At 36.9% G+C, this 62,769-nt stretch overlaps 4 protein-coding genes across 6 annotated transcripts in view; 2 read left to right on the top strand and 2 right to left on the bottom strand.

Moving 5' to 3' along the window:
- The first annotated feature begins 3,247 nt into the window (after positions 1-3,247).
- LOC108993112 (U-box domain-containing protein 21-like) lies at positions 3,248-4,642 on the top strand. Its single transcript, XM_018967880.2, has one exon. The coding sequence runs from the start codon at positions 3,313-3,315 to the stop codon at positions 4,639-4,641; it is 1,329 nt and encodes a 442-aa protein (XP_018823425.1). The 5' UTR covers positions 3,248-3,312; the 3' UTR covers position 4,642.
- Positions 4,643-9,592: 4,950 nt separating this feature from the next.
- On the bottom strand, positions 9,593-12,891 carry LOC108993249. The gene is made up of 4 exons (XM_018968100.2): positions 12,548-12,891; positions 12,153-12,235; positions 10,096-10,151; positions 9,593-9,991 (listed from the first exon to the last, which is right to left on the bottom strand). Exons 1-4 carry the CDS (start codon positions 12,717-12,719, stop codon positions 9,913-9,915), a joined length of 390 nt encoding a protein of 129 aa, XP_018823645.1. The 5' UTR covers positions 12,720-12,891; the 3' UTR covers positions 9,593-9,912.
- Positions 12,892-15,122: 2,231 nt separating this feature from the next.
- On the bottom strand, positions 15,123-40,562 carry LOC108993203 (potassium channel SKOR-like). Of its 3 annotated transcripts, none has more exons than XM_018968030.2 (13): positions 40,020-40,559; positions 38,170-38,394; positions 37,996-38,059; positions 29,857-30,196; positions 29,181-29,476; positions 25,628-25,708; positions 22,922-23,020; positions 20,192-20,416; positions 19,774-19,962; positions 19,217-19,292; positions 18,057-18,351; positions 16,469-16,590; positions 15,123-15,719 (listed from the first exon to the last, which is right to left on the bottom strand). In XM_018968030.2, the coding sequence occupies exons 1-13, from the start codon at positions 40,280-40,282 to the stop codon at positions 15,472-15,474; spliced, it is 2,523 nt and encodes an 840-aa protein (XP_018823575.1). In that variant the 5' UTR covers positions 40,283-40,559; the 3' UTR covers positions 15,123-15,471. The 3 variants fall into 3 exon arrangements, with proteins under 3 accessions (XP_018823575.1, XP_018823574.1, XP_035541765.1); XM_018968029.2 differs by having other exon boundaries at positions 15,125-15,725; positions 40,020-40,557; XM_035685872.1 differs by lacking the exon at positions 15,123-15,719 and having other exon boundaries at positions 16,483-16,590; positions 19,236-19,292; positions 40,020-40,562.
- A 21,546-nt stretch (positions 40,563-62,108) lies between these two features.
- The window catches only part of LOC108993253 (mitogen-activated protein kinase kinase 9-like), a 1,332-nt gene continuing 671 nt past the window's right edge, over positions 62,109-62,769 (top strand). Inside the window, exon 1 of the mRNA XM_018968108.2 lies at positions 62,109-62,769. This exon is cut by the window's right edge and continues 671 nt beyond it. Coding sequence (XP_018823653.1) covers positions 62,282-62,769 — 488 coding nt within the window. The 5' untranslated portion in view covers positions 62,109-62,281.

The raw sequence follows: 62,769 nt of genomic DNA, 5'->3' as shown, positions 1-62,769 counted from the left end.
ATAATATAGTACGTCAATTTGTCTCCTTTTTTTTTGTTTTTTTGTTTTTAATTTTTCCAGCTTGGCTCATCAAAGTTATTTGAACAATCATCATTAAAAGGTACATGTGTTTCTACTCGTCAATATATATCACTTATGAATAGATTAAATGGGTGCGTGCATGCGTGCGTGCATGGATGTTAAAATTGGAGATTGAGAGCATACATGCATGCAGCATGCATGTCGTAGTACCTCTGCATAGCATATAACTAATAATACTCGATCGATCAATTATCTAAAAAAAATTTTATGTACAGTTATTTTTATGTATTTCTTGTACATTCTACTAATATGATTAACTGCATTACTAATATAAAATAACTGTTTTGACCAATCATATCAATAAAATATACAAAACGCACGTAAAAATGATTGTATGTAACATAACTCTTTCTTGCTCTTGTAGACTACCTGATCATCTCCTCCTCCATGGCCTTGGTGTTCGCTACAAAACTAATCAATATCCCTCCCATGCATGCATGCAACCCTTTTTGAATTTGTCGTCCGTGCACGGCCAGTACTGTAGTACTACTGCATGGTGCCAACGCTGACAATCACGATCGATCACGGCCGGCCATGCATCATCACCATGTCCCATCTGATCTCCTATTTGGTTCAATATTGTAGGCTCTAATAGTGTACGTAAAAATCATTTTATTGGCCTGATCAGGTATCGTGTGAATGAATTTACTAATAAATGAACTATTTGAAGACTTCCAATTTTTCGTAATTAATGAACAATTAATTAAAGATGATTGATTACTTGAAACTTTAATCATTTGAACCTTTCAATTCCCAGATGTGGATTTTGGACCTATGATCAATAACTCATAAAAGAAAAAGATCAAAACGTGAGTTAAATGGTAAAATCAACAAATTAAAAGGGAAAGATAAGACAGAAAGTTTGACAAAAAGCTAGGAAAAAAAAAAAAGTTAGACAAATTAATATCTACTTTTCTTGATAACATCATGATCAGACCAATATTTAATTAATTAAATATTGATTGATACTATCTCATGACCTAAAATTTCTTAAGAATTTCATGAAAGCTAGCTGAGTCTTTTGCTCAAAAATAAAATTTCTTTAATTTGTTCCTGTTGGATGATTTGATCATTTGTGACAATTGGCCGCTGGCCGATGACTTCATGTTATGTTTGGTGCCGGGCCCTATGCCTCATGATCGAGGACTGATGAATATCCCTACCACGAGGTAGCTTTGTTTTTTGTTCAAACATGAGAAAATTTCGTCACTAGACTTTTCTAAATGTGAAAAGAAAAATAGTACTGAAGAAGGTAAAAACATAGAAAAAGGTAAAATTTCACACGCATTTTCAAACCCTAGCTAGCTATTCTCATGAGTTAAACATGATCATGATGATCATCTTGGTAGGTGAAATAATGAATATATACATGCACTTACACATACATGCATGGCAATAGGCCTAGATGCCTAAATCTCACATGCATGCATTTTTGTTACTACTAAACCTCTTGTTAGGATGTCAGTCACATGTGTTACATTAATTTCAACTAGTGAAGGTGTTGAAGGTCAAGACGTTTTTAGTCTGCAAGCAGCTTGCAATTGGCATACAATGGCTTTGATCATAAAATCTGGATGCATGGCTGTATCTGACCACACATATATGCATTTCAGTGACTTTAAATGGCATGTCAAGGAAATTTCTTTTGAGTATTGCTATTGGGTCATTTGAAACTTACCACTCATCAGTATGAGCCTTTGGATGTGGCATGATCACCAAGTATTATCACGTGGTTTATTAAAAAAAAAAAAACTCAAACCAAAAGAGCATCCGAAAATACAAAAGAAGGCCGCTACAAGAAAAATAAATATTTATGAAAAGTTATTTATAATGAAAATGACCATTTATGACGAGAATAGACTCATTTTAATAGAAAATAATCATTTACGTAGAAAATAACTAGCAACAAATAAACAGTTTTCTTATAGCATCTTTTTTTTTGTAAGTTGAAATTCTATAACTGACAAGATCATTTGAATAGTAAGTTTCAGATGACCAAGTAGCATTAATATTCATTTTTTTAATTTCTAGTACTGTTGAACAATGTTCCTTCTTATGGTGTTGATTTTATTGAGGTCCTTATCAAGGACCTAGTCATGTATCGGTGCCAAAATGTATGAGAAAGTCAATCTAGATCAGTTAGAAAAAATCAAAAAGCAAAAAACTATATCTTCCTAGCACATGCATGGTCTGTTTTTGGTATACCTATATATCAGAAATCATCATGAGATTTATCTTTCATCAATATTGCAAGCTAGGGACCTATATACTTTATATACAACTCATTCAATATAACAACAACGTAGACCTCAAAAGCTATGCACAGTACTTGTCTTGTCTTGATCATTCTCTCTTGTTCCCTTCTCCGAAATTAAAAGAAAATTACCACATAAATTTATAGGCCCCCCTAGCTGTTCTCTTTAAGATGGCTGGCTATATATGACTTTGACTGCAGAAATCTTGAAGCTGGCCGGCCGGTCTGCCCCAATTTCTATTGCATTACAAACCTTTTTCAGTAGAAAATTACCACAAAAGGTTATAGTACTGTGCATGCCCCTCGTCATAGCTTTAAGATGCATGGCTTTGATTTGATTGCAGAAATCAGCCTTTGAAGCAGGGCTAGCTAGCTAGCTGCCTCAATTTCTGTTGCATTACAAACTTTTTCAGAAGAAAATCACCACAAAACATTGTAGGGCCCCTCTTTAAGATGGCTATATATGACTTTGATTACAGAAAGGGTGCATGGAAGCTAGCTGGGCTGCATATTTGAGTTAGAAAATAGTCTTCGTCCGCTGGTCAAAACTCTCAAACAGCAGCTGATCATGTGTATAGAAACCGCAGACTATTAAATTTGGTTTCTTTTACCCTTTCCTCTCCTTTGACGGTTGGATCTGTATTTTCAAACCTTTCAGCGGTCAATGTTCAAACTCTCCCTACTACTTAGCAAACTCTCTCTCTCTCTCTCTCTCTCTACATATATCTATCTATATATAGTTTTGAACTTTTCTCCTGAGATATTGTCTATCTTAATTAATTCAGAGGTTTGAACATTGAACTTGGAACAGTACCGTCTGTGAAACCCTCAAAGCTATATATATATATATATATTTGTATGTAAAGCTCTCATAAAGCAGCTTACAGGTTCCATATAGTTTCATTGCCAAAAAGGAAAAGAACAAGTACATATCTCTTCTCCTTTATTCTTGTTGGTGTTTTAGAAGTTTTGTACAAATGCCTTTAGGTTGGAGGAGGAGAAGTAAAGCCAGCCATGACGGCAAAAAGCATCCGGGAAATTCGGACATGGAGCTCGTGATCCCGAATCATTTCCAATGCCCGATATCCCTTGACTTGATGAAAGATCCCGTCACGTTGTCTTCTGGGATTACATATGATCGCGAAAGCATCGAAACCTGGCTTGAAGCGGGGAACTTTACGTGCCCGGTCACGAAGCAGATGCTGAAGAGTTTTGATCGGATTCCTAACCATGCGCTTACGAAAATGATCCAAGATTGGTGCGTGGAGAAGGAAAAATATGGAGTTCAACGCATCCCTACACCGAGAATTCCAGTAGCGCCGGTTGAGGTCTCGGAGATTCTTTTCGGAGTTACAGAGTCAGCACGACGGTTGGATCAATACAGGTGCTTAGAATTGGTGCAGAAAATTCAGAAATGGGGTGCAGAGAGTGAACGTAACAGGCGATGCATCGTTGCAAATGGAGCGGCTGCTGTACTGGCTGCTGCATTTGATACATTTGCAAATGAATCCATTGAGAGAAATGCAACGGTTTTGGAAGACATATTGTCTGCACTGAATTGGATGTTTCCAGTTGATACGGAAGCCCAGAAATCCTTGGGATCTCGAGCTTCTTTAGGTTGCATGGTCTGGTTTTTGAGCTGCAGAGATCTTTCGCCAAAGGAAAACTCCCTATCAGTATTGAAAGAGCTTCTTGCTTGTGATCAACAGCTTGTGGAAAAGGTATCAAGCATTGAGGGAGTGAATGAAATACTAATTGAACTCGTTAGGAAGCAAATCTGTCCAACCATTACAAAAGCTTCAATCATGGTAATTTTCTATTTGGTTTCTTCTTCTTTCTCTTCCAGTGAGAAGATCAAGTTAACATTTGTTAAGATGGGTCTGGTTTCTTTAATGCTGGAGATTCTTGTCGATTCGGAGAAAAGCATAGGCGAAAGGGCTTTGGGTGTTTTTGACGGACTTTGTTGCTGCAAAGAAGGGAGAGAAGAGGCTCAAAGTAATGCCTTGACAATACCAGTCTTGGTGAAGAAAATCTTGAGGTTATCAGATTTGGCCACTGAGTATTCCATTTCTGCTATTTTGAAGCTCTGCAAATATGGAAGCAGGCATGAAGCTGAAAGAGTACTTTTGGTGGAGGCTCTTCAAGTTGGTGCCTTTCAGAAGCTTTTGTTAGTGATTCAGGTTGGTTGTGGTGATGAGACAAAGGAGAAAGCAACTGAGCTTATGAAACTGTTGAATCCTTACAGGGTTGCTGGGTTTGAATGCATTGAGACTACGGATTTCAAAAATCTCAAAAGGTCATTTTGAGATTGTGAAGATATATAAACTAATTCTTTGTTAACTTTTCATATTTTCTGATGAATATATATCCAGTTTACTATTCGACTCTGTGTAATTAGTAATTTTTCTTTTCTTTTTGTGGATCGATCCACGATCATGTAACCAAAGTGCAAACATGCCATGCAGAAGCAGCGCATGCATGCAGTAGATAGGGTTTAATTTAATCTGATTTCACAGAAAGCATAACTTGATCTGATGCTGTTAGTTTTTTCCTCTTATATTAGATGCCAACATTGGAAATTAGTGACAGATATTGCATATACAGCCACGGTACAGTTTCTTATCCATTCTCTAAGTAGATCGAAGATAAGAAGTCGTTAAAATGCATGCTTCCCGGCCTGCATAATAGATCTATCAGCTGCAAACTAAAAACCCAAGAAAATAGTAAGAAACTTAAAATTTATGACAGGGCATCTTTTTTGGGGGCTGGAATCAAAGTTAATTGAAAAATGAATGTGGGTTAGACTTTTGGAAAATGAAAGAACAGGTAACAATATTGCAGAAAACTCTTTGGTTGATCACAGATGTTTATATATTTCCTCCATTGCATCCACCATGTACACCAGTACACGATGATGATATGGACATGGATATTATTATCATGAAAGTGATACGAAACTGATTGATGGGAGTTAAAGTGATAAAGCAGTACTGATTGATTGGAGTTGCTAACATATGTATTAAGGGGGAGGCCTTATGAGACATGCATTGAATTTGAGCCCTCTGGGAAAGACAACATGAACACAGAACACCCACTTGATTTGAACTCAATCATAAGCCGATCGAAACTGCTGATCATGAATATTTTTTAGGTGTGTGTTTATTTGTGCAGTTTGATTGGAAGCTCAGACATTAATTATTTGAGTTCCAAACTCCTTGTAATGTGTGTCTGTCATGGTATGGTGTGATGGATCTTTCCTATCTCCATCCATCAATCATCACACGCCATATTTCACATCAAAGGTTAAAGGGCAATGAAGGGTTACCAAGATTTGTGGATGATAATTAAGCATATATCCATTAGAATTCTGCTCTGATCGTTATTTACAAAATGTACAATTAGAGATCATGTTCTTTTCGATGCAAAAGATGGCTGAATCTTCAAGAAAACAAGCATTAATATTCTCTTTTTCCCCTTTTGTTAGGAATAGAAAACAAGCGTGATGAAGGCTATATTGGTGTTGGCTCTCAACCATCAATATATTATAAAAATATTGGTCACTATTTACTATCCTACACTCTACATTCTATAAAAAATACTCCTACGCTATATGAAAAATATCCACACGTCCTATAAAAAAAAACTATAGATATAGAGTATAAGAGTAAATAGTGACCTATACATAGCATTCCTCGTTTAAGAAATATCTCATAATTTTTTAAGTCCTCAAATTTCAAAAGATATTTACGTTATTTTCATCACAAGGTCGACGTACAACGGCTTGACATATTATATAAGTAGTAGCGGCGTACGTATTTGGCTTTAGAGACACGAAAATTAAGCTGTATTTTATCAGAGGATAAAAGAAGCAAATGTCTAGCAAAGTACATAATTTAATTAAAAAAATACGCAAAATTTACATATCTAAAATTCTATCTAATATTAATATTTTTTTTTTACCAAACCAAGAAGGACGCAATTTTTTATGCAATCCAACTGAGGGAAAGTTCATGTATTGTGGCTTAAAGTTCAACGGGAAACGATGTCCTAAAATTCACTGTTTTCAAGTATCACACTCGAAAAAATGAGTGAAAAAAAAAAAAAACAGAAGGCAAATTATAAGCATATGCTGAGGCCGACAGAAAAGGAAGGAGGAGGAAGAAGAAGAGATCATATATCAGAGGGATCAGAAGCCTCTTTTGGGGGGGATTTCTCATGATGGGATTGTTGTTTGGGGGGAGAGAAAAAGGGTGAAGGAGACGCGCGCATTTGCATGTTGCGACTGTCACATGAGCTTGTTGGATCCCCCATCGATTTCAATCTATAAATCAGCATGATTTCAAGTGGAAATTAAGAAGCTGGCATACTTTCTTCTGGTAAGAGAAAAAGGTTACATACCCAGAAAAAGGAGAGAAAAGATCAAATGGATGTTAATTATAATTTGGTGGTTAGAACTTAATTATCGAAGAAAAAAAAACACTGATGATTTTGTTCTCAAACCCATATATATATCTTCAGTAGTACTGTCATTGTTTGTAGAACTATACAGGGCACCTTTTTCAAAAGCAGTTCCAAAAGATACTGTGATTTTGTTGGCTAGTTGTCACCATAATCCTACCCTTATTACTTGATTGTTATTCGCCCACGTTTCTAAGCTGATTGCCTTTCAGATTCAAGTACATGTTCATCTGAAATTATATGAGAGCTGCTGCTGCTCGATCATTTCCTATTTCCTGGATGGTTTGTCTTTTTATTTATTATTTGCTTTGCATTTGTGTGATACTCCATATGATATATGATATATGATATGATATGGGTCACATTGTTTAGAAATGAGAAGTTTTTACTCTTTATAAGGTTCTAATGGAGCTCCAATTATATCATTGACTAGTCCTTTTGGAGTATAGGTCATGTGGTTTGGGCCTTTCATTGGGTCGTTACAAATGGTATCAAAGCCTATCCCAACCAGAAATGAGGGACTTGAGCCGTGCCACCTACAATAGACAGACCCGACAAGAAAGTCGGAAATTTAGGGGGGTAGATTGTGATACCCCATATGATATATGATATGGATAAGGGTAAGCGGTGTATGAGATCCCACATTGCTTGGGAATGATAAGTTTTTACTCTTTATAAAGTTCTAATGGGCTCCAATTGTATCATTGACTAATCCTTTTGGAGTATAGGCCATGTGGTTTGGGTCTTTCGTTGGGGCGTTACAATTTGTTTTATTAAAATGTTTATTGAGATTCTTCTTGCATGCCCACCATTTTACTTAAGAATATCTTAAAACTATTTTATAAAGCAGTCAATTAATATGATCATAGGAATAAGATTTCATCAGATATTATACAATATTTTCTTCATTTGAGTTCCAAATTTTACAAACCATCATCTTTTTCCCCTTGAGTAATGATAGGAATAAGATGTTTATTGTCTATCATTTTTCAGCTTGTACTTATTATTTATTTTAGAGAAAATCTTCAGACCGGTGACTCCTATAATGATAGAATATCGAAGACTAATAGGAAAACGACACGTAGCAAGCGCACATCTACTCCCCCTCCCCCTCTCTCTTTGCTCTCTCATTAATCCGACTCGTTTCTCTCATGACCTCCCCCTCTCTGCCCTCGATCTCTCTATCTCTCTTTGCCCTCTCTGGATCCAGAGAAAACTTTGGATGAACTTTGAGCATTCAAATGCACACCGCACGCCGGTGGAGGAGCAACCTTTTCGGCGCAACCCAAACCATCGCACCATACCCTGCAAGTTCTGCAAATCACATGGAACAAAAATACAACTCTTTTGTAGGCAATTATACAAGTTATCTTTTGTAGGCGATTACTCCAATCTGATCTGTCCAAAGAGGAACTGATCTTGCATCTGTCTTGTGCTGGGTCCAAATACAAATTTTTGTTTTCGTGTATCTGTCATGTCCTCGCAAATCCATAAAGAAGTTGTCCAATGAATAAATTTGAGATGAGTTTTTGAAGCTGGGTCCAAATACAAATTTTTGTTTTCTCTTTTATAAGCAAGAAGATGAGGGAAAATGACCCCCAGATCAAGCAAAGGCAAGGTAAACAACCCATCTTTCTTCTATAGGTGATTACTCTAATCTGACCAACCCATCTTTCTTCTACCATTTATTTCAATCTGACCAAAACTGAACATGGTCCAGCACAGATGCTGGCATCTTTTAAATGCTCAAAGTCAAAATAAAACCAGAAATCTTTGTCTTCATCATCTTGATTCGATGAACTGTAAATTGAAGGGAAGGGAGAGTCGAGAGAGAGAGAGGCATTTCTGAAATCGTAGAGAGAGAGAGAGAGTCGAAGTAGAGAGAGAGAACTCAAGTTTCTGAAATAAAATCGTAGAGAGAGAGACAGTCGAAGTAGAGAGAGAGAGAGAGAGATGCCTTTCTGAATTTTGAGAGAAATCAGGAACGAAGGAGAGAGAGAAGCTTACCCGTATGCGTCCCGACATTAACATGCCATGGAAGGCTTACATGTCACAACATAATTGGTCTCCGATAAACTCAAGTTATAGGTGACTCCTGTCTGAAACGTTCCTCTTTATTTTAATATATCACTTTTTCTTTTTTGTCATCAACTATTTACTTTTGTGGTTTTTTTTTTTTCTTTTGCTTGAATCTTGTGCCCAACCCAAAGGGAAATGCTTGATCACACCAAGAATTAAAAAAAAATTAAAAACTGATGTAACTTAATATGATATAATAATCATAATAAATTATTAAACATATTTTTTTTTATAAAATAGATATGACTTATCACATTAAGTCAAATGAGAAAGGATGTGTATAAGCCTCAAATAGATAAGTTACACACAAGCCTTCGTAAAAAGTAAACCCCACCTTAAAAAAATGTAAAAAACAAAAAAAATATTTTTTATTAATGGAACCCAAGTTTTTACAAAAAGACTTGTATAAAACTTATCTATTTGAAGTTTGTACCTAGCATTATTCAAATCAAATTACTTTCTAAACTTTCTATTATAAAATCTCTTTTCAAACCAAACACTAGTCAATTTGCAAATAGCAGCAGAGTCAAGTAGCTTCTGAACCAGTCTAGTACACTTGGATATGGGGCCGCTATATCCAATGCTATTTCAATTTTCAATTCCTTTACCCGCTCAAAAGCCTATCTTTTTCTTGAGGGAGAGGATTAAAGGTTTCAATGCACAATGCATCTTCTCGACACCATTGTTTAACAAAACTTGATAGGGCATCAACCACACAAAGGCCTCAAACTTGATCTGAAATTAGAAAACTTGTGGTATAACTAAGTTCCCAAAAGCTCAAGTGGGTGGACAATTGGTTTTCGATGCAAAGAAACAAAACCAAAACAATTTCATGTCTTCGTATGGAAAAACAAAAAACGAGCAGCAGCTTCGAGTCACATAAAGAGCATGCCACAAGCACAGATGGCTGCAATTGGACGTGCATGAAGTTCATGGCACGACAGCAAAGATTAGAAGCAATGTCGGTTGTTCAAACAGTGTTGAGTAAAATAAACAGTGTCGACTCCCACTAATTGGATACAAGGGCATGGATAAGAAAGCTACTGTTCCTTGTATCTCTTCTCCACTTCCTCCAAGCTCTGGATCTCCTTGTGATACTTGCAAATGCGGTACATAGACCTGCACACCCATTCAAAAGACATTTAAAACTATTGAAAACAACTAAGCGTAGACTCCTAAATAAAGCATCCAAATAACAAGGATAATGGATTACTGGAAATTACCAATAGAGAAGTATTGATGCAGCACACAGAACGCCATTCCTTTGAGCTTTGTAGATCTGCACAACATAGGTCCAAGGTAAGCATATGAAAGGCTGCAGAAGTACAAATTATCCGTACTTGAGCTAGTTTATGCCATGGGAAACCTGGGAATGGAGATGGCCTGCGCATCGGTTATGCAATCACATTAGAGCTAACTGTAGTCTATTTACTAATGCTTATTCAATCACACATTTTGAACCCTTGTCAATCATTGTGTGGATCCTATGAAAAGAATTAATTTCCATTTGGTTCTGTTTGGTTCAGTTTTTGCATGGGAATCAATAGTAAGATCTTAATTTTGCCAGGCACAAGACTCAGGTGATTGTTTCTTAAAAATATCCAGTCTTGAATGCATCTAAAATGTATTTTTCTATTTAAGGCAATTAAGCGAAACAACAAGTACAGTATGCAACAAAGGAATTAAAGTTCGGAAATAACTTTGTTGAAAAGAATCCGTCCAAATCCCCTACCACTGCATCTTGTCTTTTTCTCCCCTCTTAATCCCACCATGCTCCCTCACTCCCTCTATCAAAAATAGAGTGGTAGTATATTCTCAAATTGGAGAATACCTTTCTCATCCCATTATTCCAATACCAGGCCCTTCGCCATCCCCAAAAATACACAGCATGTAAAAAAGACAGAGAAGGCATAAAACCTTTCGAATTGATACTGCAGGTTTACAGACACCCCCATTTTCTTTTATAGGTAATAGAACTTATTTATCTACACTGGGAGGTTTGGATTGTAAGTTCAGTTGAGATAAGAGTTGAAAGTTGAATAAAATATTATTAGAATATAATTTTTTAATATAATTTTTGTTTTGGGATTTGAAAAAGTTGAATTGTTTATTATATTTTGTTTGAAAGTTTGGGAAAGTTGTAATGATTAGATGAGACAAGTTGAGATGTTTTTTTAATCCAAACAAGATGAGATGAGTTAAGATGGTTTTTGAATCCAAACAAGGCTAAAGAATGAGTTAAAGGTGCATCCAAACCCTGAATTAATATTAGAGAATTAAAAAACGCCAACGATCTTATAGCATAAAGAATGAACCACACTCAGCAGAACAGATAATAATCAGAACTTGATGGCTAAATTTGTAACACCCCAGAGTCCCACATTGAGAATATGAATATAAGGGTAGTCATGGGTACTGAATCCACACTAGCTTAGGTGAAACTGGATCTTAGAAGTGATCCCAGAGAAGCTTCAAATTGGCTAGTGCTTTCCCCTAGACAAAGAGCCTTCAATCAGGCATCACTTTTCAGTGAAATGGATAAACATCCTTCATTAAGTACAGAAAGATGTAGCTGTAAAAAATCAATTCAGGCTCTTCAGGTCGTAAACGTTTAAAAAAAATCATAATAATATGCATTTCGGTTTCTGTCAGCCCATACAAAAGAGTAGCTTTAATACCATTGTATAATTAGATTCACAAGGCAACAGGGCATCTGCTTCAACTAGCTTCTCCAAAACTAGAGCATCTTTCAGTGTGTGCTTTGACTATCAATTCTTTTACCAAGACATCGATCATCCCAGTTATAAAAAATGGAATTTTGGGGCTGTCATAAATATTAGGGTTCCAGGGAAATTTTAAACCAAAGACAACCTTCGATGAAATCTAAATAAATCCACAAACAAGATAGCAGTGCCAATTTGGAATTGCTAAAGCAACTTCCAATACATTCCACAGAGAATCCCACATCAGAAGAACTAGCCTCCTCTTTTGTGCGTGTGCCTGTGTTGGGTTTTGTTAAAATATCTAGTAATACATCTCTAATCACAATTAGAGTCATATAAATAACAAGTGTCTCGTCCAAATTCCAAAGTCTTAGATGCTTATAAAATTAAAATAATTAGCTCAAGGAAAAAAAAGGTACAAGAACACGAAATGTCGAAAGCAAACGAATTATCTATTTTTCCAAAATATAGAAACACAGAATTTAATAAATAAACGATATAATCAACTTTGAAAATAAACGGAAAATAAAAGCAGAAAAAGGGAAAGAAAATCTTACAGATTTCTCATAGCGATCTCTCTCAGCAGCAGTGCAGATCTCAGACGTGCACATCAAGCGATGTTCGTTCTTCCAATAAATATCTGCAAATAATCAAGAAACGCTAAACTCCAGATCTTCAGAAAATATTTCGAAATCCATTTTCCTAATCACCCATTTGTTCACCGAGAAAGTACCAAAACAGAAAAAAACAAAGTCAATTCTCCAATTGTCTCGTCAGCAAACCAGAGAAAACCCTCTTATTAGCTTCTGAATGGCCACAAAAGGCGCAAACCCGTTATAAGACCCGAGATTCTCATTCATTTGACCCTTGTTTTCTTAGCAAAGGATTAAAAACAAACCCGAGATTAAAGAAAAAACAAAGCAAGAAGGGGAGAGAGAGAAGGGAAACATACCCAACAGCTGGAATCCTGCGAAGGGGACGATGAAGAGGGCAGGTTGCAGAATAAGAGAAATCAAAGAGACCAGACGATTCTTGACGACCTTGGGTGAAGGCAAGGTCAATAAAACGGCTATGGCGGCCTCTGCTGCCACAATGTACGTCAATATCATCCACTGCAACGCCATTTTCCCCTCTGCTCTTCTTCTTCTCTCTTCTTCTTCGGTATTGGATCAATGGATTGCAGATGCTACTTGCGAGGCTTAATGACCAAGGTAAAACGACCGGAAAGTGCTTCTATGGGTTTCCAAGGTGATGTTAGTTTGGCGAGTGTGGCTTTCTTAACCGTTAGATTTTAGAAAACTGAAATGATTTGTACGGGCCCTATTGGGTATAAACTCTTCACTTTTATTTTATTGAAAAAATCTTCTTTACAACTTAGCTTGTTTGGATTCGCAAGTCATCTCAGTTCATCTCAACTCATCTCAACTCATCTCACTATTATTCATTACTATTCAGTAACTTTAATTCATAAATCTCACTATTATTCACAACTCATCTCATTACTATTCACAATCCATCTCAACTCATCTCAAATCATCTCAAGTCATCTTCGAATCCAAACATCTCCAGAAGTCTCAGCACACTCAACGTGGGTTAAAAAAAAAAAATTATGTGAAGTGTGTGGAGAGTGCAATGTACAGTGAGTAGCATTTCTCTATTTTATTTTATTTTTTGGAATTATTCAACCTCGAAATCGGATAGTTTGGACATGATATATTATAATTTTAAATTAGTTAAATAAAATATTATTAGAATATTATTTTTAATATTTTTATTATTTTAAAATTTAAAAAAATTAAATTATTTATTATATTTTGTATAAAAATTAAAAAAATTTATAATAATAAGATGAGATGAGATTAATTAAAAATATTTCTGTATCCAAATAGAAATTGTTAAGAAAATTTGAATATTAATTTTTAGAGGAATCATATCATCACTTGAGTTTTGATTTAACTCCTAAGGTTGATAAACTCTTTCATTTATTTTCTTCACTTGTTTTCCCATTTAAAGTTTAATATAACTTAAATAAAATTAATTGCAAAAAATTAAGTCTCGTTTTCTCAACTCTTCTCATCTTATCTCATCTAATCATTACAAATTTTTTAAAATTTCATACAAAATAAAATAAACAATTCAACTTTTTCAATTTCAAAACAATAATAATATTAAAAAAATATTTTAACAATATTTTATTCAATTTTTATCTCAACTCATCTCGTCTTATATACGAAAACAAACTAGGAGTGAAGAGAATTTAATTACTTGACCACCTTCAAAAGGGAATTGAGTTATAATTAAAATAGGCAGATAAGAATTTTCAACAATTTATTTTCCTAATCAGTTTATTAAGTTGTTTTAAGCGCATAAAATATTGTTTCGGAGGAACTTTCTCCGATCCAAATCGTAGGAGATCCTTATTTTCAATTGAAGAGGAGAATAAATACATGTATTAAATCTATATAATCGTTTAAAAATTCGTCCAACACTCATCTATCTGATGTGATTCCTAGCATGTTTGAATGGCTTGGCACACTATTATTCACCAAAGTCACACACTTCAATTTTAAACGCATCAAATGTGCATTTGTTTGATAGTAATTTGTCACTCAATCTCTCAGTTGCATGCTAGGAAGACAAATTAAAGGGATATATCTAAGCAGTAAGGTCGATTCAATTAAATTAAATTTAATTGAGTCGAGATTCTCTCTAATTATTTGATGAAATTAGATGATTCAATTTTAAAAAGAGAAAGACATATCATGTAGACTTTACAATATGTGTGTGTGTGTATGTACCCTTATATACGCCAGTATCTTTGGTAGTGTAATAAACGGAAGTAACCTAAGAGGCGATAGAGACGTCTTTCAATTTTAAATCAGGTTTAACAATTTTTATTGAATCTTCTAGAAATTTTATGAGATTTTGATCTTTTCTTTCTGCATTATCAACAATAGATCCGACAAAAGAACTTCTGGTTCCAACAAAAGAATTTCTCCTTCCACAGCATGTTTGAAGTGTGTTTATCTTTTTCCATTAGTCTATCCAATTCGGTCAAGCAATTGGAAAGGATCTCCATCGAATTCAAGTCCAACAAATTCAATTAGAACTCTATTATTACAATGCATCCTCTTTTTACATATCTGTCTGTTTCTTTTGGATTTCACCTTAAATTCCGAGTTCACATCTGCAAATTAACATGACAGGATTGTGGTGTTAACATGCACAAGCTCATGATGATCCAAAACCATAGACAAATCAGAAAACCCTAGTCATAACCCATATTGGTCAAATCATTTTTAGTTATTTGCACTGACAGATCCACTCGATTTCATTTTTGCACATGATGTAAACTCCATGACATGTTTGGAAATATATCATACCATTCAAATAATTTCGTTTTCTTTTTTTTCCCTACCAAAATATCACGTACTTTGCCTATCAGTTCAACTAGCCAGGATTCATATATGCTCCAAGAAATTTCTCTCTGAAGGTAAATGGAAATGAGTAGGATATTTCAATCCAGAACTGGTAAAATATTAAAGTATAATCGAGGAGCACCAATAAACAATGAAAATGAGTCCAATATTGAGGCTATCTGTTGTTTCCTGGTTTCAACTTGGACTTATCTAAGTGTCAAGTGCTACTTGGTCCCTTATTTTCTATAAATTTCCCGGGTAGAATCATTTGTGAACCTAAAGAAAGTATAGCAATCTCTATGGTGTTGTTCTGATAATTATGTTCTTACATGAACGTGTCTGGATATATTCTAGACATGTCAAGCAGCCAAGCATTTAGCAGATGACTAACTTGCAAGATGAATGTTTCCCAGTTTTGCAGAATCTTAAATCACTCTAGTTAGTACAGTTACCCTAATTACCCATTTTGTGCTTCACCAACCAAATATAGCTTCTGATCGTCAGTAACCATGCTTATGTCCAGAATTTTGCCACCATTTTCTGACAAAATACAAGAGCCACTTGAACATTTCAACAGCTCCCTTGCTGCTTTGATGAGATCATGAATGCTTTGTGGAACCCACAACACAACTCCCTCTCTTCTCTCCTCTTTGGGATCCCATGGGTGAAAGGGAAACACTGTGCATTTCTTCTGTCGTAGTTCATCTGTTACTGTCAATAGAAATATCGTCATCTCACTGAAAGTAGGAGGGTATTAGTTGGTAGGGTAAAATATTATATGCACAAGTATAGTGATGATATTGCAGAACATTAGCAGTTTCATTGTGTAACGGAAGCAAATTGTGGTGATTTGTTGTCAGTCTTTGGAGTTCAATGGATAATGACCTAAGAAGGTCATTGATGTGCTAGTTGGATGGAAAAAGTGGATTAAAAATCACAGGGGCTTCGCTAAATTGTCCCCATCCAACTGCCCCAGGTTAATGTGGGAAATCACTGTTTATTGTTGATTTGAAATAGCTGTTTTTGAGATTGTTGTGAGTGATTTCTCATGTGCTTGGCACCACTTTGATGACATTATATAATGCATCTAGCGCATTTCCTGGTAAGATGTGGGGCACTGTGCCTTAGGCTCTTCGATATTATAGATTCTCTCTTTTTTATCATAATGCTCCAAGATAGCTTTCTGTACACTTGATTGTATGAGGTTTCCTCTTTACTTCAGTAAAATTTTTATTTTAATAAAAAAAAATCCAGTAAAGCAAACCACTCTTTTTTCTTCCTTTTTTGGAAGATTATTGCTCTTCATTTCTTTGTTAGAGCATCTTTTGGTAAGTGATTTTTTCAGCAACAATTTTTTTGCGCAGTAAAATTCCTTCCAGAAATTACTAGTTTATTGCAAATCAGACAATTGAGGATGTAAATGCTATATGCATGAAGTAAAATTTTAGTATTACCTCGACTTGCTTGGGCACCATCAGATAACTCAGACAACTGAAAAGTTCTTGCAGCTTCAAGCAGCTTGATCAAATTCTTATCTCCATTTATGCAGGCATCATCAAATGGGGTACTACCCCATCTGCAAGCAGAATATGGCTAACAAAGGTTACTCCAGGTGGCAAAATTCTGTAGTAAAAGAGATACTAAGCTATGAATTGCTAATTGTGCGTAAATGGTTTCCTTTCTTTCTTTCTTTCATCTTAAAGTCAGTGCAGACTAGAAGAGTGTCCCCTTCTGTACTTTTCACTTCTTCTAACAACAATTGAAGTTTGATGACTGAGAAATTGAAATTTATTTCGAAGTAATTTTTAAAAGTTTCATGACATAAGAAGCAGAATAATTTTATCACATAGATGAGCTTCAGTTAAGCTAGCAGCTGGACTCCTGGGATAGATGATATTTGAAATTCAATTCTAGAACCATGCTCTGGCCAAGTAGTATGCAGCCACTGTAGATATCTAAAGAAAAATTCATTTTGCCCTCATAAACAGTACTTCTGATTTTGTCACACAGAAAACTCCTAAAAATGAGAACAATGAATCCTTAAATATCAATGAGATTGGAGGATGCTAAGATTGTGGTATTCTCTATCCTGAAGTTTCCCAGAAAAGAAAAAAAAAAAAAAAAAGAAAGAACAAGAAACTTGATGAAACTTAAGATTTTAGGGACGAAAAAATATGCTTAGTCGGGAGAGAGTAATCAAGCTTAACTTCAAACATGATCAAAAGCATATTACTTCAGATATTTGAACTTATTTCAAAGACATCAACAGTTCTTGTTTTCATCAGAAAATTCAATGGTTTTTCCAAGCTAAATATGCATTGTGGTCATAAAGTCATTAGAATGAAATATGAAAATAAAGCAAGGCTGGCAGAAAGAAGAAAAACCGCTAGTTGAGCGAGCTTATTAGTATGTTATGTAGTACAACACATGTTATGCAGAGGCAGAGGCAGTGTAGGTGGTGTTCCAGTAACTCAATACTAAATATTTACAACAGTATACGACAATTTGCTTAGTGTAAAGAAGCAAGGTATCATCTCTAAAACACAGACAATTCTCATACGAAATCTCAAAGTTGTCCAGATAAAACTGAAAAGATCCAAGATAGACGTTGAGACTAAGAATGGAAGAAAAGGACTCCAGTTTTGCTAAGGCATAAAAAAACTTCATAATTCTTTTGAACCATGCTAGCTTTTTTCCAAAACTATCTAGACCATTAAGATCAAACTAGCATGCCTCATGTAATATTAAATGACAAAGATTGATCATTTGATATGAACCTGGTGCCCATCATCATTTAATTACCCATCCAAAGACTGGTAGTGGAAACAATCATCAAAGCCATACCTTGTTGATCGCAAAATACGGGTGGAAATAATATAAAACTATATTTAATCCATAAACATATTCAACCCATACATCAACTAGATCATACCAACTTCCTCATTATACAATCTCATATTTTGCACTTCTTAACTGGTAGAGGCTTAAAAAGAATAATACTTCACTCTTGTCTTCAAAACCAGATCAGAATTCAGATCATACCTGTCCTTTGATAAAACACTTGCTCCTGCTTCTATAAGTAACTCTGCCACTGAATGTAACCCTTCTGAGGCAGCCATGTGAAGTGGTGTTCGGCGATCATAGTTTTTGGAATTTGGATTAATGCCATTGGCCAAAACCCTTTTAAGAAGGTCAAAATCCCTCCTTGCGATGGTCGTACAGAGAAAACCACCGGCATCATCAATGGTAAGTTCTGCCCCTGCCTTAACAAGTAAAGAAGCCACTTGATCTTGCCCGTTCTTGATGGCTTCAAGCAAGGGAGAGTTCCCAAACTTATCTAATACACATGACTAATTAACATTAATTACTAGATTTATTGATAATCCAGTTACATATACCAACTAAGAAATAGAAGCGAAATCTAAGACATCATCTCATGAAAATAATGATGAGTGTAAAAATGAAGAAATTAGGAGTCTAATGCGGAAGCTTACCCCCCCCAAAAATAAAAAAAAAACTCTTATGAAGAAGCTCATACCACTAAATGATGGATCAAGGAAAATGATTCTGACATCAAATTTCTTAATCTTGAATAATTTTTAGCATCATTAACTGGTTGACAAAGATAGGAAGAGAACATTTTATTGAAAAAGTGATCTTGCAAAGCTTTTAGACATTTAATGGTGAGTAGGTTTTTTACTAGACAATGTTCATTATATACAATCCTACGTATTTTTTATACCACATCAACATTATATCTGATGTTTTTTCATGATACACATCTTAAATGTATGCTCTAATTTGTGGCCTTTGTTTTTACATGCAATGTTTTTTGTTTTTTTTTTTCTTGGGTTTGTGGACTTTGTTTTTTAATACTTTTATATCATCAAATTACGGATTAGATAAGGGTAAGATTTAAGAGTTTTTGCAGTGTTGGACTTTGAATGAGAGATAAATCATAAAGCTGATACTTTTGAAAAGAAAAATAATTAATTTAACACATAGTCCTAAAGACTTTGACCTGACGTGCCCTCTAAATTATGTTTAGCCTTATCTTAAGAGGGCCAATATGCCATGGAGCACACTAAACCATTGGCAGAATGACAAACTGCAGAAGGTCATAGTGGCATTTAACCCCCATCGCTCCCTGCCCCAGGGGCCACCCAATCCCTTGATGGCAACCAACCAGTTAAAAAGCCCACCTAAAATGTTGATGAGCACCTTTTGTTCGATAAGGAAACGAGCAATATCTTCATATCCTTTGGATGCGGCAATATGCTGTAACAAACAAAATATACAAGTTTATATTAGTACAAACCATACAATAAATCATTACAATCCCAGTAAAGTGAAAATACACCATAATTAAGATGGTCAGGCATAAGTTGGATAATCTAATGACAAATACATAAAAGACCATCAGCATGAAATTGAGCTTTGTTGCCATATGTGATGGTATATTAAGTACAAAACCATCATATTGAGCCATAGCACCATAGATAAAGGACCTCATGATACTTTTCCTTTATGTCCCTTAAAATTAGATAAATTGTATCATACACTAACCTCTCCACCTCTCCACCTCTCCCTTAATTAAAACTTTTTGAAGAACAACCAAGCTGCCAGTTTACTTATGCCATTGAGATAAAACAGGGACGAAAGATTATGAAGTATTTAAAATTTTTAAAAGGTACGGGCACTCCATTGCTTTATTGTCAAAGAAAAATTAAAATGCAACTTCGCCTTCTAAAATCAATACCAAAGGTGATCTTCCATCATAATCTGTCTTATTGGGATCTGCTCCTGCACTGATCAAACGTTTTAGTCGATAAGAATCTCCATCATAGGCAGCACAATTAACCCTCATAGCCAGCTCTGATTCACGCTGTTCAATATACAGAGTCACATCCGAGTCCAAAATCTTTCTCTGAAGATTGGAGTCCTTTCCCTGTCATTACTAAAGTGTTAGAATGTTATTTACTGACTCATTGATTCAAATTTCTAGCCACATTAAATTCTAGAATCTTTCCGGTGAATATAGAGAAATTTTGCCAGCAAGTGGACCCAATTGATTTTTTATTGTAGAAAGCAGCAAAGGCATTAACAATTATTTCTCAAGGACCATATTTTAAGGGTAAAGATATTAGATTGAAGCAGAATAAGGAAGATCAATTTACCTCAAGGAGATTGCTCAAGATAATCCGTCCATCAGGAAAACCTATCTCCAAGATCTCTATAAAAGATTGTTTATCAAGTCGCAAGACCTTACATAGTTCACGAGCTCGAACTGTACAGGGCTGACGATTGTTACAAAGAAAAGAAACCTCTCCAACTGAGCTGTAGGCTTGCAAACGCTTATGAGATTCTTCTGTTTCATCATCTTCCACTTTTCCCGCCTCCTCCTGTAGAAAATATGATATGCATCAAGCCTACAATTCAAGTCTACATAGATACAAATTACAAAAAAAAAAGAGGTATGAGTTATGCTACATCTAACTTTAAAAGCAAGCAAATTAGAAGAAATATTTCCAAGAAAGAAGCTATATTGATCCTCGAGATAAGGAAAAATATAAGCTACACACCTTGTGGTTAGGGTCATTTCTAATCACATCCTTACAATTCTAAGTTTTTTCAATTGCGCCCTCTATAGCACTCAACAGTTTTAATTAAACTTCTCTCTTCTTCCATCAGTTTTACCCAAAGCCATTTCACTCCCGCCAAAGACTTACATTGAACCCAACACCAGATCGATCACTCTACCTACACACCAAACAGCTCAAAGTCTCACTGCCCAGAGAAACCCAATGCCCTTCTTACTCTTTCAAACAAAAACAACCTCACACCACTAACAAAGCAAACCACAAGGGCTAAGGTCAGCATTAGGGTGAGATTTTCATTGACTTCATTTCCTATTGGTCAAATTGCTTGTGTTTTCCAACTATTTGGTCGAGAATGAGTTTGATGGGTGGAGGTACTGATGGGGGCAGGAGGGGCAAGCCGAAGGTGTCAAGGTTGCAGAGGCAGCACTTGAGTGAGTGCCTGGTGGGGAGGAGGCAGGGTCTCTCTAGGCTAGGAAGTGTGCCAAGTGTTTAGCTGCCAAAGCTCCCATCTACTTCTCCACTGTGTTCAAGAACCTTGCCATTCAGACCGGTTTCTTTTTTCTTTCTATTCAGATATGAGTTGGTTTTGATGGACCAGAATTAACTTTGTGGTTGTTTTGAAAGACAGGTTTAGTTTGGTAATGGTGTTTGGGTTTTGAATTTATTATTTTTGTGGTCGAACATTTTTTATTTTAAATGGGGATTTTGTTAGGGTCAATTGGCTTTGATTTCAGATATTTTGTTGGTGTGATTGTTAACTCATGGTTTTTGGTGTGTATGGAGCAATTTTGTGTCTGAACGTGTGCAATTGGAAAATTTGCCAATGGTGCTGGCCATCAACAATGGGTTTTGCTGGCTTGTGGACTGAGCCGCAATTGTGCTAATTTTGGACGCTGTTTTGATGACAGAGAACGCTTGTTGGGAGAACTTAAGAGAGTTTTTCTTTCAAACTCTGTCTTTGGGCAAAAGTTCTGGTATTGAATGGGGATAATTTAAATGTTTTTCTTTCAGACTTTACTAGTTACTAGTTCATAGCTTGTATTTAGGTGTTTCCGCATGTATACTTCCTGTGTACTTGGGCTATGCCTATTTACTTGCATAATAAAATCTCTTATTATTACTTATCAGAAAAAATAAAATCTCTTATTACTTGTAAAAAAAAATGATCCAACTGTGAGGGAGTCACAGATCTCCTCCATGGATGCACCCTATGAGGGGGTGGATTGTGGAGGAGCCTTCCTGCAGGGGCGGAGGGGGAGGCGTCCAACCCTCTTTTTGTTTTTTCTTTTTCCCCCAAGTTTTTCTTTAACGTTTTTAGGGTTAACTCTTTTTTGTTTGTATTTTTCGGTAATTTTTTATTTTTATAGATATGATACACATTTTACAAGAGCTCCATAAAAAATAGATGAATTTGTACAGGCATGGATAGAAAGATCCATTTGATAGCGGGGAAGAGCACAAGGATTATTGGAATAAAATTCAGAGTTAGAGATTGATTTGAAAGTTTCCAAAACCACAAAGACTATTGGAGTAATTTTCCCTTATGAATATTCAAGTCAAACAATACCTTCACCAATAATATAGGCCAGCCACTTAGGCCCCGTTTGGAACTTGGACTGAATTGAGATCAGTCTAATTTTAAGCTGACTCTAACATCTAAACACCCAACTCTCAAATCACTAAACTCATCTCAACTCAAAACTCTTTACACATGGGACCCATAACCTTTTTCAACTCAACACCTTTTTACATGTGGGACCCACAACCTTCTTCAACTTCCCATAAATACATCTAAACTCATCTTAGATGGGCTCCACAAAACTCACTCCACCATCTCAACTCACTACTATTCATAAAGAATTCAACTCATCTCAACTTAGCTCAACATCCAAACGGGGCCTTAATGCTAAATTTCCCTCTCACCTTTGCAAGTGCATCTATTATGACCATTAGCTTGGTGAAAACTAACTTGGATTTCCAAGGAGAAAGAAGGCAGAAGTTCTAACTAGAGAGACAGATAGAGGTGTAAAGGTTATCAGAAACTAGTATTAAGCGCTAGTATTGGTATTAAAGTCAACATCATAACTTGGCAAAATCTTGTTACTCTCTTTATAGGCTTCACCCAATTTACGAACTGTTTATTTCTAAAACTTTGTACTTTCTCATAGAATAAAAACTGTTAAACTATTTTCACGTGGCCATATTATCTTATACCCTATAAAATACTATATGGATGCTGCATTGCAAGTACACAAAATAAATCCAAAGAAAACATATTGAAAATGAAAGCACTAAAAGAAATCATACCACTTCACCATAACATATGACATAAAGTTGATCCATTACGTTTCCCTGTTCTACAATCACTTCTCCAGGCAGGAAAAACTCCTCATGGACTCTGCTTGCCTGATAAACCGTGAAAGAATGAGAGCAATTTACACTAAAACAATCTAAGCTCTTAATGTCACGTTGGTATAAAACTGTAAATCTAAACAATGATGCTCATGCACTGTAGACATGAAACTTTGAACTGTAAACTTGAAAATAATTCTGAATCAATTTGTTGTGACTTAAAGAACACACTGGTAATTAATAGTTTCACTCACGATGTGGTCACCAAATTTCCACCTTGTCACAAAGCACCATTAAACTTCCATTCCATGTCAAAACGGACGGAAATGTCATTTTTCCGAAATTAAATTATGAGAGTACCCCCAGTTGAAATTATTGTATTTACCCCCAATCCACTTCTTATTGCCCAATTTAAATGTAACGACGTGCTCATTACTTCACATTCTGGAAACAAAACAGCCAACAACCGATAGAGGGTACAATTGAAACAAAATGGAAGCTTAATGGTACTATGTGGCAAAGGTGGCAATTTAGTGACCACATTACCGAATGGGCGTTAGTTCAAAGTGAAAAGTGTAGTTTCCCGTTTCTGTTTTTGCAAGTAAACTCAACTGACCATTAGATTCAAACTCTCTTAGGCCTTATTCTTTTTATTAAATAATTTATCAATACAATATACTGAGCATGGGGGGAACTCTGAATCACAGTAAGATTACAAGAGAAGCCCCAAAAAATGAATAAAAATATACGAGGAAATGTGAAAATAAACTAAACAGATCAAGGTCTACAACATAAAAGAGAAGGATCCCAAGTCTCCCCATCCCTTTCACACAAATATACCACCAAATAATAGCAAAGTATTTTATTTTCACAAAATTCTGTGCCCAAAACAATGCAACTTAAGGTAGTCATCCAAGTCAAAAATTACTTCCATAGGGGTGCAAGCTCACCACATTTCCCTGAGAATTTTGTCCTTCTAATGCCCTGTATTTTGCGTCAAACTTTAAATTCCTAATTTAATTGCCAGCTGTAGCATTCTGAACATTAGCAAAGCCATGCAGATATGTAACAGTTGAAACAACATCCATCAACTCCACTTCCATGTCTTCACTGGTAAAGTTGACCCTGTTGGCTGGTCACCAACTCCTCAACAAAGATATCTGATTTTTTTGGTAGATTATGAGTTGAAGATTGTTCAAGGAAGGGAGGATAGTTTGCTGTGGATTCATGAAGGAAATTTCAGATTTTCAGTTCGTTCCTATTACAAGGTGTTAACCTACCAAGGTGTTTGTGACTACCCTTGGAAAAGCATTTGGAAAGTTAAGGTGCCTAGTAAGGTGGCTTTCTTCTGTTGGCTGGTGTCTCTTGATAAAATTCTGGCCACAGAAAATTTACGTAAGCATGAACTTCACGTTGTAGATTGGTGTTCCATGTGCAAGAGAGATGGTGAATCAGTAAACCACATGTTTCTACATTGAGAGGTGGCTAAGAGTTTTGTAGAACGAGATTTTTGGTAGGATGGGTATAACTTGGGTGATGCCTAAGCAGGTGGTGGATCTACTTGCTTGTTGGAGAGGTGTAGAGGGGAGACAATGTATTGCTGCCATTTGGAAAATGCTTCCTTTGTGTTTGATGTGGTGTTTATGGCTGGAGAGGAATGGGAAGTGTTTTGAAGATAGAGAACAGTCGATGGGAGAAATTAGGGAATTTTTCTTTAATACTTTATGTTTGTGGGCTAAGGCTATTGTAATGAATGGTGAAGAATTTCTGAATTTACTTTAGTCTTTTCTGTCTTTTTTAGTTAGTGTATGTAGGTATTTCTTCTTGTACTTGGGCTAGCCTATTCTTGGTAATAAAGGTATTTCTTCTTGTATACCTCCTATGTACTTGGGCTAGCCTATTCTTGGTAATAAATGTCTTACTAATTATAAAAAAAAAAAGGACCCATCCTTCCCCAGTTCAACCCCACCGCTCCTTCAAAACCTAGCAATCTCAATCCCCTGAAAATTTCATTTTAAGATCCTCAGCTTCACTCCAAACTGCCAACATGTATAGGGGAAGAAAAGCCTAACCCCAATCAACCAAATGATACTTCAATTCATCATGTTTCATGCTACAAATAGAAAATAGGCCTAAAATTAGGTCAGGAAACTCAAAAAGGTACACTATTGACTGTAGTTTTCTCCCTGATTTTGTCAAGTACTGTCACTTAAATCCAGCAAACCTCTTCTCTAATTTCAATAACAGAATCAGGTACTGAAATAGCCTTTAAAGAACCCAGTGGGAACCCTGGGTAAGAGGTAGAATGGAATTGACATTTGTAAATGGATTATTTACATGTTACAACCATACTGGATGTGCCTTTCTACACTAACAATTGTTAAAACCAACTAGGGATTTATAATGGACAATGATCCTCCAATATAAATTCTACAACAAATAAAACCCAATAAACAACACATTCAAAGAATTTCTCAATACTTATAAAGCTTTTCTCTAAAATTGTGAAACCAAACATGCCCTAAGATTTCCAGAGTCAATGGATGTGATTCCATTCATAGAAATCATGTGTCATTCAACTTTTAAAAATAAAAATAAAATTGTTATTGCTCAGTCTTTCTAATTCACATTTTACTTTATATGAAAAGCATGATGTCTTACAATCTGCTTTATGAATCCCGAAGAGCACCCCTTGAAAAGAGAAGCTTCTTTAACATACGGCTCATATAAGTTCTGTGAAATCTGCACCGATGGGGAAAAAAACTGTAATATACAGATATAAATTGAGCACCACCTCTAATTCATTAAAAAAAAAACAGGTACATGCAATAAAAGAACATCAAGTCAACAATTAAAAGGTTGCAGCATGAATTCTTCCGCAAGGAGATTCCAGCAAGTGCACTTCGGGTAATTCAAGGGGAAGTTCCCCCAGTCCAATGGCCTGTAGAAATTATTTGCACCAAAGAGTATTTGAACCTTAGACCTAGAGGGAACACACCACCAAGACCAAGGCCTTTACCGCTTGAGCCAACCCCTAGGGATTTATTTCTACATATTACAAAAGAGTACTGCTACATCTACAAAGAAATTACAGAACAAAATCTCACAAACTGACGTAACTTCATCTGATATGTTAAATCTACTTTATAATAAAAGTAATTTTATAATCTGATGAACCACATCAAGTCACATTAGTTTGTGGGATTGCTTTTGTGTAATCTCTTTGTGACTAGAGTATTTTCCATTACAAAATTCCACATTTCTCACCGATTGTTTGGACAGAAAAACAGAATATTTACTGGCATAAATGTGGCTGCTTTTACAAAATATGGTAGTAAATTTATAATTATGGGACATTTTACAAAATATGTTAGTAAATTTATAATTATGGGACAAACACATTTGCCCCTAATTTTTTATTGTAAATTTTAAATACAATTGGTCTCAAACCTGTGAGCCACCTTCGTCCTATTAGTACAAAGCAAGGAAATCCAACTTAGCTAGAACTCAAGGACACTTACCAATTTCTTTTATAAGAAATAGTCAGCTAAAACTTTATAAAATGGAAAAAAAAAAAAATTGCTTTTCAACCAAAAGCCACTAGTATTCTAACTGTCAGTGGGATATGTGCTGGACTGATAGCATACGACTTCCCTTTCTTGTACTTAGTCATATATGGCATGTATCTATAGCTGTACATATCTTGTAATTAGTCATAGCTTCCTTATTTAGACAGATTCTATTGCTGTAAATGGCTTGATTCTAGCCTTGTAATGTGCACGGCAGTGCCTTTCTAATGAAAAGAAATCCTCACAATGAGGTATTCAATCCAGTTAACACTAACAACTTCCACCAAAGTTAAAATTGTTCAATGTATCAATAGCTTTTGACAGTCCATATATTTGTAAGTACAATGACCAATTCAACTGATTATGGGTCTGTTCTAGGGAGCCTTCCAGCATGTGAGAAATGAAAGTTTTCCAAAGAAATTATTTGTATTCTACCATTTTCTTTCACATGCAAGATTTTTATTTAATGTGATGATATGGAATGGACAAAATTGCGTCTGATGCACCAGCATATGCCTAAATGGTTGGTGAAACCGAAACTGAAGTGAGAAATAAACCCTATTGGAACTATAGCATTCTCAGATACCTTTTATTTATCTGTCAAGTGCGATAATAATGTCTAAAATCACCGGGGCATACTACAAAAGTATATATGCACTTCATTTCAATTAAGTCGCATAACAAGAAAAATGAGATATTTTGATAATCCATTCACACCTAGGGCTGTAAATGAACTAGTCTATTCGATAGCCTGCTCGATACTCGCCCGGTTAAACTCGAATCGAACTCGATTCGTAAAAAAGAAAAAAAAAATTCGCTCATGAAAGCAAATACCCACTCAATTAGTAAATGACACATACTCGAAAAAACTTGACTCAACTTGGCTAAGGCTCGTTAAGGTCCGCCCGTTTATGCCTGAGTCGACTCGTTAGCTCAACTCGATTAAAGCTCATTCATATATTGATAAATATATACATACACCTGTGTGTGTGTATATATATATGTATTAGCTAATAATATAAGCATAACACTTTTATAATTAAATATATAATATGTAACCTAATTACTTATGCCTATATATTGAATATACTTCATAGCTATATTTTATAATTTGTACAATCATTTTTTTTTATAAGTAAAAATATTATATATATATATATATATCAATAGGAGTAGCCAAGTATACTGGATGTACACAAGAAAACACCTAGCCCATACTAGAGAGCTCCTAATGACCCAAAAAGTCTGTGAAAAATTACCCAAAATACATCAAGCCCGAATTGGAATAAAACACATCTCCCCAATAATTTGTACAATAATTAGTCAATAAGATTTAATAATTTTATATACCAGTATGTGGGAACCATATATGAAATAGAGATATGTTACAATATTATGTGTATGTATTAACAATTTATGTAGGCATATAATATACTGTTATTATGGATAAATATCAACTACTTAGATATTAATTATTTATAAATTTTTATAATCTTATAATTCAACCCCAAAGGGTTGGTCCAAGTGGTGAAAGCCTTGGTCTTGGGATATCGCTCCCTTCAAGATCCAAGGTTCAACACATCATAGGTGTAAACAATCCTTTAGGGTCACACTCCCTGGTGAAAAGCAAGTGACTTACCCAGTTCCGTGTATGGGAAACTTCCAAAGGTGCAATACACAGGACTGAGGTTTACTTTATAGGGGTGAGTTCGAAAAGCCCTGCCTTGGAGAGGTTCCCCGTAAAAATAAAAAATAAAAATCTTATAATTCAATAGAAGTTCTACTTGTTAGTTGTACAAATTCAATATTAGATTTTTTATTTTTTATTTATCTAATCTATTAATTATTATATATTATTTAAAAAAAAAAAAACAACTCAAGCGGAGCTCGAGCTCGAGTTTGGAGTTTAGCTTACCAAGAATAAAAATCTTCGAGCACGAGTTTTTTTAGGCGAGCCAAACTCGGCAAGCCGAAGATTGGCTCAGCTTGGCTCAATTACAGCCCTATTCACACCCTCACATCATAGACTCAAATACTAGACAAACATGTCCAGCTCAAGTAGCCAGACCTTTCTGCATGATGTCCCCCACAAACTCTACCATCCATTCCATTGAAATTACATAGTGAACAGACCGTCATGTGTCCTAAGAAATTTGTAGTCCATATTTCACAATTGGAAATATTGAATCCCTGTCCCCTCGCCAACCTCTGTCCAAGAAATTGTAACTTAAAGTATGGGTGAAAGAGAATTTCATTCAAGATATGTCAGAAGCACTGATGTTTGTATTTGTCTATGACCACATGAGGAAAAGCATCCAATATTACTTTTCTCAAAGAGGAATTGCACAGATTCACATTCTCAAAATGCCTCCAACCATTGTTGAGTAATGTTTTGGAGAATCATTTGTCATGAGAGCTTGGTATATCAAGCATGGAATTCTATAACAGAAGAAATACTAGAGTGTTACCAAGACTTGAGCCAAACCTCATAAACAATAACCAGCTTTTTATATCATGTTGGAGAAGAATCTATCCCAAAAGCTTAGGCTATTAGGAATGGAGCGACAATTTATATCAATCATACCACATACTAGTAAAACTGAGCCAAACCAACGGTGCACAGGAACCTGAAAAGTTATCAATACCTTAGTCCGGATAGAGGATGGAACATCCTGAAGTAAACCAACTTCTGTGATGCTGCGGTCATATTGTAATCGCAGATGACCTTTGATCTCCTTGCTTATGTTCCTATCAAGATTGTTCTTATTCATATATTTGATAAGGTCTGCCATTTTATCCCTGAACTTTTCTGTCTTTGATCCTTTTACTATCAGTGCTGCCATGTTACCAAGCAGATAAGCACCAAGAATCATGTCAAACGATACATAAAACATAATGAATATCATTTCTCTGACATTGACCGCATGTATCTCTCCATAACCTGCAAAATAAAGCATAGAATAGAACATACAGTGAAGCATCCTAAATATGATATGAGAAACTCAAATTGAAAATAGCATTAATTCATTTGGAGATGAGAACAGTTATCAGCATTTAACAAATAATGTACTGTGCGATATCTGATCCAAGAAAATAGTTATGCCATAGCACTGCTTCATATCAAAATCAGAAGATATCATTGTACTGTTTTAGATGTTCATGAGAAAAACACTATGACAAACCTGAGAAAAAAAGAAGATAAATTCATAAAATAGAGTATAAGCTCACACATACACAAGTGCAGTAACCTTTGAGTGTGGCTCATACAGATACACAGTAACTTTTTTTTTTACTTCAAGAGAGAGATATGGACAGGCTTACCAACAGTAGCCATGGTAACAATAGCGAAATAAAGAGATGTCACATATCGCTTCCAAAGATCAATTTCTCTGAAGTGTGAATAGCTGTAGTCACCCAATTTCAAACTTCCAATCCACGTGTAACCTTCCTCCGCGGGAGGAACAGTGGTAGCAAGATAGTAAAAGATGCAGGCAGCTGTATGAGTGCAATAGAGTTCAACAACAAAAAGTTTCACAATTCTTGTACCGAGGTAATTTATCCTGATATTTTTCTCCAACTTCTCAAAAAACTCTGTCACTCTGAGTGCTCGACTGAGCCTAATCCACAAGAGGTACCTGACTACCTCTTTCCTACCAGAAGCCTGTTTAGAGCAGTTGTGTTCAGATCATCAAATAAGAACTACTGAGTTAAGTTGTCCATGTCAAACTCAATGGAGTGCAATCAAATGTGAAGTAAAGATGTCACAAGAATAACTACTCTCTTTTCTTTTTCTTTTTTTTGATAAGTAAGAAAGACAGAACAACTACTTTCTTTAGTAGAAAAGAGATTCCTCATAAGCATTTATTAGGCTCACTCAAAAATAAAACAAATTGTGACATGGTAATCAACCAGAAACCATATGGAACAATATAATGCCATAACAAAAGAACTAAATGTTATAAATTGCCCATTCTTTTTTCTTTTATTGTTAAGTATTTATAGAAAACTACTAATAATAATGTGTACCTTAATTGTAGCATATCACCCAAATGTACCTTCTTCACTTTTCCTTTTTTCCCTTCTCTTTTTCTGGGGTTTGGGGAGGGGGATTCAATATTGTAAAAAGTAAAAACCAAAGAAAAGCAAATGCCTTCCTTTATGATAATGCATGCTCAAACTTTTTTTTATTTTATAAGTAAACAATATCATTAATAAGGATAGGCAATGCCCAAGTACACAAGATGATATACAAGAGATAAGACCTATCTAAGTCGAAGTAGAGGAAACAAGAAAATCATGAAAATTCAGGCCATTAAATCTAAAGCTATGGCCCATAGAAATAAAGTACGGAAAAATAACGCTCAAAGTTCCTCGGGAGACCACTCCTTGTTTTCGAAAGTCCGGTCATTACGTACTTGCCAAATGCACCACATGTTACAGCTCGGGACATTACAAACGATAACTCCACCCAACTAAACACTTCAGTCCACAACACTCTAGCTGTCTCATAATGTAACAAGAGATGTTCTACTGTCTCGCCAGAATGCTTACACATACAACACCAGTCTAGGATGACGACCTTGCGCTTCCTCAAGTTATTAGTAGTCAAAATCTTCCTCAGGGCTATTGTCCAAGTAAAGAAGGTCGCTTTAGGAGGCGTCTTATTCCTCCAAATTCGCCACCATGGAAACTGGATGTTTGGTGAAATAGCAAGGGACTTGTAGAAAGAGCAAACCGAGAAAGCACCCTTACCCACCGGTGTCCACCATAGCCTATCTGCTTCTTGTCCATTCAGCACGACAGAACATAATAGGCTGAAGAAAGCCTCAAAACTGTCCACTTCTCAATCTTGCGCCGCTCTACTAAATGTGACATTCCACTAGACTTGGTCCCCTGATCGACGAATGAGGTCCGCTACTAAGGCTTCTTGATCACGTGCCACTCGGAATATAGCGGAAAATGAGTCCTTTAGGGCCTCGTCCCCACACCATTTATCCCTCCAAAACTTCATCTAGGAACCCTCGCCCAATATTAATTTGGAGTGGCGGTTAAACACCCCCCCACCCACTCCTAATGTGCTTCCAAACCCCCACTCCATTTGCCCCACTTACCTCACCGGTACACCAACCACCCCACAAGCTTCCATATTTGCAATCAACTACCAATTTCCATAAGGCTTCTAGTTCCATAATATACCACCATAACCACTTCCCTAGTATGGCCCGATTGAATGTTCTCAAATTTTTTATACCCAACCCACCTAACAAGAGCGGCCTGCACACCTTATCCCAACTGACTAGGTGGTATTTGAATTCGTCCCCCAACCCACTCCACAAAAAGTCACGGTATAGTTTTTCAATCCAAGCCACCACACTAGCTGGGATAGGGAACAAAGACAAAAAATATGTAGGTAAGTTAGAAAGGATACTCTTAATAAGAGTTAACCGACCACCCTTTGACAAGTACAATCTCTTCCACCCTGCTAGTTTCCTTCCTATATTCTCAATGACTGTATTCCAAATGGATGAAGCCCGTGAAGCAGCTCCCAAAGGTAATCCCAAATAAGTCATGGGAAGAGACGCTACCTTACACCCAAGTATGCTAGCTAGCTACCGAGTATTGCTAACGTTCCCCACTGGCACTAACTCTGACTTATCGAAGTTCACTTTCAAGCCTGACGCTGCTTCGAAGCATAGTAAAAGTGTCTTTACTGCCTTCAACTAAATTTGATCTACCTCACAGAATAATAATATATCATCTGCAAAAAGTAAATGAGACAAAGAAATAATGTCATGATTGGGTTCACCAACCGAAAAACTAGACACAAACCCATTTGTAACCATCATCGAAATCATCCTGCTAAGGGCCTCCATGATAATCACAAATAAGAGTGGGGAGAATGGGTCACCTTGCTTTAAGCCACGAGAACTATTGAAAAAACCATTGGGGTTGCCATTAATCAAGATTGAGAACTTTGCCATTACGATGCACCAGTTTATCCACTTTCTCCATGTCTCCCCAAAGCCACATCTCTCCAACAAATAAAGAAGGAAATCCCAGTTTACATGGTCATATGCCTTTTCCATGTCTTGCAAATAATCCCCGGGGATTATGATTTTAATCTACTATCCAGGCCTTCATTTGCTATAAGGATTAAATCAAGAATTTGTCAACCCCGAACAAACGCATTTTGCGGCTTCATTATTATCTTCCCCAACGTGTCCCCTAATCTGTTCGCGAGCACCTTAGAAATAATTTTGTATACCCATTGACGAGGCTAATGGGCCTAAAATCCTTTACCTCCGATGCTCCAATCTTCTTCAGGATCAGCGCCATAAAAGTAGCATTTAAGCTTTTCTCAAGCTTCCCAGCCAAGAATAATTCCTGAAACACATTCATGATGTCTACTTTTACTATATTCCAGCATGTCTGGAAAAAGCCCAAGGAGAAGCCATCTGGCCCTAGTGGTGCTTTGTCTTTAGCCATGTGTCTTAATACATCATATACCTCCACTTCCTCAAACGGACGCTCCAACCATGATGCAGTATGTGGCTCAATGGAATCAAAACCAAGATCATCAAGCTTTGGCCTCCATCCCTCTCTTTCTGTGAGCAGTTGTTCAAAAAAATCCACCACATGGTCCCGGATCACTAGAGCCTCCCTGCATTTAATACCATTGATATTTAGCATTTCAATGGTATTATTTCTTTTATGAGAGTTAGTCACTCTATGAAAAAACTTTGTGTTTCGATCCCCTTCTTTCAACCACAAAGCTCGTGACTTCAGGCGCCATGAAATCTCCTCAAGAGATAATACTCACTCCAGCTCAGAGGCCAACTCTGTCTTCCGCTCTACTTCTTCAGGAGAGAGGGCTCTATCATCAAGTACTCTCTCAAATTGTTGGAGCTCTTCCACCAAGGTTTTCTTTTGCTTCCCTATGTCTCCAAAAGAAAGAGAATTCCAAAGCTTAAGGTCATGCTTCAAAGCTTTCAATTAGCCAACTAGAATGTAGGAGGGATTACCTTCAAATTGATACGACGACCACCATTACCTAACCCTTTCCACAAAACCTTCACTTTTAAGCCACATATTCTCAAACTTAAAATAGCGACGACCACCTTGGATTCCACCACAATCCAGCAAGATGGAAAAATGATCTGAGCATAGGCAAGGCAACCTCTTTTGGCACACCTCTGGAAAGTACTCTTCCCACTCAGGGGAAATTAAAAATCTATCCAACCGGGACTATATCTGATTATTAGACCAAGTAAAAGAACCTCCCATGAGAGGGATATCCAACAAATTTAAGTCAAAAATACAATCTGAAAAATCTGTCATTGTTGGGCGCATCCTGCTATCTCCAGCTCTTTCACTAGGGAATCTAATAATGTTAAAGTCCCCACCTATGCACCAAGGGAGATTCCACCAGTTGTGTAACCCGGCAAGTTCCTCCCATAAAAGTCTTCGATCATTGTCTATGTTCGGCCCATATAAACCTACAAACGCACACAAAAAGTTATCTTCCACACTCTTAAAAAAGCAAGCCACTAAATAGTCCCCCACAAAATCCTTCATTTTCTCCACAATTCGTTTATCCCACATCACTAAAATACCACCCGAAACCCCATTTGATGCAAGGTAGACCCAATCTGTGTAAATGCAACTCCAAACACTTCGCACTATTCTCCTAGAAACCATTTTCAGCTTGGTTTCTTGTAGACATACTATGTCCGCTCTCCATTCTCGAAGCAAATTTTTTATACAAAGACTCTTATTTGCCTCGTTCAACCCTCAGACATTCCAAGACACAATTTTCGACTTCGTAAAAGAGAGACCAGCCCCTTCCCTTTGGATCTAACCCGGCTAGAGCTGCCCTCATAATTCAGCGACCAATTGAGACACTTAAGCTCCCGCTGTTTCTTAGTTCCGGATTTCTTGGATTGAGTGAGCCACTTCAATAGCAGTAAGAAGGGCCATAAACTATTCCTCAAAACCCACACACTCCATACCCACATAAAATTAAAGGTCCTTTACCTTGCGTAGGACCCAATCTGACCCACTGAATTCATCCGGTAACATACGACTCAGTGGAGTGGGCTCCCCATCACCAAGAACCCACTGCAGGGAAGTTGACATCCCCATCTCCTCCTCCCCCAATAGGTTTCCACTCTCCCCAACCAACCTCCCTTCTTCGATAGGTATGAACTTCTGGGCTAGCCCATCAACCACAAACCCATCACTGCCAAAGAGGGAGAGAGCATCGGAATACACACAAAATTCCCCTTCCTCCCATGGCTCAACATAATGATCCAACTGCAACAAAGCCTCCATTAGAGATAGAGCAACCATCGGCGACTGTGGAACACACGTTGGAGGAGAAAATACCTCATAGATGTTCATCGGCATGTCTGGCCGGGAACCTCCACTGATGCTCCACGTTGTGGTGGTGAACAGGTCAAGGACCTATTTGTCGCCATTGCAGGTATACCCACCAGTGGGGATGCCTCGGGTAGCGTCACCCCTCCTTCAACAGAACCTCTCGTCGGTCCTATCTGTGAACACCCAGCCTGGAAATTGACTGTCGGCGGCGAGGAGTGTTGAGAAACCACTTTCAGTGTCGGGAATCTCCTCTCTGTGGACTCCTCCGCCATCGGATCCACCCATTCCTCCACCACCGGTGGTATCGCAATCGATGGCAAGAACACCCCAGTCAAGGCTGACGACTATGGCTGGAGCCCACTTGACGATGGGCGCGAAGGGCCTACAAAACAAGGATCCCGTTTATGCCAAAAAGGGCCTTGGATGGTCCTAACTTGTTTGGCCCACTTGGGCCTGAGCCTAAGTTTGCCTTCGGTTTGAGCCCACTCATAACAGCCTTCCCACTTAAACCGCCCAATGAATGGGTTTTCTTTGCACATACTGCCCAAGCCCAGGCCCATATCCTCCCCTATACTTTCCTCAACGCACCGTATAAGCAAATCCAATTTCATTTGCATTGCACCCATCTATTTCCTCATGTCAGTCAGAGCACGAAGCACTCCATCCTCTTACAAACCGACAGCGTGCCTGCACTACCATCAGAACTCTGGGCACTTATTGAACCGACGGCACTTCCTACTCTATTTGTGCCTACACCTCCTCTCAAGTTGTCCGATGTGTCAGCCCTTGCACCCATCCTACCATGTTCACGGGTCTGCACCGAGAGCCGCGGTTGTTGGAGGACTTCCTTGTACGAAAGAGAAAGAGGTTGGTTCCAAACCACCGTTGTCACTGGTGGAGGCAGACGTGGTGGTCCTCCTTCTCTCACAGCCTCCCACAAAACATCCACCAACTTCCTCCACCCCATGCCATCACTATCCTCTAGTATGAAAATAAAGTTTCGTCTACCACCACCCTCATACTCCACCAATGCCAAGTAATAGCCCCAGGAATTAGAACACCTCTGTACAATAAAACTCATATCTCCTTCCTGATGTACAGTATAGAAATCCTTTCTCCCACCTTCAGACAGTCCTCTAAAGCCTTGGTGAACCATGTTGTCATGGCTTTCCCCAAGCTCATGGCTTTCAAAACTCTCCAACTCTTCTCGATGAGATGCACATATTTACCATCTCTTTTCACCTCAAATGCCTTAGATTCTATAACAAACAGTTTCGAAGGCCTCATCTTCCTTCCTATTCAAGCAAAACTCACCGCCATGAATCTTCATAGGCCAAACTCACGAAAAAACAAAAGGTGTACGGAGAGAGAAAAAAAATTTCGTATTGCACAAAAGCAAACATTGTAATCTAATTTGGATAGTATGGTATTGACAATCTCAATAAGTGTTTCTCCTTTTTGGGGCTCATAGTAATTGCAGTTAAAGCTTGCAAGGTGGCATAAGACATTCCTGCTCTGAGTCACTGTGGTGGAGACATTGCTTACTTAAGAGCTTGGATATTGCAGAATAAATAATTGCTACTGCTGTGAGATAAATTATGCCAGACTGGTAAAATACTTTTAACTGTGTTACAACACATACACAAGTACATGGTATTATGTCACCTTGTGCATATTGCAAAGAACTCGAAAGAACAAAGGCATAGAAAGTGGAAAAAAAAAAACAAATAAAGTCCAGAAAAGGAACTAGATGGAGGTTTACAAAAATATAAGATGATACATTCTAGAATATTATAAGATACCAGGATCGCTTGCATTGTACGTTTACAAACTACCCTAGTTATCATTTTTGTATGAATTCACGGACTACAGTAGTTTATAAAGTCAACATATTTATTTTATCATATTTCTTATATAAGTTTTTCTATATGATCCTTTTCTAAAACAGATACACTGCTTTGAAAAACCCTGCCTCTCCCAACCCTATCCCCCCAAAGTTCAAAACCCTAGCAACCCCCACCCCAAAACTCAGCCTGGCTTCTCCCTTCCTCCACCCTTCCTCTTCCTCTAAAAGTGTCTTCCTTCCCTCCATCTCCAATTTTCTTTCCTTTTTCTTCTCCCTTTTTCCTTAGTTTTTTTATTCTTTTCTTCAAGCCATTAAATGTTAGATCAAAACTTTTTGGTCCACCAACTCACCAAGCTATCCCTACCTTCGGAAGCACTGCCCATTTCCCTCCACTCGTGACCACCCTCAGCTCCCACTGCCCAGCACGTGACCGCCACGCATCGTCAAACCAACTCGGATCTCAGCCTATTTTTAATGCCAACCATTTCTAGCTGGCCAACTGTTGGCCAACCACTGCCTACTACCGACCTCAAATCTGTGCTCAACCGCTGGCCACTACCATACGCCCAACCGGAAGTGTCCTAGTGTCTCGCTCCACCTCCCCACAGAGCACCTCCGCATTTTGAACAGTACATGGGCCCCATGCACTGCCATCAAATCTGTCATCCCTTTTTGCCAAGAGCTGCATGCTTCTGTTTCTGAGAGTTACCTTTATATGCTCCATAATCCAAGAATGCAAGAAAGGAGATCGTCCACGACTACCCCAAATACAAACAACTGCAGTGCACCTCCTCGTGCTAATGGATTCTCCTTCAACTATTGCCTTCATGATGGTCTTTTCTCAACCATGAACCAGAAATTTTGGGACCGGTATAGTTAGATTCTGTTTCATGATATTTTGATTTTAAATTAGAAATTTTATTAATCTAATTTGGCCAAAAGCATTATGACGTATATCAGAATAAAGATGAACTCATAAAAAACAGACTGGTATTTCCATTTCTCTTATGTTCTCTATCTTTTACCATCTTAACTTTTCTTTTTCTTTTTTGATAAGTACCATCTTAACTTTTCTACCAACAGAAAATTAAAACGCAATCCAAATTTATTGCATAAGAAAACTTGACAAATTAAAAGATCCACATGCTGCATGTTATTTAAAAAAAAAACAGCCCACATTTTTTATTACAAAATAAAACCAATGTAAAAAAATACATTAAAAATCAAGGCAGTACCTTGAAGATAGCATCCCAAGGAAAACAACCCAGTAAATCAACCAAGAACCGAGACTTCAAGTAGCTACAATTATGCAAATAAGAAAAACCGGTTACATTCTTGCATGATTAAATAGGTTAAAAAGTAAGAGAAGGAAAAAAAGAAGAAGAAGAAGTAAAGAACCGAACAGTTACCGAAGCGCGATGAGATTGCGGTCGTAGATCATGCAGTATGAGTGGGTGTCGCGATAGGCGACGAAGAAGCGGACGACAATGTCGATAAGGAAGGCGAACTGGCCGGCGATATCGAGGAGGAAGAGGTCTTCGGGGAGTCCTCTGAAGAAACCGAACTCCAGGGGCGTGAAGAACGACGAGTACACCGCCCATAGCAGGATGAAATACGTCCACAACACATACCACCTGCGTTTCCCGCACCCATTATTTCAAATTCTCAGATTTTGTCTTTATCTCTTCAAAGTTCCCCCTTTTTCATCAGATTGATTGAGACGGCAGATTTGGGTGCTAAGCTAGTAACAGTCATCACATCCCACGTATCTCTATTTAATGTGGGTTGGGATCATAAGAAAGCAGCTGAAGGTAGAAGAAGAGAAACAAGGTAGAGATTAACGAGAAACGACTAGAGGAGGAGGAGAAACGGTCGTGGTGGTGGTGGTGGAGGTAAGCATCCGAAGCTGGTGGGGAAGAATGGTATAGTGCATGTTTGAACTCTGGAAACTCGTAATTTCTTATTTTTAATATTAATATCTTTGAAACTATAAAAGAATTTCTATTTTCTCAAAACATTCTTTTAATCATTTATCAGGCTTTATTTTTAGAAAATATCTCATCTTATCTTACTTTATTATTATAATTTTTTTAAATTTTCATATAAAATAAAATAAATAATTTAATTTTTCAAATCTTAAAATAAAAATAATATTAAAAAATATATTCTAACAATATTTTATTTAATTTTTTAACTTTAATCTCAACTCATTTCATCTCTAAAAACAAACTAACTCTAAATTTTAGCGCGGAATCAAATATCCTAAACCCCAACTTCAATAAATTCTTGAATTTATTATTTAAATAATTTTAAAATTTATCTTTTAAATCAAATTATTAAACAAAAACATTTAACCCAAAAACTTAAAAATAAAAATTCTCCTTTACATGTTAGTATGTCAATACATCATCTATCGAGTAAGCCATTATAATTATAAAAAATAAAAAAAACACAAATAATTTTTTTATCCTAACAGACATGAAAGCTGCAAAAAAAATCTTATAATATATTATTTTATTCTTTTAGATGGATTTGATGCGTTTAATATTTTAATTATTTGGTCCAAGAGACTTTTGTTTTTAGGAAAAAAACAAATTTTATCTGAAATGTCAAAAATGTTTTTTGGACAGAACTTCTGCCGGCCAAAAACAAACTGTAATCGACCTTCATGTGAGGATAATAAAAGTATGGCCCCATAAGCCTCTAAGAGCTAATTTGGATCTAGAGAATATTTTATTTTATATTATTTTATTATTATAATTTTATTAAATTTTTATATAAAATATAATAAAGAATTTAATGTTTTTAAATTTCAATTTAAATTGAGTTTAGATAAACAGTTCAAATAAGATGAAATTAGATCTTTTAAATAGTAGTTGAATAGAATATTATTATATATAATTTTTTAATATTATTTTTATTTTAACATTTGAAAAAATTAAATTATTTATTATATTTTTATATAAAAATTTAAAAAAATTATAATAATAGAATAATATGAAAATATTTGTATATCCAAATCTAACTAATTTTTTTAAAATTTAAAATAATAATAATATTAAAAAATAATATTTATTTTTAACTAAAATATCTCTATCTCCTCTTCAAACCGACGCTAACAGCCACAAGATCAGGCCCCAAGGAAAACAGGCTCAACTACGCAGATTAGGAAGACACGCAGAAAGAAATGCATTCTGCATACACATTACACAGTGAAGTGAAGTGAAGTGAAGTGAAATACGTACGTACGTATACGTACCAGTTATCGGGACGAATGACAAACCGATCCCATCTGCTGCCGTTTGTACTCCGTTGATCTCTTCCAAGCGGCCCACTGAAAGCTGTACTGAGGCTCAGCTCTCTTTTCAAAGACGCCAAGTTCCCCTTCCAAGAGTACCTCTTGCTCGAGTCTCTCAGGCGCTTCTGATCAATCTCATATCCTTCGTCTTCAGACTGATCATTAATATCACCTCCTCCTCCACCTGATCCTCTTCCTGTTATTCCTCCGGTACTACTACTCATCTTCCAAACTCAATCTGCTGCTTGTTTTCTTGACAGAGCTAGAAATGTATTCTGGGTCTGTGATTAAGATAGCATATATGTATTAATGGGAAGGAGAGAAGGACGGCAGTGGAGATCAGGGTATCTTTTTTATCACTCCGCTAACTTTGTTGGCCACATGATCATATCGGAATTTACAAACAGTGAGGCGACAGACAGAATAAGCGGACCTTAATGTCTGATCTCAGCTTTTAAGAGGAGGGGAGTCCCGAGTGTAGTTTTACCGCGTGGTACTACTACGTGTGCAGTTCATATTTTTTATTAAAAAAAAAGGTGAGATTTATTATTGTATTTTTTTTTTTAATATGAATCTCAGATTTTTTTATTTTTTTTTAAATAGAATGCGTGAAACTTACGCACTCTAAGACTGTAAATATATTTTCTTATTAACTGACTAACAAATGTCAAGAGTTTGTCCTTAACTTATATAAAATAGTTCTTTCCTACCTTTCTCCATCGAATACTTAAAAGAAATAATATTAGCATTAGCTCTTGTTTGAGATTATCCAAAACACACCATAGTAAAATGACAAAAATACTCTCACAACAAAACTCACTTTCCTCTCATTTCAAACATTTCATTTTTGAAATTTCTCTCTTCTCCCCCGTCGCCCGTCCTCCCCCCACCCCATTGCCCAAAATCAGAGCTGATGAATGAGTGAAAGAGTTGATGAGAGAGAGAGAGCTGAAGGATGAGTGAGAGCTGATGAGAGAGAGAGCTGATGGATGAGAGGAGGAGAGCAGGAGAAAGTTGGAGGGCAAGACAGAGAGAGGGAGAGAGAATTTGGCTGGCTCGGAGGAGCTCGAGGAGGAGTCACGGTGGTCAGGGGGTGCTCAGTGGGGCTAGAATCGACACACGGCCGCGATAGGGCCATCGTGACCCCGAGCTTGTGTGAAGGTTGTGTGTGGGTAGCTTGCGTGCTTGCGACGGAGAGGGAGATTGAGGTTCGTGTGGCTGGGTCTGCGAGAGGTGGTCGCCAGTGTGAGGTGGTGGACGTGCGGTGGTCTGGGTGGCAGCGTACGGTGGCACAACAGGAGAGATTTCACCCATTTCAGTTGGGTTACCGTAGGGGAGATAAAGGGTTGCGCGTGGGGGGGATCGGTGGCAACTGGCTTGGTCGCCGGCGTGAGGGGAAGTTGTGTTAAAATCCCTAGGAAAGTGGCCTCGGGACAAGCCTCGACACGGCCCTTGGAAGGCAAGGACAGCACCACGGCTAGCCTACACGCATGCCTTGGCCCGCGCGTTGACACGCATGGGATGCCTAGCATGCAGGCCAGCGAGATTAGTGACAGTGAGCGCACGCCAGCGCATGCCTCTGCGCACGCCCCTGCCCTTGCGCGCGCCCCTGCATGCGCCCTTGCGCATGACCCCACACACGCCCAAGCCCGTGCACGCGCACGCACACGCGCACGCGCACGCGCACGCGCATGCGGGCAGCACTGCACAGCCCCATGCGCATGAGCCTGCGCGCACCACTGCATACGCCCTGCGCGTGTGCCCTCCTGCGCACGCCCCAACATGCCCCCCACGCCGCACACCAGCGAGGCTAGTGGCATGCCTCACGGCAAGCCATCCAGCGCACAGCTCCAGCCTGTGCCTTGCGGAGCAGGCCAGTGGCATGCCCACCAGGCATGCCATTCAGCGCATGGCTCCAGCCCATGCCTTGCAGTCCAGCGCCCAGGCCACCAGCCTGGGCCATGCAGCACGCACGCACGCATGGCTCATCATCATCAGGCCTTGCATGGCACCAGGCCATGCCCATCAGCAAGTCATGCATGGCATTATGTCATGACCATCAACAGGCCATGTTGTGCCACCTAGCCATGGTCCAACCCGAAGACAACCATGCACCATTCTAGCCCACCATGGGCCATGCATGTCACAGCCAAGATAGGTCCATGGCCTTATCTTATTTTATTTCTTTTTATTTTATTTAATTATTATTTGTAAGGGACCTAATGGGAGTTTCCAAGTTATAACTCTTATAAATATGACCCTTAGTCTTTTCTTTTACATCTTTTGAAAAATTCCTTTTGGAACAACTTTGTTCTTGAGATCAACTTTTTCAGTGCTTAGCACTGGGGCTCTTTGAGGTGCAATTAGTGAATCCTTAAGGAGAGAATCACATTTTACAATTCGTGAATAAGTGTGATTCGGTTTATCAATCTTATAAGTATTATTTATTCATCCTCTTGTTCTCTATTTTCTCTTCATTAATCTTATTATTTACATGCAATGATCTTGAATTATTATTGAGTTGTTCTTGAGCATACATTGTGTTCATCCATTGTTCATTGTCAAAACCATTTCATTGCCTCATTTGATCCATCCAAACACCTAGTGTCGCCCACTATAGTGTTTGCCCTAATCCAACTTCCATAAATAGATTTGCCGCCACTCTCATCAAACCCTAGCCAATTTCTCATGTTCGGCCAACACTTACCTTAATTGGTTTAGCTCTAGCCGCCCACCTTCCATTCCATAATGAGATTCCTACAAGTTAGGAACCCTAGTTGACCAAATTTTCACCCATAACCGGCCATCTCTTTCCTTATTGGGGTTCCAAGATTTTAGGAGTCCTTCATAAAATACTCAACCAATCAATCAATCAAGTACTCATTGTTGCCGTCCACCTTAGCCACCCAACATTTTGCCCTAATCCCATCTCACACGCCAAACCAAGCCCAAACACCTAACCTCACCCTATCAAAATTGTCACTTTGGCAACCTTTGTTCTTGAACCAAGCAAGAGAGGAACGGGCTCTCGGTCATCACAAGGAAATCCTAGGCAAGGAGGTCATAATGTTTAGGGACTTGACCGGGGTCCCTAACAAGTTGCCGGTGGTGGCGGTGAGGCTGGGCGGCGCACGACGACGCTGAGCTAAGCTGAAGGAGAATCGGTTGGAGGTGAGTCGGGCTAAGAGAGCCGATGAGAGAGAGAGAGGTAGATGAATTGAGTGATGCGTTTTGCATTTAAAAAAAAAAAAGACACATCACATGTGCTACGGATCAACCGTGAACAGGGGTTGATCCGTAACATTACTCTACTTAAAAATCCCCTTATCTCTGTCATAGGGAGGCTCCTCCCTCCCTCATTGTTTCCAAACACTTACAAATATCCACATTTATGTCCAACAATTTTTTTTATTACTATTATTTTTTTTTTTTTTTTACTATGGCACAGAGATGCGATGATTTATTGCTTTCCGGCCACTTACGACCATGACGCGCCACACCACAAGACTCCTTAGTTGTCGATCCTTTAGTCGATAGAAGAAGATCTTTAAAAAGAATGGCGTGTGTGTCTCACATGCAGCCTAAACCAAGTGTGAGATCCACATGCCACTACACCATAATGAGTTTTATGCTGCCATGTGCGACATTAGTGAGATCAGTGGCCTCAAATCTTTCAAATCAAACCAACCTCTTCTCTCCAACATGGCACGTACCCCCATGCATGTACACACAGCCAAAGACTGTCGTCTACTGGCAATTCAAACCATATGTCACTTGTTATTTTCTTATATTCATGCTTCTTCTAACTAAAAATAATGAGAAAGAGGTAATGAAAGTCTCTTTCAACCAATACAAACCAACAAAATGTAGCGAAAAAAAATCTATTGTGACTTCTGATCATAGTATTGCAGTCCTTATTTCAGACTATATCAAAACCGTTTTAGGTGGCTCCCCTTTGGGGGAATGGGTATGGGCCAAGTTATTGGCTCCATATCTTTCTTTTTTTTCTTGTATTGTATTAGTTGGATTGGGATGATTGTTAGGACCTCCCACCTTTTGACTCTTATATCTTTTAATTATTATATATATACATATATATATATATAATATGTTTGCTTAGAAAAAGAATCTAACAAATGCTACAACTAATTAATTAACTAAGTTACACTTTAAGAGACAATAAGAATGCTCACCATATTATCAAGTTCATATTCATGTCACATAATCACATTGTGATCGCTTATAAATCTTTATATATGTAAATCTAGAAAGATATACTTATTGAACTTGATATATGGCATATTCAAGCTATTAAAAAGATAAAATATACCCCCTCTATTAAGATCTTACCATCTATTTTCCATACATTTTAACTGTCAAGCTCATAAGTTGTAGAATTAACAAACTTTTTAATGCTAACTTAGCATTTGGAATGAGAAAAAAAGACATTGATGAGTACAAATACAAAAAGTATGAAGATTATAAAAACGCAAGTAGAAATTCAAAGGATCATTAAAGTCCAAAAAAAAATAGAAAATGAATATTTTCTACTGTTTCAAATGCATTGATATTAGTCTTTTTCCATTTTTTTGGAAGCAACCATTTCATTACATTAAAAGGAGCAAGACACATATAAGAGGGATAGTGTTTCCCAACCAACACCCCATTACAAGTTACAACTATTATAGTGCATAAAAAGAAATAAAAGGGTTATGAGACCAATAAGTTAATCTCCACTAATTTCCCACGAAGGAGGTGTCGTCTTAAATGACAATTTGAAACAATCCACTGAACGAACTGTGGAGCCGATGAGGGAATTCGTGGTTAGTTGTTTTTTGCTGCAATTCATTGCTCTAAACTATTTGGTGAAGAGATATGCTTCCTCGTCCTGATCAAGATTCAAGGTTAGTGAATGCAATAGCATAGTTGAATAGGAAGCATTGGACAACCCGAGTCTCTAATGGCTGAAAAACTACATATGAGACTATAGCAATAAGTGGGAGCCACATGCATAGGGATTAAGGTAGGATGGGTCAAATTTGAAAGGTATGAGATGCTGGTTCCATGACACCTTAAAGCCTCCAACGGCTATACGCGCCAGTCATGTGGCTCATAGTACACACGCCCATCGTTTTGCCCTATACTGGTAGATCAACGGTTGGGGAACGTCACGATGGGATGCATACAATTTCTTGGTCACTTGAAGGCACTAGATCGAAGCTTGGTCGAGCTTGAGGATGGGAAAAATAAAAAAGCAAACCAGAAACGCCTATATACAAGGTGGGGGGACCAAAGGAAAACGAAGATAAAGAGTGGTTCCAGCAAAAAGAACGAAAGAGGACTGAGTTTTATTGGTTTTAGCTTGAGAGAGGACGAGAATTTCCCTCTCTAGAGAGAAGAACGGTAGTTCCAAAGTCCAAACATATATGGACTTACTCTACAAAAACATTAATATCTATTAGCCTTTTCGATCCAAGCCATGAGTATATTGATATTAGTTTTAGCAATATACATATCTTATATTCGATGTTAAAAGTTTCATAAATTCAAATAGCTAGCCCTGGAAGACAACAACATCTATGACCTTGGATGGAGGATGGATACTTCACGTAAGGTAATAAGCATGCAAGTGAGACTTTTATTAATAATAAAAATAAAAATAAAAAACTTGACAGGCTTGTTTCAAACCCACTGTGGTCAGAAATGTATAAAGAAGCTTGGGTTGAAAGGTTGACTGCAAGAAGTTCAGATCATAAGCCCGTTATGTTAACTATGAATGTGAATTACCAAAGATCTAGACAAAGGAAAAAGTTATCCAGATTTGAAGCAAGCTGGGCTACAGATGAAGCGTGTGAGAGAGTGGTAGATTCAAAGTGATTGACTAGTGTAGTGACTCTAAATTCTTTGTTGAGAGTGCAAGATCTTCTAAACTCATGTAGTGGTGCTTTAACTAGATGGAGTATATAGAAATTTAGGGACAGTGAAAAGGAGATTGGGATCAAACTTGATAGACTTAGAGCATTGCAAGATGAAGAAAGTCCCCACAATGCAGACGATATTAAGAGATTACGACTATAAAATAGAGACAAAGGGCAAAGAGGAATTGGTATCAACTCGGAGATACGACTATAAGATTTTTCCATACTTGTGCAAATCAAAGAAGAAGAAAGAATTTTGATCAAGCAAATTACGGATTCTCAAGCCAGAATTCTAAAGGAGCCAGCTGATATTAAAGGGTATTCAAGAAGTATTTTGAATATTTATTTAGATATTCAAAACCATCAAAAGAAGAGATAGAAGCATGTTTGTAATTAGTGGAGGCTCAGGTGACTGGGGATATGAATGCTAATCTCTAAAAGGAATTCACAAGAACTGAAGTAGAAGAAGCACTTCATCTTATGGCTCCTCTAAAATCACCTAGTCCAGATGGATTTGGAGCTTGCTTTTTCCAGACATATTGGCATATAGTAGAAGAGGAGGTATTTAATGCTACTCTAAATTTTTTTTAAAGGAGAGGGTATGGACCATTCTCTTAATTTTACTTACATTACCTAATTCCTAAAGTAAGGAATACTGTGTTTGTAAGTGAGTTTAGACCTATTAATATATGTAATATATTATATAAGATTCTATCAAAAGTTCTAGCAAACAGGTTAAAGAAAGTACTCCTAGCTATTATTTCAAGAAACCAGAGTGCATTCATTCATGTGAGGCTTATTTCAAACAATGTCATGGTGGCATATGAAGTTTTACACTCGATGAATACCAGATAGAGGAAGATTAGGAAGTATTTCTCTAAACATGTCTAAACCTTGTGACAGGGTGGAGTGGTCTTACCTAGAAGCAATAATGAAGAAATTAGGTTCTAGCGACAAGTGGATTGCATTGATTATGGACTGTGTGATTTTAGTTTCTTACTCAGTGCTTGTAAATGGACAACCTGGTGAAAAAATTGTACCATCCAGAGGTATAGAGGTATAAGACAAGAAGATCATGTATCGCTCTATCTCTTCATTTTGTGTGCTAAAGATTTGAGCTCTTTGATAAATCTATCTAAAACAAAAGGTGAAACAAAAGGAGTGACTGTGGCAAGGGGTGGCACAAGGATTAACCACATTCTATTTGCAGATAACTGTGTATTGTTTTACAAGACCAGATTGACAAAGTGGATGAAAATCGAACATATTTTTGACAAGTATGAAAAAGCCTCTGGCCAATGTCTAGATAAGCAAAAAAATCTATCTTTTTTTGGTACTAATACTGGCTCATCATGCAAGTATTAGATTTTACAAGTAGCGGGAGCTATGGCCAATGGAAGCTATGAAAAGTATTTGAGTCTGCCAGCTATGATAGGGAAATCAAAATACAACACTTTTAGGTGTATTAAGGATAGAGTATGGCAAAAGATCAATAACTAGAGGAACAACTTTCTTTTCCAAGTAAGGAGATTCTTATTAAGGCTGTAATATAAGTTATTCCAACATTTTCTATGAGTGACTTTAAACTGCCAAGAAATTTGTGTAAGAAAATCTCTACTATGATGATTAGATTTTGGTGGGGTCATAAACATAATGATAAGAGAATTCAGTTGAAGAGTTGGTGTAAGATGGAGGAATCAAAAGCTAAGGGAGGGTTGGGTTTCAAAGACATTGAGAGTTTTAATAAGGCCACGCTGGCAAAACAATGTTGGAGGATATTGACTAATCCACTCTCGATGGCTGCAAATATCATGAAAGAAAAGTACTTCAAATATAAAAATTTTATGGAGGCTAAATTAGGATATGATCCTTCAATTATACGAAGGATTTTATGGTTTTCCATGGATCTGCTTAAAGAGGGGTTAATATGGAGGGTTGAAAATGGACATAATATCAAAATATAGGGTGATATCAAAATATGGGTTCCAACACCACCATCTTATTGCATTCAATCTCCAATAAAGATTCTATAAAGAGATTCAAAAGTCAAAGAACTTATTGATGTAGAGAATGGAAGGTGGAAAGAAGGTGTCATAAAAGAGATATATAAGAGTGACGAGGCTGACATGGTTTATAGTATACTGATTATTGGAGTGGGAGTAGAAGACAAATTGATATGGGGCCACACTAAATTTGGGATTTTCTCTGTTAGAAGTGCATACTATGTGAAACACAACAGAAGAAGATAGATGAAGGGAGAATCATCAATGCAAAATTATGCAACTGCTGGCTGGAAAGAAATATGGAAAATGAATGTGCTAGGGGTGGTAAAAAAATTTCAGATGGAAAGCAAGCAATGATATCCTTTCAACAAGGAAAATCATGTTCCATAGGAAAGTTACTGATAATCAATCCCCTATGCCCTATATGTGAAAGAGAGGAGGAGACAGTGGGCCAATCTTTATGGAGTTGTGCAGCAACAAATAATGTGCGGACAAAATCTTCTGGTCCTATATAGAAGTGATCAAATTGGGAGGAAGACTTGTCAAAGTTATGGGACAAAATGATAAAGAAGCTACATCAGAAGAAGCTAGAATTGGTGACAGCCATTATGAGAAGAATATGGCTTGGAAGGAATGCACTAATATTCTAAACAATTCTTCTATATACAACCGCCAGTGCGGAACCGGATGACGTGGCACTGCCACATCAGTTGATATTTTAAGAGAGAGAGAGAGAGAGAGAGAGAGAGAGAGAGAGAGAGACTCTCACTCTTTGAACTAAGAACCGTCTGAGAGGGCCACTACTCACAGCGAAAAGAGGGAAAAAAATGGTATAGCTCTGCTTTCGTAATTTCTCGAAAAATATCCCTTTTCTTAAACTTCGTCTTCGTTTCATGTTGCAGTTGTTTGCCATTTTGATTCTGCGTTTTTTGGGGGTATTTGATCTTTTGCTTTTGCGTTTCAAGCTTTGCCAAACCAGCAAACTGTCAATTATCCGAGCTTCAAGCTTGTAATTGTTGGTGATGGTGGAACCAGTAAATTTCTATTAATGTATTCTTTCCTTCAAGATCTGACTGGTTGCAAGGGAAATTTAGGACTGTGAGATAGAAAAACAATATTTTCTTTGACTAAGCTGTGTATGTTTTGCTAATATAGTCTCTTTTATCTAGGGTTTTATTCCCTTTCTTTACCATTTTCATTATATAATTCTCAATTGAAAACACTCCAAAGAACGGATCTTTATGGTAGAACAAAAATTAAAAGCAACCTTGCTGATTTTTTATCGTATATAATAACTCAAAGTTCTTTAGGTTTAAATTTTATTCTTTGTCATTTCCATCTTGTGCAATTGAGTTTGTATGTGATAAATCAGTTACCTTTGATTTCATTGTTGTTTTGGAACTCATATTGGATTGTTGACAATTTTGCTTATTTAATTTCGAGTGTTTGAACAATGCAGGAAAAAAAAAACGTTTGTGAAAATACAACTTACTGGGGAGTTTGAGAAGAAATACGAACGTAAGTCTGATTTCATCTTTCGGGCTCTTTCCTTGGTGGTAAGGAAGGATTAAAACGTTGTTCGGTAATGTGGTACGAGCTTAAGATAGCAGGGTTTGTGGGTTTTGGGTTCGAGGAGAAGAGGAGTAGAATCGTGTCCTACAGAGACTACTCTGAAGCCGCTTCATGGCTCTGGTGGAGAAGACCAAATGGGTTCGTGGCTCTGGTGGACTTCCTAGGGAAGACGATGGGAATGGGGAGAAGAGGGCAGGGGATCGAGCAAGAGAAAGTGAAGGTGAAATGTGAAAGTGAAATATGCATGGTATGGGCTCGGGACTTGATTTCAGGCTTGGGACTTGATTTCAAATTTCAAACGACGCCGTTTCCAAACATGCCACATAGGACACGGTTCCGCTCTTATTCCCCAAACAGGTTGTAAGTAGATTTTTTGTATTCGAAAATCAATTTGAAAGCCCAAGAATGGTGGTTAAAGTTGCAAGAGATGGACTAGAAGAATTTCAGCAAGCTCAGAGTGTCCACGGGCGAAGTTGCAAGGGAAATGGCCAAATAGAAAAAACCAAGGGGCAGGGCTGTTAAAGCTAACTGAGATGTAGCACTTGATCTCAAGACAAATAAAATGCGTACTGGAGTCATCATTAGAGACTCGAATGGGGAGGTACTAGCATCCCTGGGCACAAATAAAAGGAATATAATACAAACTACAATAGCTGAAGGCAATGCACTATGAATGGCAATGGAATTTTGTTCTGAACTAGGACTTACAAGTATGGTACTCAAAGGTGATGCTCAAGCAATTATCAATGCTATTAATAGTGACGAAGAAAATTGAACCCAGAATGGGCAAATTACAGATGATACTAGAAGGTTGTTAAAAGGAAGGTCTGATTGGAAGATTCAGTTTAATTACAGAGAATGCAACACAAGAGCTCATCAACTTGCCGAACTAGCTCTCTCATGCAACACAACATATGGTTTGATGGCATAACACTCAAACCTCTAAAATGAAAGTCTTGGATTTGACCCCTCCCCCCGAATATACCTAAAAAAAAAAAAATCTAGCACAGTGCACGATCTGTTCAAATGTAGTGTATCACATAGAGAGCAATGCTTGCCGACAATTGGAGCTTGTAGCTTTTTGAAGCACTGAATACAATGAGCGTAGAAATCTGTTTACCATTTTCCTTCTTTAAAAGAGGTAATTAAGCGTTACAGAAAAGCTAGACGAAGGAATATATTCCCTATCTTCAAATTTCTGTAATAAAATAAATCTGAAATATATCTTTATTATATCACTAATAGAGTGCATAAAGATACGATGAAAAATGGGGAAAAAAATGATTTGGACCCATATTTCTTGGGGATCGATACCAAAGAAATTATTTTTATAAAAGACAAGTCTTGTTGCAATATCAACGAAAATAAATAATGATGCATTGAACTTGCCTATTTCTAAAAAATTCGACAGAGTTTCTTATTTTCTCATTCTCTAAATTCTAAGAAAACAATAAATACTTACTTTTGATTTTTTAATTTTTATTTAAAAAAAAAAAAAACTTTCATTAAAAACACACAAGATGCAATAATAATATTAAAAGAAAAATAATATATACAAATCTTAAATATACAAATTTCGTACAAGTTCTTTATAGAAAAAATAGACCTCACTGGAAAAAAGTGTGAAAAAATCAACTTTTTTTTTTTTTTTTTTTTTTTTTATGGCACTCACATTTTTACTCATCTTGAAATACTGGAAGCAATCCAACAATGATAAGTGATGGATGGGATGTTACTAAACTAGAGGAGCAGCACACGGTGGCTATGGACTACGGATGGCAACAGATCTAATCTTACTTATTTTTGTACTAAATGTTCCACTAAAAATGAAAAGTTAATCGATAAATTCAAGAATAAATAAGAGGAGATTTAGAATTGTATTCACTAATATCAACGAATCGAATCCAATTCAATGTCACCTTCCTTGACCTTAAGGAAAGTTTTATATCAATACTTTTGAAAGGCTTTTGGGAAAAGTATTCTTCATATATATATTTTTTTTTTAATAAAAAAGAAGTCAATCGATGATGCCACAAATAAGAGAGATAGGGAAGCTTCATAATTAAGAATATGTTTAGCCCAAATTAGTAAATAACTCGAAAGAAAAGGGACTTTTTCCTATCAAAATCAGCTTTTTAAGGAAGCTATTAAAATGAAAAGACCATAATGATATATAGAGAAAAATTAATAATACTGGATACAATATTAGAATGTGGAAGTCTCGTGCACTACTTTAACATAAATGATCCATTATTAAAACTGAATTTTCAGAACTTACTAGAGAAAAAATAATAATACTGGATAAAACATTAGGATGTGTAAATCTCGCGCACTACTTTAAAATAAATGATCCATTATTAAAATTGAATTTTCAGAATTTACACATTTTAAAATTATATAAATCATTTGCAAAATGGATATTTGAGCTCCACAATTTTAGCTAAAAGATAAAGTCAATAAGGGACTCAGACTCTTAATAAGAGATGACTCCTAAAAGAAAAAAGTATTACATGGTAAATTGAACTCTATCACTTCAAAGAAATAATCTCTATAAATATCTTATAGGAGGTAACAAATTCTTAACTTGATTTATTTGCTATTTTATACACTTACTCTCATATTGTTATACTGACTTTGGAATCGAAGACTCAACAGGGCAACTAGTGTTGCCCCTTATTCGTTGCAAGTCATCCATGTGGTTGGTGGTATGAAACACATTCTTAATAGTGGCGCCGTCTATGGGATCTTTACAGATTTCAATGAAATTTTTACATGCCAACTACTACGCGATCACACGCAAACCGCGATTTCTTAATGCCGGAAAGGAGAGTAGGGGAATTTCGTGACTCACAAGATCGTCTCCAAAAACCATATAAGATCTCTTTAACTTTGTTATTTCCTATTTTTTATTTTCCTAACACTGCAGCAAATAATAAAAAAAATACAAGGTTGAGGGTGCACGCAACATGCAATGTGCAAGTGCTACATGCACTGTGTGAGGGCAACATGCACCATGCATGGTCACATGCACAGCGCACGTAAAGCGCTGGAGTTCATACCTGCAACCACCAATCCCCGTAGCACGGCAAGGCTTGAAGACATCTACCCTTCACGGCGGAGACACAACGACGGTGGAGCCTTTTGCCGATCATTCACCACAGCAGAGCATAGTGTGCACAGTACAAGTAGAGAGCAACAAGTGGTCAAAAGCCCACACATCGGTGTCCACACATTTGTTGCCAACAGAGTGGTTCCTTGACCACGGGTGCCGGTCTCGTCGGGCATAGCATGGGCACAGCATGCACGTTGTCGTGCACCCCGAAGGGCCAGCCTCCACCCGAGCTACCGGAGATTTCTGTTGCTAGACTTTTCTACGACGACCCATTGAAGAAGGTAGAAGGCCATCAAGCAGACAACCCGTAGTAGCAAGCAGAGGCCAATCACCGAAAAGGTCCAATTGCTGTCTAAACTCGCCACCAAAGCTCCTCGCCAGCAGTTCTCGCCACTACGGGTTGCTGCCAGTTACGTGTTTCCTCACCACTGGTACTCGCTGCCATAACTCCACTCTAGCTCCCTCCAGCTGTTCTCGCCACTACGAGTTGCTGTCCATTAAGTGTTTCCTCGCCACAAGAGTGCTGCTCACTAGTCACCAGTTGCTGCCCAAACGAAGTGCCGCTCTCCAGTTGCCAGTTGCTCAACGCACAAAGTGTTACTCGCCACAGGTACTCGCCGCCATAACTCCACTAAAGCTCCTCGCTAGCAGTTCTCGCCACTACGAGTTGCTGCCAATTATGTGCTTCCTCACCACAGTGGGTTTACTCGCCACAAGGACTTCAGTCCATGCATGGTTTGCTCGTCTAGCGGTGTTGCTCGCCCACAAAGTTCAGCTCACTAATTGCTTAACCACGGGGTACTTCTTGCCAGTTAAGCAATGCACATAGTGTTCCTCGCCAGTTGCTCTCCCACACGATGCTGCTCGCCAATTGCTCGCCCACAAAGTTCTGCTCACCAATTGCCCACCACACATGAGGTATTCCTCGCCAATTGCACACCACGCATAAGGCCCCTCACAATACACATTATTTTCCACGCCATTCACATGAATTTTACTCAGCGATAGTCCGAGCAAGATAACCAAGATTTACAAATCTCAAACTTGTAACTTGTATTACACTTAACTATTTTGTTTTTGTGAGAACTTCTTAGGACGTGATGCAACCAAAAGTCGAGTTACATACTCGTGGTGCAAACAAACGGGCGTGGAGGTCAAAAGACCACACGACCTTCTCCAAAGATCGCCATCGAATGTTTGTAAACCTTAAACTTGTGACTTGGATTATTTAATCTAACCTGTTTGGTTTTTATTTTGGTACAAGGAGAGCTCTAGCTCCCGCCACAGAATGCGGTCACATTTTATCTCCTACTACAACAAAGTAGTTAAGCTCAACTTTAACATCAATGCGGTAGAGTCATCTTCCCTCCATATTTTCCTCGCTAAGGCTACACGGTCAAACATCTCTCCTGTTACTCCCATTGCCAAGAGTTACGCGGTCGAGGGAATCTCCTACTACACTCCACTAGCCAAGGTTACGCGGTCGAGGGCATCTCCCGTTTATACCTATTCACCATGCTTTAGCGGGGTGGCTCAAGTTCACAAATCTCAAACTTGTAATTTGTATTGCACTTATCTATTTTGTTTTTTGTAAGAACTTCTTAGGACGTGGGGCAACCAAAAGTTGAGTCACATACACACGGTGTAATCAAACGAGCATGGAGGTCAGAAGACCACACGACCCTCACCAAACTAATGGGCATGGAGGTTAGAAGACCACACGACCCTTTTCAAACGAATGGGCATGGTGGTTGGAAAGGCCACACGACCCTTTCCAAACGAACTGGCGTAGAGGTCGGAAAGACCACACGGCCCTTTCTAAACGAACGGGCTTGGAGATCGGAAAGACCACACGACCCTCTCCTGAGATCGTCATCGAACGGGCGTGGAGGTCAGAAGACCACACGACCCTCTCTAAAGTTCACCATCGAACAAGCATGGAGGTAGACCACTTGACCCTCTCCAGAGATCTCCATCGAAAGGGCTTGAAGGTCAGAAAACCACACAACCCTCTCCAGAGGTATCTTCTGGAATAAGTCACCGATCTCCACAACCGCCTCATGCGGGTTTCCTTCGGGAACGAGTCACCATGCTCTACAACCGCCTCAAGCGGGTTTCTTTTGGGAACGAGCCACCATGCTCTACACCACCTCGAGCGGGTTACCTTCGGGAACGAGCCACCATGCTCTACAACCACCTCGAGTGGTTTACCTTCGGGAACGAGCCACCAAGTTCTACAATTGCCTCGAGCGGGTTACCTTCGGGAACGGGCCACCATGCTCTACAACCTCCTCGAGCGGATTACCTTCGAGAACGAGCCACCAAGCTCTACAACCGCCTCGAGTGTGTTACCTTCTAGAATGGGCCGACAGGCTCAACAGCCACCTAAGATGGATTCAGGGAGTCGACGGGCTCCCTAATCACTTAAGGGCGGGTTACTACACCAACAACAAAACAAGAACACAACAACAATTTACACCAAGGGGCAGGAAATCCACTACTACCAACAAAAGTAAAAACGATCACAAAAATATACACCAAAAACCAATAAAAAAAAATCACTCTTCACCGACAATAAATAATCTCCCAGGCAAATATTCACATAAACAAACAAACCCAAAATCGAGCTCCGCGCTCACACCTAATGTAGTCGAGTACATCTTCCTCCTATCTCTCCAAGCTAAGCCCCTCACCACTTAGCACGAAACAAACAGAAAACCAAGGACTGAACAACAAATCAGGGACTGAACAGGAAACTAGTGACCAATTTTCTAAATTTATTTTACAGATTATTGACTTGAAGACTCTCAAGGCCTTGTAAGGCTTTACAAGGGCGTGGAGACACCCATACACTAACTAGTATGGACCCTCAACAGGGTAGGGGAAAACACAAGCAAGTAGACACTCACGAGCCAGCGGGGTAAAAGGCAGGTACAGAGAATGCAAAGTATTTAATTTCTCATATGCCAGCATAAAGAAAATTAGAGGGGTAACTGGAAAGGATATTTGAGCCTCCACAATTTTAGCTAAGAGATAAAGTCAAGAATGAACTTGGACTCCTAAGAAGAGATAGACTTAGACTCCTAAAAGGAAAATGTTTCACAAGGTAAATTGGACTCTATCATTCCAAGGAAATAACTTCTATAAATAGCCTACAGGAGGTAACAAATTCTTAACTTGATTTATTTGCTATTTTATAAACTTACTCTCATATTGCTATTCTGACTTTGGTATCGGAGACTCTATAGGGCAACCAGTGTCACTCATTCACCCATTTATTCGTTGCAGGTCATTCATGTGGTTGGTGATGTGAAACATGTCCTTAACAATTTGCTAAGAAAAAACTATGAGATTGCTTCAACACTAAGATCAATCGCTCCATTGATCCTTACAAGGTGGCCACATAATTAATATATAAGCCAGGATATTTTCTTATATAATGAGGGGCAAAATTGACTAATCCTTTACCCATTTTGTTTTATAAAATAAAAAATTAATGAGTAAACAAATTAGCTTTTAGAATTATGAGCATTGCTAGGTGCCGGTGATTTGGCGTACTAAACCGTGTATCGACATGACTTTTTCTATTAAAAAGAAAAATAAAAGAATAAAGATTTTGAGAGAAGAAGAATGTTCTCTATCTCATAAAAATTATTTTCGTCTTTAATTCGCACCATTTCATTAAATTGATGATTTACATGACAATATCGGTGCACGGTTTGGTATGCGAACTCACTCGCAAGAAGACTTTTCCTAGAATTATAATATTTTCTAGTAAAAGTCTAGATACTTTAAGGTTTGGTTTGGATATCAAGATATTCTCATCTCATCTTTCAAATACCACAAATACAAATATTTTTCAGTTTTAAATTTTTAACTTTCTCATTTAATCATACCTAATCATTACAATTTTCCTAAACTTCTAAACAAAACACAAAAAATAATTCAATTTTTTCAAATCTCAAAACAAAAATAATATTAAAAAATTATATTCTAACAATATTTTAGTTTTATAATAATTTTATTCAACTTTTTCTCTCTTCTTTTCCAAAACTCCATAAATATCTTAACTTAAACAATTTAATTACTATTTACAAATCATCTCTTTTCATCACACTATCCAAATGAGGCCTAAATCATCCCTATTTAGGGCTGGTTTGGATGTTCATCTCATCTCATCTTAATATCCAAACACACTTAAGTACAAGAACTTTTCAATTTCAAAATTTTAACCTTTTCATCTAATCATTACCTAATTATTATAACTTTTTCAAACTTCTAAACAAAATAGAAAAAGCAATTCATTTTTTTCAAATTTCAAAATAAATACAATATTACAAATTTATATTCTAATAATATTTTAACTTTATAATACTTTTATTCAACTTTTTTTTTTCAAAATTCCATAAAATATCTTAACTCAAACAATTTCACTACTCTTTACAAACTATTTCATTATTATTTACAGATTTTTCATCTCATCATCTCATCTCATCTCAACATTCAAACGAATCCTAATCTAGTTATTCATAATATTCCTCATTCAATATCTAACCCATACACGATTTCCAGAAGAGAAGAATTTATCAGAACATGAACACTTTGTTATATATCTTCTTTATTTCCATCCAAATTAGCATCCCAAGCAAATCTTTCCAACAACATGAGTAGGGTTGTTGGATATAGTTTATTTCAGTCTTCGTTTGGATGTTGAGATGTGTATTTAAATTTAATATTTTATGAGTCTCATTAAGGTGTGTTTGAGTGTAAATAGATTAAAATATATGATTGAGTATATGAATGAGTTAAGATGAGTTATAATTTTTTATAAGAAGTTGAAAAAGTAGTGGATGACATGAATGATTGATTTGATATGAGTTGAGATGATTTTGTCTTCCAAACATAGCATCAGAGTTATTATATTCCCAACCTGGTGTGTTAAGCACACTCACCGCATCATTTAAATGATAAGATTCGATTTGTAAAATTCAAATTTTAAAATTTTTATTTTAAATTAAATTATACCATGTAAGCATTTTATTAAATGTATTATTCACACATACTTACAAATAGAATTTTTCTTCTCCAAATACACCGGACTCATGTGTAGGACATGTTCTCTCTAGTCGCGGATTTTGTCAAGGTCTTTACAGAAAAAATAAAATAAAATAAAATAAAATAAAAATAAGATTAAGGGATACTTGGAGAATGAGATGAGATGAAAATTTTTTAAATATTAATAAGATTGTCTGTGAATAGTAGTAAAATAATTTATGAATAGTAATAAGATAGTTTGAGTTAAGTATTTATTGGATTTTGACAAATGAGAGAGAAGAATTTAAATAGAAATATTATAAAATTAAAAAGTTGAATAAGTTTTTTTAATATAGTTATTATTTTGAGATTTGAAAAAGTTGAATTATTTTTTATTTTTTATTTTTTATTAAAAATTTTGAGAAATTGTAATGATTAATTTGAAAGAATTTATGTTTGAATAGTATTTGAAAAGAAGATGAGATGAAATAAAATGGGATGAGATGGAAATATTTTCCAATCACCCCCTAAGCAGTTCTCTCCAGACAACTTGATTAATTTCTTAATTTTCTACTCCTTACGAGATGGAAGTCAATAAAATTTCAATATCAATTCTCAGCTTAGATTTTAGCATGTAAAAAATATGTTTCTTTTTTATTGCCCAGATTAGACTGCGGGCGGGCGGGGCAGTTGGATTTAGTCAATTAGAAGACAAAGACAGAGGTGAGTGCAGAGAGCTTGCAATGGTCACTAGTTAGTTATAGTAGGTGATTACGTTGGAACTCATACTTCGTAGTTTGTACAACTATAAACGTAATTTAGGAAGGTAATGCGAAACTTATAATTTAGATATATTGAATAGCAATATTATTTTATCACTATTTTTTTTTTAATTTAAATTTTAGACTTTCAAGTTTTAAAACTTTTATCATTTTCAACTGCTGACACATCAGTACGTATTATGTGTATAAATAAAAAAAAAAATGATAAATCATTATATGTTGATTATATAGTAATGTGTGGTGTAAGGTTTCTTTATAACATTTCTCATATATATATATATATATATATATATCACAATCTTGTGACGGGCTATCCCTCTCGAGGTCAGTAGTTATAGTTCAACCCGAACATGTCACAGCGAATGGAGACCCTTATGGTCACATCCAGAGGGAGAAGTTACACTGGCCACCCCTCTCCACACTATTAAATAAGTCATAGTCAAATATGATTGTAAAATGAGGTGCTACGTAACTTTATAATATTTTTATTCAACTTTTTCTTTATTTCTTCAGAATTCTATAAAATGTCTTAACTCAAACCATTTCACTACTCTTTACAAACCATTTCATTACTATTTACAGATTTTTTATCTCATTTTATCTCATCTCAACTTTTAAACGAATCATAATCTAGTTATTCATAATATTCCTTGTTCAATGTCTATCCCATACCTCATTTTCAGAAGAGAAAAATTTATCAGAACATGAACACATCGTTATATATCTTCTTTATTTCCATCCAAATTGGCATCCCAAGCAAATCTTTCCAACAACATGAGTTGGGTTGTTGGATGTAGTTTATTTCAGTCTTCATTTAGATGTTGAGATGTGTACTTGAATATAATATTTTATGAGTCTCATTAAGGTGTCTTTGAGTGTAAATATATTGAAATATATGACTGAGTATATGAAATGAGTTGAAATGAGTTATAACTTTTTATAAGAAGTTGAAAATGTAGTGGATGACATCAATGATTAATTTGATATGAATTGAGATGATTTCGTCTTCCAAACATAGCATTAGAGTTATTATATTTCCAACCTGGTGTGTTAAACATACTATCCACATCATTTAAATAATAAGATTCAATTTGTAAAATTTAAATTTTAAAATTTTCATTCTAAATTAAATTATATCATGTAAACATTTTATTAAATGTATTATTCACACATACTTATAAATATGATTTTTCTTCTCCAAATACACCGGACTCGTGTAGGGCTTATTCTCTCTAGTCGCGGATTTTGTCAAGGTCTTTACAGGAAAAAAAAGAGAGCCCTAAGGTTGGATGTCTGGGGAAAAAGATGAAATGAGAATTTTTTAAATATTAATAAGATTGTTTGTGAATAGTAAGAAGATAGTTTAAGTTAAGTATTTATTAGATTTTGACAAATGAGAGAGAAAATTTTGAATAAAAAATATTATAAAGCTATAATATTGTTATAATATAATTATTTAATATAATCTTTATTTTGGGATTTGAAAATTTTAAATTATTTTTTATTTTTTATTGAAAATTTTAAAAAAATTGTAATGATTAGTTTGAAAGTGTTTGTATCTGAATAATATTTAGAAAGAAAATGAGATGAAATAAAATGGGAAGAGATGAAAATATTTTCCAATCATCCCCTAAGCAGTTCTGTCCAGACAACTTGATTAATTTCTTAATTTTCTACTCCTTACAAGATTGTAGTCAATAAAATTTCAATATCAATTCTCAGCTTAGATTTTAGGATGTAAAAAATATGTTTCTTTTTTATTGCCCAGATTAAAGGGCGGGCGGGCGGGGCAGTTGTATTTAGTCAATTAGAATTTAGAAGACAAAGACAGAGGTGAGTGCAGAGCGATTGCAATGGTCGTTAGTTATGGTAGGTGGACTCGTGGACCAAGATTACGTTGGAACTCATACTTTGTAGTTTGTACAACTATAAACGTAATTTAGGAAGGTAATGCGAAACTTCTAATTTAGATATATTGAATAGTAATATCATTCTATCACTATTTTTTTTTTATTTAAATTTTAGACTTTTAAATTTTAAATTTTTTATCATTTTCAGCTGCTGATACATTAGTATGTATGCTTCAATTATGTAAGTAGTTTGTTGTGTAAGACTTCTTTATAACATTTTTTATATATATTGTTAGAATACACAGCGGAAAAGTACCTCAAGCTCAGCTTATAAAATTGCTCCACATATTTTTCCAGATTGATAAATCCTAAACGTTTCCTCTTAGTGGCGAAGTATACTACGTAGTATAAAAATTAGAGTCACATTTAACAAATCTATTGCTTAAATATTTTATCAAGAGAGATAACTTTTTTTGTGTAACAGATGGTGCCAAAACACAATTGAGGAGGACTATATATACACGGCTGGCCTTTAAGGCCAACCTTCAATTCTGATATTTAAAAGGCAGTAACGCATGGCTTAAAAGCCATACGTTACAAGCAACTGCAGGCAGTATCAGATGGTCAGCCCCAAGTGGGCGCCCCTCCATCTAACATATATATATATATATATATATCACAATCCTGTGACGGACTATTCCTTCTGAGGTCAGTAGTTATGGTTCAATCCAAACATGTTAGAGAGAGTGGAGACCATTATGGACCAATGGTCACGTCTAGGGAAAGAAGTTACACTAACCATCCCTCCCCCACTCTATTAAATAAGTCATAGCCAAATATGATTATAAAATGAGGTGCTACGTACCATTTTTCTTGAATGGCTTGTCTACTTGCCAAACGTTGTAAATGTGCTCCAACCGTTTGTCGATTGTGAATTTGTGCCACGTGAGAATTAGCTAAATAATTAAAACAAACAAACAAATTAAAATTAATCCAATCCATTCCAACAAGATGCGTGCGTGTCTCGTCCTCATAAGCATTTTAAACTAATTTGATCTCTCTTCATGGTTATTGTTTTTAAGTATTAGCTGTCCAAATCCTAATTATTTTGACATCTATAGAAAATGTTTGGATTAAGGCATCTTCTTTAATCCCTGGAAATCTATTTTCCTATATTGAATTGAGAGTTATTAGAGATTATGAAGATGATAAAATCACTTAATATAATAGACTTCGTTCTGAAACAATCTATATATATATAAATGTTTATGTCGAATTATGTAAATTTTTAACCGTCTTTTTATTCACTATTTATTTAAAGAATAAGCATTCGTATATCATATCAACGTCCAAAACATCATCGTGAATCATTTAACTGTATTGTTAGACTTAAGTGTAAAAGAGAAATTGCATCTACGTCCAAATATTCAATAAAATCCTCAAAGAAGTAACATCATTCTTCTTTATATTCTTTATATTCTCATCCAATTCCATGATTGATATATTTAAATATTTATCGTTAGTGTATTCATATTTCATGGTGATCACCCTCGGTATTATTGTATCATTGTCATGGGATCGTGGTTTCTTTGTTAGCTTTTTCTGACGTCTAGGAGTCTTGTTTCGTTAAGAGCCTCCCACGTACATACCCAACTTGCTTACAAAATTCACAGAAAAATTTAAAAATAAAAAATAGAAAAGATAATATAATTTTATAATTTATAGACTTATAGCGACGGCCGGCACTCCATTTTGTCACGTGTAACAATAGAAATATAATGCGCAATACATTCCCTCCTACAATGAATCTTTCCAAAAAAGTGGGGCCCAATGCCTCATATCCTTCCACCTTCCATTCCATCCTCTCCACTAACTTCCACTACTCCTCCCTCCTACTTATATATCTTAACCGCTCCTTTTCTTTTCCAGACCGGCCGACGCCATAAACTCCCATGGCTGTAGTTCGAGATCGTCGCCATCTCAATCTTCGCCTCCCCATATCTGAGCTCTCTGACCACCGCCCTCGATTCCCTTTACCCCTTCCTCCCAATACTATCACCAATACTGCCACCTCTTCTGCCATCTCCGTCTCCGACCTCGAAAAGCTTCAAGTCCTTGGCCATGGCAATGGTGGCACCGTCTACAAGGTCCGCCACAAGCGCACCCATGATGTCTACGCCCTCAAGGTCGTTCACGCGGACTCGGACCCCACCCTCCGCCGACAGGTTTTTCGGGAGATGGAAATCCTCCGACGCACCGACTCTCCCCACGTTGTCCGCTGCCATAGTATATTCGAGAAGCCATGTGGCGACATCGCGATTCTCATGGAGTACATGAACTTGGGTTCCCTCGACTCGCTGCTCAAGACCCATGGTACTTTCTCCGAGCCCAAGCTTGCCGACGTGGCGCGCCAGGTTCTCGACGGCTTGAACTACCTCCA

Source organism: Juglans regia, chromosome 15, assembly GCF_001411555.2.
Source record: "Juglans regia cultivar Chandler chromosome 15, Walnut 2.0, whole genome shotgun sequence".
Lineage (NCBI taxonomy): Eukaryota > Viridiplantae > Streptophyta > Magnoliopsida > Fagales > Juglandaceae > Juglans > Juglans regia.
The sequence above is the reverse complement of the archived record's forward strand: the minus strand, read 5'-3'. Positions and strand labels throughout refer to the sequence as shown.

Excerpts from the sequence above, each read along its gene's own strand:
- LOC108993112 (XM_018967880.2), top strand. The coding sequence starts at position 3,313 with ATGCCTTTAGGTTGGAGGAGGAGAAGTAAAGCCAGCCATGACGGCAAA.
- LOC108993249 (XM_018968100.2), bottom strand. The coding sequence starts at position 12,719 with ATGGCGTTGCAGTGGATGATATTGACGTACATTGTGGCAGCAGAGGCC. Across the intron at positions 12,236-12,547 it reads CGCAGGATTCCAGCTGTTGG|ATATTTATTGGAAGAACGAA; the intron begins GTATGTTTCCCT and ends GATTATTTGCAG. Across the intron at positions 10,152-12,152 it reads GAGATCGCTATGAGAAATCT|ATCTACAAAGCTCAAAGGAA; the intron begins GTAAGATTTTCT and ends TATGTTGTGCAG.
- LOC108993203 (XM_018968029.2), bottom strand. The coding sequence starts at position 40,282 with ATGAGTAGTAGTACCGGAGGAATAACAGGAAGAGGATCAGGTGGAGGA. Across the intron at positions 19,293-19,773 it reads ATGATGGAAGATCACCTTTG|CATATTGCCGCATCCAAAGG; the intron begins GTATTGATTTTA and ends TGTTTGTTACAG. Across the intron at positions 18,352-19,216 it reads GGTGCTCATCAACATTTTAG|ATAAGTTTGGGAACTCTCCC; the intron begins GTGGGCTTTTTA and ends CATGTGTATTAG.